At 37.6% G+C, this 72,089-nt stretch overlaps 1 long non-coding RNA gene across 1 annotated transcript; it reads left to right on the top strand.

The window, feature by feature from the left end:
* Window positions 1-2,615: 2,615 nt before the first annotated feature.
* LOC116576771 lies at window positions 2,616-38,636 on the top strand. Its single transcript, XR_004280278.1, has 4 exons — window positions 2,616-3,955; window positions 30,938-31,042; window positions 36,355-36,459; window positions 38,220-38,636. It is a non-coding gene; the product is annotated as an uncharacterized LOC116576771 (long non-coding RNA).
* Window positions 38,637-72,089: the final 33,453 nt, after the last annotated feature.

The following is a 72,089-nucleotide window of genomic DNA, read 5'->3' on the forward strand; positions in this document are numbered from 1 at the left end:
CAACTCTACCAAGATTACAAAATATGTATTTATTAATTCAATGAGTGTTCATTGAATATTATTTTAAGTGTTAGGATAGGATGGTTGACCACACAGACAGAAATTCCTGCCCTGAAGGAACTTACATTCTAGTGGCACATCTGTTGTCCATTAGAGGAAATCTAAATCTGAATCAGAGGAGTTCAGAAGACCTTCCAGAATTACCTTAACTTACTTCCTGCCACTATGCTTTACTCTTTCAAAAACAGGAGCTGGGTGTTGATTCTGGTGTGTTTGGTTCTGACCTAAATTATAATTTTCCTGGCTAATATTTCTTAGCTTGTGAAATTAACTTGGGCTTTTTCCTACTTTTAAGTACTAACATTTGCAATGCTATTTTTGCATTTTTTGGTTCATTTTGGTCGATTATAGTGTTGAGATTTTGTAGTCTTGCACTTTGAACAGCCACTCTTCCTTAAATTTAGTGTGTCCTATTTGAGAAGAAACTTATACTTTAAATGGAAACTTTTGCTGTACAACATGGCTTTGGAAAAGTGCCACAAGAATGTTTTTAGATTGTATAGGACTTGGCAATGAAAATAATTGGTTTAAGAAAGACATTAAAAAATAATCTTTGGATTTTGACACCTCATAGAAGAAAAGGGAAAATGTTATTGTGTCACTCTTTCTCCATGATATGGTTTTCTTAAAGGAAAGCAGTATATGTTTAACTAAATGATAACTTGCTCCTTAATGTCTATTTTAAAAGGACATTTTATCAGTTTAGATGTTGCATTGGAAGAGCATGTAATAGAAAACACAGACTCTGTCTTAGTCCATTAGGACTGTAATAACAAAATACCACAGACTGGGTGGCTTAAAAACAACATGAATTTATTTCTCACAGCTCTGGAGACTGAAGTTCAAGATCAATATGCCACAAGCTCAGGTTCTGGTGAAGATCCTCTTCCAGGTTGCAAACTGATGACTTCTTGTGTCCTCACATAGTGGGGGGGGGGGGGCGAGGGATCTCTCTAGAGCTTCTTTTGGAAGAACACAAATCCTGTTCATGAAGGTTCCTCCCTCATGATCTATTCACCTCCTATAGGTCCCATCTCCTGATATTATCACATTATTCATTAGAATTTTCACATAGGCGTTTGATGGGGTCGGGGGACACAAACATGTAGCCTATAGCAGACCCAAACTGAGTTAAGAAAAAAATGTATTCTCTCACATAAAAAGAAGTGTACAGATTGAGTAGGTTCTAAGCAAAGTGTTCTCCACTGTGCAACCAGGCTGCTGGGGACCCAAGTTTCTTCCATTCGTTGGCACTGCCATTCTAAGAGCTGGCTGTATGTCAGTCCTCATGGCCTCTGATGGCCTCGGCAGTTCTAGGCATCACATTCAGATACATCTGAATACATCATCAGATACATCATCAAGAGGAAAAGGAAAAACTGTTTTTCTGGCTCTTTCTTATGAGTGAGAAACCTTCCCTAAAGGTTCCCAGAAGACCTCCCTCTCATGTGTTATTGGCCAGACTTTGTTCACATGCCCATTTCTAAACCAGTTACTGGCAAGAGAAAAGAAGAGGAGATGTCATGAGTGGCTTTGTCAAATCAAGGTCCACTCCTTGGGGACAGGATCACCTTCTCGTGATGCACGTGGCTCTATGGAGAGGAGAGACCTGAATGAAACTGGGTTCTGCCAAGAAGGAGGAAGTTGGAAAGAAAACGGATGCCCAGTAGGCAACAAAAAGTCCTGGCATGCCCACAATATTAGAAAACTTTCTTCTTAAGGAGTATGGCTACATTTCATCATCTGAGATACCTAGGATTGCTTTCTTCACATGATGTCATTTAATTTGCTATTTTGTTTACTATAGTTATATATGTTCCCCAAGCTTCAAGAATAGGACACATACCACAATGTATCTCTGTGTTAAGTAGTTATCTGGCAGTATTTTTTTTTTCAAGTACATTTCTAAGCACTTTTAGCTCTTTTTTTTTCCCTTTTTTTTAAATAATTTTTTATTTTTTATAAACATATATTTTTATCCCCAGGGGTACAGGTCTGTGAATTACCAGGTTTACACACTTCACAGCACTCACCAAAGTACATACCCTCCCCAATGTCCATAACCCCATCCCCCTTCTCCCAACCCCCCTCCCCGCCAGCAACCCTCAGTTTGTTTTGTGAGATTAAGAGTCACTTATGCTCTTTTAAACTTCCCAACAGTCTTTTTAGATAAGTAGCATTATTATCCCCATTTTATATGTGTGTGAACTAAGGCACAAAATGAATAAGTAATTTGTCCCAGACCACCCGGCTAGTAAATGCATTTTTAACTATTTGGAATAATGGAAAGCAGAGGTATCTGGATACTGGTCGGATCCTTTGCCCTGAAACCAGTATGATCAAAGTCTTCTATCTACACAAACTGAAATTTTTGAAGAGTGCAAAATCCCCCTTTGAAGGTTGGAAATATATATATTTTTAAGATTTTATTTATTTATTTGACAGAGAGAGAGGGAGAGAGAGGGAACACAAGCAGTAGGAATGGGAGAGGGAGAGACAGGTTTCTCCTGCTGAGCAGGGAGCGCAAAGCTAGGCTCAATTCCAGGACCTGGGATCAAGACCCAAGCTGAAGGCAGACACTTAATGACTGAGCCACCCAAGTGGACCCGTTGGAAGTTTTTCAAAAGGTGAAATTGAAATTTATTTTTAGGACAAATTGATGTTATTATGAAGACTGCCACCCCAATGGCTTTTTAGCTGTGTAAATAAAATGTGAAAGATTTTTCCCTGAAATAGAGGCTTTTTTAAGATTCAAGGAGTATTATGTAACTATTATACTCCATGCATAAATATCTGCTGAGAGAGTCCTCTGGGCCAGGCCACATGCTAGACATACAGAGCTGAACAGCCAAGATATGGTTCTTGCCCTCGTGGAACTTACAGCCTAGTGTGAGAGACAGAAGATGAACTAAATGTTAACAATATGTTAGATGAGACTTTCCTACTATCTAGGTATTTCGCCAGAAGTTCCAAGCCTGAGAAATCACACATTCAAAAGAAAGGGTTTAGTTTCTTTTTCAGACAGGAGAGACAGGAGTTTGAACGAGTGGTGAGTAGATCTCAAGGGAAACAAATAAATAAGGTAATTATTCATTCCAGGAGTACAAGTTATGTAAGGAAAGGAAAGTAATCATGGAATATTATATATCTGGGCTCTGAATAGAGTTTACATAATTATAATAATATAAGCAGTAATCATTGAGAAAATACAAATACTCAAAAATACACACATACATAGAGAAAGAGAGTGAGACACAGCGAGGGGAGACACGGAATGATAAAGAGAACAGCAACAACAGCAAAACAGATCAGAGGAGGAAAGAAAGGAGATAGATAAATCGGTAGTAGATGGATAATAGGCGGATGGAAAGAGGGGAAGTGTTTTGTGTGTGGTGGGGACAGTTACGGGAGAAAGCACAGGTAAAAGAAAAGAATAAATCCACTCTTCCCTATTGAGAGGATGATAAAATCTACAAATGAAAAATTTTAAAAAATAGTTAAAAACATGCTATTTAGAGATGTGTCGGTAAGTACCAAAATAAGCAAAAGAGCCAAGCAGGAACCAGTATTTGTGTAACAAGCCTTGTAAACTGAACGTGAAATGTTAATAAAAATAAAAATGAGCTTCAAGCAAACAGTATGTGACCGTATTCTCTAGCTGCTAAGATATTTGAGTCACATCAGGATTTTAAGTCATCAGAATGTTTTGGAGAATTCATGCTTCACTGTCCAAGAAAATAGTCTGTTGTTTTTCCTTTCGGCTAATATCTGAATCTGTGTTACGGCTAACTTTTCTAACTTTGTTCTTATGAACCACTGTGTATGGGGGACATTTTGAAAGCAAGAACAGAAGACCTGAATTACTTTCACCATTCAGCTGCTTAATAACTGCCAAGTAAGTTCTTGTTGCCTTTTGATTTAGCAACGTCAACACATCGGTCAAAAGAAAATTAGGTTAGTCAGAATGGTTTTGTCTTAACCATGTATTTTCAATAGTGTCTAAAAGAAAAACTTAAGTAAAATAGGTACAAAGTGAATTTCATGTCATTAAAAAGGCTCCGTATGATTACAACTACGGTGGAGCAGAAGAGCTCCCGTCCTCAACTGTGATAATCTGCCTCTGTGTCTCCTTTAACTTCATCCCGTTACCTCAGAGGGCTTTTGATGCCTGAAATGTTATCTAAGAGCTCAGCAAGGATCCACCTTGTTCAATTTCAGTTCCCCTGGATTGGTGAAAAGAAACTTTGTAGGGTGCCGGTGGGAAGTCGGCCGGTGGGAAGTTGTTGTCACTAAGGGCAGTTCTAGATGAAGAGATGAACTCTGCAGGAGAATCGTGCCAGCACAAATTTCAATCCAATATTTATGCCATACCCACACAGTTCCACTTGGCTACCCACCCAAGTGGACACCGTTTTGATCCAGAACTCATTTTAGAGGCCCTTTTAAGAAATTGCTTGTCAAAATTTAGTTATATAAATCCTTGACAATAGCTAATAAAACCACAAACAATGACAGCTAACTTGTATAGGGCATTTCTAAAGAAATATAATTCTACTTTTAAATTCGTCCCTCTTGCCAGTGTATTGCAATGCTTGGAATTTTAAGTAAATCATCCTTAGGATCCCTTAACAATTTTGTACAGATGGAAGGCCACGTGGGTAAATATCTTGCATGCATGAGGATGAGATCCAGATGGTGAGAATGTGGAAAGGGTTGTTTGAAACGTGTTAGAGGAGAGCACTGAAACATCAAACACTCTCATTGTAAGCAATGGAAATAACTGTCCTAAACTCTCAAACAATGCAAAGTTATAAAGACATTAAAAAACCCATGGTATCTTCATTTAGGTTCTCTGGACTGAAAATATTAGTATTTTCTGTCAAGAGGAGACTTGTTTGAATATATAAGTATATTCATAAAAACATACATATATAAGTAATGTATATATTACATATATAGTATATGTTACACATTTATATTATTAAAATAATAATGTATATTACATACATTGTATATGTGTGTATATATATATATGTTTATGTGTATTTATATGTAGACAGGTTTTTTAGAAGACAAATATCACTAGTAAATGATAGAAAATGTTCATTAGTAAACTTCCCTAATTTTTTTAATGCCACCACCAAAGCTACAAAATATAAAAATAAAAAGGATCTTCATTTTTTAAACAGATGGGAAAAACACTCTCTGGGGAGATCCAACCAGACTGATGTTTTGTCTGCATCAATTTTTTTACAGAATATCTGGCATTCCTTGACAAGCTTGGCTTGCTTCCCTTACATGTTCAGCATCAATATCTAGGGGCAACTACATGTATGTTCACACAACAGTAAAGGCTATGTCAGACATCTACAAATTTGTAAGTGTAATTATTTCTATGTGGCATATACCAGCCTCCTTATTTTCCCTAAATATGAAGTTCTTTCAGAAATAGAGGTTTTTCTTATGTTCCCCATGATACACACATAGAAAATAGTACAGAATTTTCATGATACTGTTTCATCACATTATATGTACATACATATAGGGGTGTGTGTGTGTGTGTCTGTGTGTGTACACCCACTACAGTTCAATTAAGCACTTTAAAAAAAAATAGTGTAGCATGAAGTTGGACCCTTATGTTACATCATAGACAAAATTAGCTGAAAAAATATATATATCATTGAAATTATGTGTGTTTCTTACTATAAAACTGGACGTAAGTTTTCAAGAGATAAGTTCTATCTTGAAAATTTTAATTTTAATTTCTTAGCTGGCATCATGTATTTGTTTCAGAAAAAAAGCACCTTTCCTTTTAAACAAGTATTACCTAGATCATCTTAGGTCTGTGAGGTTTTAGGGAGATATTTACTACATAGATTTGGAATGAGGTGGTATACTTTATGTCAGATGACTTAGCGATTCTGTAACTCAATAGTAATGCCCTAGGTCAAATAGCCTCACTACAGTTCATTTAAGCACTTTTTAAAAAAAATAGTGTAGCATGAAGTTGGACCCTTATGTTACATCATAGACAAAATTAACTGAAAATAGATCAAAGACCTAAACATAATAGCTGAACTATAAGACCCTAGAAGAAAATGTAAGGGAAATTTCATTACATTTCATTTGACAATGCATTCTTTCACATAACATGAAAAACATAGGCAATAAATCCATATATAGATAAATAGGACTACATAAAAATTAAAAACTTCTGTACATCAAAGAACACAATCTACAAAGTGAAAAGGCAACCTGTGGAATAGGAGAAAATATGTGCAAAGTACATATCTCAGAAGCAGTTAATATCACAATATATAAAGAGTTACAACTCAACAACAACAACAACAAAGAATAAAAATTGGACAAAGGACTTAAAGTAGACTTTTCTCAGAGAAGATATACAAAAGGTCAATAAACACTGAAAAGATACTTAATATCACTAGCCATTTGGGAAATGCAGGTCAAAAGTGAGTAATCACCTTATACCCATTTAGATGACTACTATCGAAAAGGAAAGCAAGTGTTGGCAAGGATGTGAAGAAACCGGACTCTTTGTGCATTGCTAGTGTAAATGTAAAATGGTGCAGCTGCTGTGGAAAACAGTATGACAGTTCTTCAGAAAATTAAAAATAGAAGTACTTTATGATCCAGCAATTTTCCTATGAGCACATACACCCAGAAGAACTGGAGAACAGGGTATCAGATATTTATATGCCTTCATTCATAGTAGCATTGTTAACAGTAGCCAAAAGATGAGGCAACTCAAACATCTGCTGGTGGATGGGTAGAGAAACAAAATGTGGGGTATATGTAAAATGGAATATTAACAGTAAGAAAATTCTAACATATAAGTTAGATGTAAAATAAATAAAATAAGTCAGTCATAAAACAACTATATATATATATATATATATGTATATATCATGTACTGTATGACTCCTCTTCAGTGAGGCATCTGGGATAATCTCACTCACAAAACAAAATAGAATGGTAGTTTTCTTTGAGGGTGGGAGAGAGGGTAATGGGGAATTGTTTAATGGATGTATAGGTTCAATTTTGCAAGGTGAAAAAGTTCTGGAGACTGTTTCACAACAATGTGAATATACTTAACACTATTAAACCCTAAAAATGGTTAAGAGGGTAAATGTTACATTATCTGCATTTTTAAACCAGCAACAAAGTGCAATCAAATACAATGAAAAAATGTTTTCCAAGGGAGTGATAATCTCTGCCTATAATTACTGCTGTATATAGGGGGACAGAGGCTGTGATAAGCATTCCAAAGAAGAGACATGACATGTTTGAAGGGAAAGCAAAAAAGAACACAGTGGCCAAAAACCTGTCACTTCCAGGGTCAGTTAAACTAGGCTTTGACCATACTAAGCATTACCATGTTGAACCAAGATTACTGAACCTTCTGGTTTCTGGTCCTCTATGTTAAGGAGAGGTAAAAATGTAAACCCTTTAAGATTGTTTTGAAGATGAATTGGTGTAAGTTTACTGAGTTCCCAATACACAGCCTAGAAAAAAAAAATAGTAATCTAGCATTGCCATTACTATAATTATTACTTCCTTCAAATCAAAATGTTTTTGCTTCAAATCACAATTGTTTTGAAATTTGGAGTGTCTGGGTGGCTCAGTTAAGCATTCGACTCTTGATTTCAGCTCAGGTCATGATCTCGGGGTCATGAGATTGAGCCCTATGTCAGGGTCCCTGCTCAGCGGGGAGTCTGCTTCTCTCCCTCTTCCTCTCCCTCTGCCCTTACTTCACTGGCATGTATGCACTCTCTCTATGAGAAAAATACATAAATCTTTTAAAAAATTGTTCTGAACTTTGGAAAAGAAAATAATAATATACCAGAACTTGTATTTAGTAGATAGAATTTTATGCCTATGTTATTGAATCAGTAAATTAGCAATGCATTTAAAAATATATAAATCCATCTCTATTAGATAACTTCCTTAAATAATAGTTTCTTCCCTAATCAAATAAACAATACTCACAGAAGATTCCTACATTTACTTACGTACAATAGATAAACTGAAGATAATCAGAGATGTTGTAAGTTTAAATCATGGAATATTGAAAGTTATAAAAAGATGGTAATGAAAATCTGCACATTAAACTAGAAAAAAGTGATTTCTCCTCTGTGAGCAATTGTTCATAACTCAACTCCATAGTCTTTCTTTCCTGCCCACAGCATGGAAGAGCCAGAGCCACCCGTTATCCTCCTCTTATAGAATTCTTATTAATTATTGAAATATTTTTTGTTAGGTTCCTTTGTAAAACATAACATTTGATTACTGAACCTGTATTTATATCATGTAGAGACATTGGTTGAGTGCATATTGTGGAGTCTCTAAGACAAGGTGTATTTGCAGATAGATCACACTGGTTACTATAATATCCAGCCTCTAGTTGGGAGGGGAAAAGAGAGTTGCATCTTTTCTGGACATGTTTAAGATTACTCATTTCTTTATACTTGTACTTGATAAAAATAAGAATATGATAGAGATCAAAGTCACTCAAAAGGATTTTTTGAAAGTATTACTTTTGCACACTGGCTTTCTCTGTAGTTCTTACATAACGTAACACAAGGTCTCTCATTTGTATACATCATAATTCGCTTTGACTAAGACGTCCTGAGGAAAAGATTAATTTAATTGAAATGCTATCAGGGCACGACTGCTAAACATATGGCTTTAGATGGCTGACAAGACACTTTGCAGAGGTTGAATTAACCACACCATTAAATCACACGTGGATGTATTTGCTCATGGCTACATCTGTAAGCAAAAATGTAAACATCTGAAAACATAAAGGTGACATTCTTGAAACACAAAACTTCTTTCACTGAGAATATACACTTTCTAAAGTTAATACTGAGGCATCTTTGATTACTACCAGACCACACTGAAGGAGAAAGTGAAGTTGTTAAGCCCAGCCTTTGTTTACAGAGCGTGATCTAATTACCTGAGGGTCAGGGTGGAAAACAGGCCAGGGTTTCACTTGCTATCAATACACTTATAATATTTCAGACAATCTATTTTACGTTCAGCCTTGGAGTGTGTGACTTGACCAAAAATATTTTTGCTGAGTAGTACAGAAATCAAGTTTGCCCTCACTACTCTCTATGTGTACACATAGCACATTCACAAATAAAATTACCTACTTCCTACATAGTTTTCTAAGACATATTCATTATGTGTGGGGGCCTCTGAATTCAAGTAGAGTCTTGGCATCAGGAAGACTTCTCAAAGCCAACATGGAGATTAAGTACACCATGCTTGTTTTATATACGAATTGCCAGCAATTAATAAAGTTCATGCCTACCTTCTGCACATTTATGCAGGAAGCCAAGAGAATAGGTTGACATTGGGAAGTCCCATAATCAGGGAAAAGACCAAGGCATGGCTCTAGGGTTCAGCATTTGGTTGGACTTCCAACAATATTGTTTTCATTATAGTGAGCTTAAATCAGCATTAGAGACCTTCCTATCAAAGAAATTAGTTCTTCTGCGAATGGCCTATAAATAAAATTGTTATACAGTGGAATAATAGGGGCATATAATGAAACTTGACTTCCAGCCAAACAAACATATGGACATTAAAAATTAAAAAAAGGAAAATGTGCACTCTATGGGTCCCATGTGGGATGATTGAAGTCATCCACTAACGTGTGTCTGGATTTTATCCATTTAGGAGCACACAATCCTTTCAGGCAGGGGACTGCCCTTACTGTCTAGGGGTGTTGGATGTGAGAAGATGTGGTTTCCTGTGGGGAACGAAAAAGGGTGAGGCAAAGTTTTCAACAGTTACCACGGTTTTGTTCAACACATTTTATTGGATAATGGGATACAAAGATTCAAGACATAGGCAGTATTAACAATTAAACAGCATTCGTTGTCACCTCAGAGCAAGTAATGATGCCTCTGTTTTGTATGAAGGGTTATCCTACAAATACCTGCATGGTTTTAGTTGTCTACACCAGGCCTCCTCTTAATTTCATGCATTCACTTATAGACACTCATTCATTCATTCAAAACCTTTATCGAATACCTACCATTAAGACAATCTCCTAATAAATAAAAAAAAATCACTTTATGTATCTCCACCCAAATAGCCCATTCATTCATATAACCCTAGTAATAATAGCTAGTAACATATACCTCCAAGCTTCCCTAGTCTTCTGTAATAGCATAAAGTACAAAAATAATGAACTGAATTGTAGTTGAATAATCCACTGGCACTTTCTATGAACTTTAAAATCAGTGAAATGTCACTTGAATATAGGAGAAAGCACTTTTCAGTTTCTTTCTTTTAACACCTAAAACTACATGGGTTCACAGAAAATGCTCTATGGAAAGTAATGCTGTGTCAACTGAGTATTTTGAACATATAGGAAATTAGTCACTGGAGCGACATAAAAAGTCAGGTCAGCACAAATGCATATGTACACCCATTGGAAATTTATACTACAATTGAAGTTACAAATTTTTTGAGTGAGGTATTATGCTGCATAAATTATCAGTGGAATAAAATACATATTTTATAAGCTTCATATTTCATTATTTTGTATTTTCTTTCCAGTACAACAGAAAAGGTTTTTTTCCCCCAAGTAATTTTATTTTGGGGATTTTATTGACCACACTGTAGCGCTCACTCGCACTCTCTCTCTCTCTCTCTCTTTTTTTTTTTTTTCCAAGCTGTAGCTCTTAACAAAGACTCAGATCTTATGTGTAGGAGAAAAAAGTGGTAGGGAGAATCTTACTACAATTACCAAAGATTTTGTCAACAACTTTTATTAGATAATGGGATACTGTGCTTCACAACATTGGCAGTATTTGTAATTACAACATATGGCTTTATCTCAGAGCAGTGGTGATGTCTCCTTTTTATATAGAGTTAAATTAGTTATCTTACTGCTGGGTCCAGTTTGACCATAAACTTTCTACTCCTCTTTCCTCTGCCTTCTCTCTTCCCTTTGGTTTCTCTGTCTTCTCCACCCACCCCTCCACCCCCAGATTTCAGCTAAGACTTCCCTTCCTCCAGAAAATTAGAGAAACACTATTTTTCAGTATACAAAAAGGATTTTGTCACAGAAGTGCATTTGTGACTTGCAATATGGAGCCTGTGTGTGTGTGTGTGTGTGTGGTGTGTGCGTGTGTGTTTTCTTATGCTAGGATATGTAATAATATTAAAATGATAAAGCCTAAACTTAAAAGTGAGATTTATGTAGTATATTCCAATTTATAGCCAAACTAAATGTGACAGAATATAAACTCCCGGATTATAATGGAAATCCTGGCAATTCTTCAAGTATGCTTCTAAAATACATTGTAATATTTTAACTCTTCATACTTAGGCCTGGAATAAAGTTAAATTACAGCATTTTCCTCACAGGCATTTAAATCAATAATTATAATTAAATCTGTTCAGTTGTTTATTTTGAGATGGTCATTGAGCTTTTCCTTACTCATCAGACAGTAATGAATGGATTGCAAAAGATTCATTGAGATAAAATATTTTTAACTGGGGCAAAGAAAAGGGTCACAATTTTCCACTATCATTAAGCACTTGTCAAACAATGACTCCAAATGGGAAAAAAACAATTTGATGTACAATGAAATCTTTAGATCCTGGGTTTGGAAAAATATAAACTTGATTCTGTAGCAGACGGCATTCTAGTTGTGTGTTTGTGTGGTTTTCATAATGCAGTTGAAAAGAATCATTGCTGGAAAACTCTGATATTACTAGTTTCTTTGTATATCTTTCCGGACATAAGATTTGGCAATGTTAGTATATTAGTGAAAGGTGCCATGGAAACAGCCTAGAGGAAATAGAATTTATAAATGTGTGCTTATTAAAGGTATGGGTTTTTAAATAAGCATAGAAAAACCTTTAGAACTATCAAGGCGTAACTTTAAAATCAAACTGTTTATGACATCATGGTAGACCTAGGGGTTTATACTATTTTAAAAGATTTTCTGTGAAATGTATCAGAGTGAAAAGTCATTGTATAGTGGCACAACTATGACCCAGATGCTTAAGCTGGGACATGTTCAGATTCTTAAGTGCATTTGCATATAGACTAATTATTGTTTTCATTAAGGGTTATTTGAAAACATTGTTAAAATATAAACAGAACTATAATATCAAGATGGAAGTGAAGTGAAAATAACTTTTTGCTCCCTATGATTTTAAATTATAGAAGCCAAATTCCTGAAACTGAATATTTCAGAAGTAAGTTCTTATAAATTTTATTATTTTTCAATGAATTATATTCAAAAGTTCAAGTCATATTTATTGGATACAGAGAGAAAACTGAGTTGACCCCAAAGAACTTAAAAAAGAAAAGTGGGTAGTCTTTTGTGGTAAAACTGCCTAGATGTTTCAAATTCTGTTCTCCCTTCCTGTTCATAAGAGATTACATAAACTTCCCACAATGAAATGTGGGCACCGCTGATGTTCATCCTTTCTAAGCCTGATCCTTAGAATGTGCCTTAAGATCTTTCATGATGTGTTGTTCCCTGTTGACATGACTGGAAGTGAAGATATCCATGATGGTAAAAAAGACAGGAGAATCCTGGATCCCTGAGTTTCCACTTAGAGGAAAACCACCAAGGAGAACTCATCGAGCCTGTATAAGACTATGACACGGGTGATACGTATGATTTTATTGTATTATCCATTGAGGTTTGGAGATGGTTGATTATAACAACCTAGTTCTAATTAAAAACATAGATGGAAAAGTTTGTATTAGGTGGAGTTGATGGTGAAACAAAAACCGAAATTATAGGGCATCAGTAGAGCAACTGGACATTAGCTTTGCAGAAATAAAGCAGAGTGGATGGCTAGAAATTTGTAGCCTTCTTGAGCTATGAAGTCCAGTTACATTTAGAGCCCAAAGGATTAAAGATGGGACTTTTGACCCATGTTGGTTCAGTAGAACTTTCCCATTTCACAAGGTGACTGGTAACTGTCAATGGAAGAGATCATCGCTTACTACTTGAAACAAATAAGAGGACAAAGCCCTGAATTTATTGCTAATTGAGAAGAGAAGAGCTAGATATATATAGTCCTCGAGGAGAGACTGCCCTCAGACACACAGGATTTGGGGAAGACAGGAACAGGCAGGATTTCAGAAACAGAAGGTAGAGATTGATCTTCAGTTAAAAAATGAGTAAGACTGTTGTTGACTGGCTTTCAGAAAGCTGTGCACTGGAGTGAGGGTGCTGTTGATTGGCTTTCAAAGTATGATTACAGATGCAAAGTTGTCACTGATTAAGTAGTTTGGATTTAAAACCAGTTCAAGTTGTCGCTCCTTGCTATGGCCAGAAAACAATTCATCTTTTCTTAGGGGATTAGGAGCTTTTTATTTTGGGGGCAAGAAGAAATTTTTAAAATGTGTTTTTCTCACTCATGGTTTTCCATAGTCCTAAAATAATCACTAATAAGTTGAGAGAAAAAGGCATCAGAAAGAGGAAGTGAAGTAAAGCAATCTAAGGGTTCTATCTGGACAAGAATATTAAGTGTGGCTATTGACAAGTTCCACTGAACTAGGACCGACTGGATATAGGTCAAATAGGTCAAAAAGCCTACAAAGCTTTTTTTTTTTTTAATTAACTTAAATTAAATTAATTTTATTATTATTATGTTCAATTAGCCAGCATATAATACATCATTAGTTTTTGGTGTAGTGTTCAACAATTCATTAGTTGCGTAAAACACCCAGCTCTGGGCTGGAGATTACTGCATAGCCATGTTTGCTCTGACTCTGCAAAGAGAAGCCTACTAAGTTTTTGAAGGAACTAGATCACCACAGAACCATGAACATGGACTTACATCAACCCTAGGTCTCCCTCAATGTCCACTTACTGGAAGTCCAAGGGAAAGAAATAGACCATGAAGAACATACTGGAGAGCAAGAGACAAAGAACGCTCTTCCAGAGAATGGACACAGGATCTATTCAGAGAACTTTGAGTGGAACTTTCACAATGCCTGCCTTGCTGGATTTCATCACTACTATGGAATAGTAATTGTCATGGTCCTTCCTCTCTTTCTGCTCCTGAATGGGAGATTTTAATTATGGTTTGCCAGTCCCTGTTCCATCACTGTATACTGGTTGAGGGCATGTAGTCCCCATAAAATTGATACCAAACGAGTCTATCTCTAAAAACTATTAGAGAAAATAATACTGTAAAAAATATGAATACATCCATAAGGAAGAAGAAGGATATAACAATACATTAAGGAAATAAATCAGCAAGGATTTATTGTTAAAACTAAATATTGATGTAAAAACTAATTAATATAGTTCTCAAACTAAAATCTTGTGATTTTCACATTATTTAGGTATGGTCAAGTGGCAGTGGAAATTAAAAGGAAATTTGACAGAACAATTTTTTGTTGCATTTACAGTTTTTCTCCAACAAGCCTGCAATTTGGGACTTTATACTGTGCAAGCATCTAGTCCCACGTGGACCAAAGAACACCAGTGTGTTTCAGACCAGACATTTGCAGGTGGTGCTAGACTAGCTGTGCCACATTTCAGTCCTCTTTACAAAAGCAATCAGGGACAGAGAAGAGCATTGATGGGATGGAGTGCTGGCCTCTTGGATTCACATCCTTTGACTACAGGCTTTGTGTTTCTTAAACACGTGGTCCCAAAACAGATCTATATTTATTAATTCCATGTGTTCTGATCACAGCTTTAGATTTTAGACAGGTAAAGATTGGTTTCATCCACTGCTGTGAACCAAATGTTTATAATCCACCCCCCTAGTTCATATGGTGGAGTACTAATCCAACATGTGATGGGATTTGGAAGTGAGGCCTATGGCAGGGGTGGGCAGGTGGGTGGTAATTATGTTTTGATGTGGTTATGAAGGTGGAGTCCCACAATGGCATTAGTGTCCTCATAAGAAAAGAAAAAGATCAGACCTCTCTCTGTGTCTGCCTCTCTGTTTCTCTGTACCTCTGTCCATCTCTGTCTGTTTCTCTGTCTTTCCTATGTGAGGGTGAAGCAAGAAAGCAGCCAGTCAGCCGTAAGCCAGGAAGAGGGTTTTCAACAGAATCTGCCCATGCTGGCATCCTGACCTTGGACTTCTAACCCCTGGTACTGTAAGGAATAAATTTTTGCTATTTAAGCCATACATGACTTAAACTATAGAATTTGTTTCGACAGCCCAAGGTAACCAAACACCCACGGAAGGCTGGTGAATTGTATTTACAAACAAATTAAAATTAATGGAAATGTTTGTTTTTTAAGGATTAGAGCAAAGAAACAACAATAAAATTTTTGCAAACCCAGAAGCAAAGAAGATTGAAAAGCCTGATGTCTGGAACACTTTTCTCTAGGAATCAATTTTGATCATAAAATGAATGAGGCACAGAGTGTCAAGACTTTTACTTCCATGGTGCCTGGTGGTGCAGTTGGTTAAGCCCCTGATTCTTGGCTTCAGCTCAGGTTATGAGCTCAGGGTTGTAAGGTGGAGCCCCAAGACCCGGTCTGGGCTCAGCATGGAGTCTGCTTGAGTTTCTTTCTCTCCCTCTTCTGCCCCCCCAATGCCCAACTCCAAATAAATAAATAAATAAATAAATAAATAATTTTTTAAAAGACTTACACTTCCATCTTACTATCAGAAAGTTGCAAAGGAGCAGTAGAATGAAAGCACAATAAAGGAAGAAAAGCTTTATTAAGCTAGAAGAAGATTCCCTTAGGATGAGTGTTGAGATTTTAGGCCAATGAAGCAGATACGACAAAGAAAATGAGATCTGATAGTATGGGCTAGAATTTTGGAAAGGGAAAACATTCCCAGGTATAGCTACTTAAAAAAAATAATAATGTTGGGAGAGAGAAGACAGATTTTAGTTACTCATATATCAGAAAGAATGAATCATTGGGGCACGTGGGTGGCTCAGTGGTTTAAACCTCTGCCTTTGGCTCAGGTCATGATCTCAGGGTCCTGGGATCAAGCCCTACATCAAGCTCTTTGCTCAGTGGGGATCCTGCTTCCCCCTCCCTCTCTGCCTATTTGTGATCTCTCTCTCTGTGTCAAATAAATAAATAAAATCTTAAAAAAAAAGAGAATGAATCAAAGCTCAAAGAATTCTACCAGAGGAAGACTGACAAGATCTCAGAGACCAGACTGAAAAGAACTCTCCTAGAGGAACCATAACCAGGAAGCTACTGATACAGATCCTTATAAGGTTAGTGGTAGAATCAATAAGTGCAATTGGAAAACCAGCCCATGAAGATTAAGCATTATTTAGGGACCTTTGTGGTGACATGGTGAGGATAAGGGGGAAGCAGTTATTGCTTATGCCTCCAAAGAAACATGGGCAATAAGAAACATAAAGGAAGGGACGGGGAAATAAAACACCATGAGGGAGGCCAGGCAGGGCAATGATTAACAGAGTGGGTCTAGGTTAGAAGTGGGTCTAGTGGGAGGATACTTCCTGAGTAGAATTACCCAAATTCTGCCATTAATGTAGCTTATATTATTTAAGCCCTGGAAAATTCCAAATTGGAGAAGGAATTCTGCCTGTGGAGCATGTGGTAGAGGGTTAGGTCCTGACAGGTGAGACCTCAAAAGCATCAAAAGTTCTTCCACTGAGGAATGTGGGGAAGGGAATTCTCTAGCTGATATATTTTTTGTGGAAAAAATGTCCCCAAGAGTCTTATTTTACTGTTCCTACAATTCGATACAGAGGTCACTAAAACAACCATGATCCAGGTCTTAAAAGGTTTATTTGCCATAAATATATCATTCATTCCTTCATTTAAGCTTAAATCTTGAGAAAGCTCTTCAGTATCACATTACAGTTTCAGAATTATAGGGTGAAAAGGGGCAATCCAGTTACAACTTGGAAACATTTGAGTTCACTGGGTAGAGAGGATTAACATCTCAGGATGTTTCAGGTTGAGCAACTTCTGGAGTCCTAAAGGAACTTCATCCCTGCTCAGCTCTAGTTGTTGAGGGAAGCCCAGTTCTACCCAGGCATTGGAATGGCAGTGATCAATGGGAGAGGGGGCTCATTGGTTTTCAGATTTAGTGATTATGAGCTTACATTTCACTGCATTTTAGCTTAAAGCAAGGACATTTTTTACTTTAATTATTCCCTGCAGATGTGATAACAAAATAAGCTTTATACTCAAATTGGAGGCATCTCCACATTGATTGACTATGTAAAACCACAGAATCCATTATTACATCACCTTGTTTTATGCATTGACTATGGTGAGCTATATGGAACTACATATCTCAACATAGTTTGAAATAGGGAATAAAGGTAGAGTGTGCTCCCCAGGATAGAACCAGGTTTGGAGTTAGTTTGATTAAGACAAATTTTGACCCATGTTAGCTCTCTCTGGTAACAAAATCCTAACTGCACACTGTAAAATGAGGTCCATAAACAAAAGAGGTTAGGGCTTCATGAGGACAGGAAGGGGGACTATCACTACAAAGTGTGTGAGTGTGTGTGTGTGCATGGGTCCATGCATGTGTGTGTGTGTGTGTTGTGTGTGTATGTGTGTGTGGTGGAGTGATGGCTAGTCATACCTCTTGTTTATTTTAGATTTAATGGTTAAGAAAGGAAGGTGCTGGAGACTGTTAAGAAGGAACCACCTTTTTCTCTGCATCCATAAAACACTTCTCTTAGTGTAGCACTTTGGGCAGCTTGCCTATCTCTTATTTGCTCCTGAAGGAGCTTGAGTGATCTGATTGGTGGATGACATCCATGGTCAGTATTTGTCAACTGAATGGAACCGATCCACTAACAGCAGTAGGCCCCAAATCAATTTGAGGCAGGAATTCTACTTTAGATTTTGATGTTTCCGTAGGCAGTCCTGCCCAAGGTCTTGAGCTGAAATGGAGGAACAAGTCCCTTTCATCAAGCAATCTAGAGTCATGTTATCCAATTGGCCCTATCTGGAATAAAGCTGATATTTTCATCTCCATCTGGGTCTGATTTCTTAAATGTCTCTGAATGTGAGAGGGGAAGAAAAGGATATTATTTACTGCTTCTCTGAACATCAACCTTCCTTCCTGTGAACGCTGTGTTACTGCCTTAACTTGGGATGACTGACACCAAAACTGCCTTCCTTTATGCAAGCAAATGCCTAACTTACAACTTTAGCTTAACCCTAAGTTACATTTTCCATAAAGTGAGGCACACCCAGGTCAGAACTTTAGGTCCTTCACAATGGATCATGGGCATAGGAAACCATCTTCCCTGAACTTGTTCTCTCTCTAACAGGACTATATGGATTCTTAAATGAGACCTATTTTAAAAAGCAGCTAGTAGCAGGCCCAGTATACTAGATGTTCAACAATAGATTATTCTTTTTAGTATTCATGATAACTTCTTAAGCAAAGCAAATTTTTGAGATAATGTGTCACAGTTTCTAGGACATCATAGTTGGTAAATATTAATTTCTTTCAGGTCAGTCTTTGCCCCTGAAGACTGAGTAACTGAATCCAAACTAAAGAGGTTCTGCTTTATTTGTTAAATAAAAAAGTGCAGTATAAAAATCTCATAAAGGAACATCTGTCAAGTGAAAGTCATATGGTCTTTACTAGGGAAAGTTCTAGTTTGTGCTGCATTATTTATGGTACAGGTTTAAGGTCATGTTGGGTGGCCCAGCAGCTCTTCCTGTGCGTTAGGAATGTTGGGCACTGCATACTCTTAAATCCAAAAACAATAGCTCCTTCCCTTATGAGCCAGCTCAAGATGGAGTTACAGTTGGTTGGACAAAAAGTTGAGGAGGACCATAAACCAAAGCCGGGCTTTGCTTCTTCTAGTTTGCATGTTTTCTGTGGTTTACAGTGTGATTGGTAACGAGGAAAGCTCCATATAACCAGCTCATTGCATCTGGGTTAAGATGTATGCAAAATTATAAACACTGGCAATAGCCTCAGCTCAGGAGAGGCACCATGTTTATTCAAGAATATGGCACGATAGTAATCCAATTTCTGGCATATAATTTATTTTTTAAGGCCAAAAATCAAATGACCTACATTAGAAGTCTTTTATTGAAGCCTCAGGCATGTAGTTCTTATTTGATTTTTAGAAGAAATCAAGGAGACATGTACGTGAGGAAAGCGGAGAAAGGGTAGAGAGGGTTAAAAAAAAAAAAAGAAAAATCCTCTTGTTAACATGAAATCAATTTTAGAGATTTTTTTCAATCTTTGTAAGAGTGATATTACGGGCCCAACTGATAGTCTCTCCCTAAAGAAAACACTATACCACTTCTCAAAGTAATTCTTAATATGCATCTAAAGTTTCATTGTTAAAGAGTCAAATTTTCCAAATCAGAGAAAAGTATTACTTCATGGTTCCCAAGTTTCCAATCACTTACCATATGAAACATTGAAGTTTAAGAGTCAAATGCTCCAAGTGAAAAGCATCTGTTTGATGTCGGCAAGGTCTCCGACAAATTCAGTGTTAAAAGACTCTTTGTGCTGTTCTTTGAAAATATATCACTTTATAATAAATCTCTGGGCTCTGACACACTCAGTGATGAGGTTTGTTTTATAGACTCATGCAAGAGGATCTGTTCGCTGCCCCTGGCTCTCCACGAGATGAGAGTGGCAGATTTGAAATCTAAATGAACAGACGGCTTCACGTTTAGGTGCTGACCCAGGTATCTATTGTCTTTACCTTCAGAGCACACATTTTCACAAGAGTGAAAGACCCTGGCCTTTCCAGTTTCATGGTTCTTCTCCATTTCTAGAAAAAAAAAAGACACCAAATTTTAAAAGATGCAAGGAATTCAAGCGGCTGAAATGTTAACAAGGTAAGTTAACGAGGCCACGTCATTATGGCACGTGGGTTTGGACATTATTCCCAGGATTATTTCAGCCAGTGTGGGGGCTGGTTGATTTTGCACGGAGAAGGAATTCAATGTGAAATAATCAATTTTGTGGTTGCTTCGGGGCATGAAGGCCACAGTAAAAATGGGTATTTTACTCAACATTGAAGAGTCTTGTGATTGTGAATTAAATAAATTAAAGTAACATACTTCTTCTTTTTTTTTTTAATGTTTTATTTACCTATTTGAGAGAGAGAGAGGAAATGCATGCACATGAATGGGGGGAGAAGCAGGAGGAGAGAAAGAATCCCAAGCAGATTTCCCACTGAGTGTGAGCCTGATGCAAGGCTTGATCCCACAAACCCTGAGATCATGACCTGACCAGAAGTCAAGACTTGGACTGAGTAACCACCTGAGCCACCCAGGTGTGCCAAAAGGAACACACTTCTTTAGGAAAACTACTACGTGATCATTCTAGAACCTTCAGATAACACAGAGAAGCAATAACCACGTTGGCATATATTGATTTCTCTTACACACACACACATTTATATGCGTGACTTTAAAAACAATAAAATAGACTCCTTCACATATGATTCAAGGTAGTAGTTTTGTCAGATATTGTCAGGAACATCTTTCAGTTTCCCAGTGGGTGGTATGTGTGTATTTACACACAGATGTTGATTTTAATGGTTGAATAATATTCCATTATATGGATAGTCACAATGAAACCATCACCCAGGCAAATAAGTAGATGATCACCAATAACTTTTGTATACCATCAGTTTTCTTACAATTTTATTCCCTTTCTCTCCCACCAAAATAAACCACTAGCATGAGGTTTCTGAGTTTATATCTATCTCATTTTCTTGTGTTAAAAAAAAAAAAAAACTACACACACTCACACACACTGTGAGTAGGTTCAACATGTGGCTTATTTCTTCTGGTATCTGGCCTTTATAAAAATGGGATCATCTTACTTGTGGTCTTTCTTGTAACACCTAACATTACGAATGTTTTTAAGATTCGTCCATATTATTGAGCGAAATTCATTCCTATGTAATATATTCCATGTGTTAAAAATACCACTATTTATATGCATTCTGCTGTTGATAGACATTTGAGTTGTTAAGGGATTTGTGTGTGTGTGTGTGTGTGTGTGTTGCTCTTATGAACACTAGCGACATAAATACTCTTGTGCATGTCTCCTGATACATACTCAAAAATTTCTATCATGATCCAAAAACTACCGGATCATAAATTATGCTAACATTTGGCTATCCAATAAAATGTCAACTTTTTTCCTGAAGTGATTTGTGCCCATTTCTATTCCCATCCAAAGTACAAACAAGTGCATGAAAGGTGTGGTTGCTGCATATTCTTTTTTTTTTATTATTATTAGAAGGTAACTTTATTCCACTTATTTCTTCCCATAGGAATAGGTTTCGAAAGTTGCCCACAAAAAATTCCCCACATACTGTCCCTAAAACAAATTTCTATCCATTATTGAGAAAGTGTACCAATACTATGTAAACCCTTGCTCTTTTATTTTATTTTATTTTTTTATAAACATATAATATATTTTTATCCCCAGGGGTACAGGTTTGTGAATTGCCAGGTTTACACACTTCACAGCACTCACCATAGCACATACCCTCCCCAATGTCCATAACCTCATCTCCCTCTCCCTCCCCCCTCCCCCCAGCAACCCCCAGTTTGTTTTGTGAGATTAAGAGACACTTACGGTTTGTCTCCCTCCTGATCCCATCTTGTTTCATTTATTCTTTTCCTACCCCCCAAACCCCCCATGTTGCCTCTCCACTTCCTCATATCAGGGAGATCATATGATAGTTGTCTTTCTCCGACTGACTTATTTCATTCACTAAGCATGATACCCTCTAGTTCCATCCACGTTGCACAAATGGCAAGATTTCATTTCTTTTGATGGCTGCATAGTATTCCATTGTGTATATATACCACATCTTCTTTATCCATTCATCTGTTGATGGGCATGCAGGTTCTTTCCATGGTTTGGTTGCTGCATATTCTTACCCACACTGGATTTTTTGTTTTTTGTTTTTTGGCTTTTTTTCATTTTAGCTATTCTTATGGGGGTCTAGTGGTAGGGTGTCCAGCTTTAACTAGTATTTCTCTCATGACCAGTGAAGCTGAGCCCCTATTCATATGCTTATTAGACATTTGGATATTTCCTTTTGTAAAATGTCTGCTCATATCTTTTACCCATTTTCTACTGGCTTCATACTCTGTTTCTTTAACTGTAGGAATGTAATAACACATTCTGGGTTTGCTGTTGAATGAATTGGTAGCCAGTATTTTTCTCTCATCCTCTGATTTACCATCCCATTCATTTTATGATATCTTTTGATGAACAAAAGCTCTTAATTTAAATTTAGTCCAATCTGTTACATGTTCCTGTTCTGGATAGCATGTTTTGTGTAGCACCAATTGTGCTTAAGAAATAGATTTCCCTGCTCACAAAGATATCTTCCTATGTTCACTTCTGAAAGTTTACCTGTATCACCCTTTATAGTTAGATCTACATTTTATCTAAAACTGATTTTTGTGTATGGTGCAGGATTCAAGATTCACATTTTTTCTGTATAAATATTTGATTTACATAGCATCAATGAGTGAAATAACTAGGCTTTCGTAGCAATCCCCTACTACCCTTGTCATAATCTGGTGACCATATGTATGTGAGTCTGTTTCCTTCTCTTCTATTGGTCTATTCTCACATCAGTGACTCAAAATACTAATGTTATTTTATAATAGAGCTTGAGGTCTGGTGGTAGTAGTTGTCTTTCAACTTTGTATTTATTCTTATCATGAGACTTGACTATTGCAGGCCCTTTGAATTTCCTTATAAGTTTTAGAATCACCATGTCAGTATCCACAAAAGAAGCTGACATTCTGACTGGAATTGTATTTGAAGTTATAGTTCAGTTTGGGGAGAATAGATATCATTACAATGACTTTTGGTTTCAATGAACACTGTATATGTTCTTCCAATTATTTAAGGTTAGTTTATCTTGATAATGCTTTGGATTTGTTTAATTTTTTATTTTTAATGTAGAGGTCATGTATATTTTTGTTATATTTATTAAGAGATGTATGCTGGGGGGCACGTGGGTGGCTCAGTGGGTTAAGCCTCTGCCTTCAGCTTAGGTCATGATCCCAGGGTCCTGGGATCGAGCCCCACATCTGCCTCTCTGCTCAGCGGGGAGCCTATTTCCTCTCTTTCTCTCTGCCTGCCTCTCTGCCTACTTGTGCCCTCTGTGTCAAATAAATAAAATAACATTTTAAAAAAAAGATGTATGCTGGTTCTTTATGTAAACATAGTTTTTAAGTTTAATTTTGTATTTGTTGCTATATATATATATAGCATTTTATATAGTATTATAGAATATTATAGTATTATAGAAATATATATAGTATTATAGAAATATAATTTTTTATTGATCTGTTATAAAGCAAACTTGCAAATCTCACTCATTAATTCTAATAATTTGGTGGTACATCATTCGAATTCTCTTGTTTAAAATAATTTTGTCTCCAAAAATTGCAATTTTATTCCTTCTTCTTTAATTCTTATGCCTTTCATTTCTTTTCTTGCCTATTGCCCCAAGGAAGAATGCTAGTTCAATGTCAATAGAATTGTCTCCATTCCCAATATCAAGGGGGAAGTTTTTCAATAAATAAAGTAAATATGATATAGATATTTTATAGATACCCTTCATCAAATTAAAGATCCTTAGAATTTATTCCTAGATTCTAAGAGTGCTTATCATTAATGGATGTTAAATATTATTTTTCTATCTATAAAGGTGATAAAAATGAAAGAAAATCCACATGATTTCCCTTCCTTTTCTTTCTTTTTTTTTTTTCATCCCTTCCCTTTTTTCTTAATGTAACAAATAACATTGAGTTTTAAACTGAAACCCATTTGGTCATGATGTGCTATTCTCTTTATGTATTGCTATATTTGGTTTGCTAATATTTTATTTCATATTTTTTCACCTATTTTCATATGATAAATGTGCCTGTAATTTTATTTTTTGTGATGCTGTTATCAGGTTTTTCTATCAAAGTTTAATTGCATCATAAAATGAGTTAGGAAATGTTCCTTTTTTTCTATTCTCTAGAAAAGTTTTTATAATATTGGCTTTATTACTTCCTTAAATGTTTGAGAGAATTCACAAGTGAAACCATCTGGGCTTAGAGTTTTCTTTGTGGAGAGGTTATTTAATAACTGATCCAAATCATTAATAGGTAAAGAACAATTTTGATTTCCTATTTATTCTTGTGTTTGTGTTGATAGGTGTATTTATCAAGAAATGTGTACTTTTATCTAAAATTTCAGATTTATTAGTATTATAATTATTTACAATTTTCTCTTATGATATTTTTAATATCTATACAAAATGTGGTAATGGCCACTTATCAGACAGCTAATTTGAATTACCCCACTTCAGTAATCGGTCTTATTAGTCTTGCTAATTTCCCTTTAAAAAAAACTATATTGGTTTGACTTTGTTGATCCTCTGACATGTTTGTTTTCCTAGTTTACTAATTGTTGCCTAACCTTTATTATTTTTCAGCCCCTGCTTTTTTAATTTAATTTTCTTAACTTTTTGATTGTTCCTTTCAGCTTTCTTTCCAATATATGTATTTAAGACTATATGCTTCTCTCTACCTATGGTTTTAGTTAGATTCTATAAGTTGTCATGTTTTAATTACCATTTAATTTAAATGGTTTTTCAACTTCCATCACGGTTATTCCTTTTAAACCCCATTTGGTCATGATGTATTTTTATTCCTTTAATGTATTACTGTATTTGGTTCACTGCTATTTTATGTAGAATTTTTTTCATCTATTTCATAAGATAAATTTGCCTGTCATTTTCCTTTTTGTAATGTTCTTATCAGGTTTTTCTATCAAAGTTTAAATGGATCATAAAATGAGTTAGGAAGAGTTCAAGTTAGTCAATGGGTAACAGTTTCTTTTTGAGGAGGGGAGTGTAGTAGATAGTCTGAAAATGTCCTTATTTTGCCTTTATCTTTAAGACCATATATATTTGCATAGGGGAAGGGTAGGAAAACTAAAATGAGATAAAAACAGGAAGACAAACCATAAACAACTCTTAACTATAGAGAACAAACTGAGGGTTGTTGGAGGGGAGGTGGGTAGGGTAGGGGGATGGGCTAAATGGTTGATGGGGATTAAGGAGGGCACTTGTGATGAGCACTGGGTGTGGATGTGATGAAACACTGAATTCTGCACTAGAAACCAATACTACACTATATCTTAAATACCTCGAATTTAAATTGAATAGAAGACTCTATATTTGCGTAATGAATTCTACATTGGCATGTATGTCAGCACTTTGAAGATGTCATTCCACTGTCAGTTATTTCTGATGAGAATTCAGTCTTCATTCTTACCATTCCTTCTTTACAAATGGCATGTACTTTCTCCATTTACCTCTAAGATTTTTCTCTTTGTATCTGATTCTTAGCAGTTTTAAATATGATGTGCCTGGTTATGAATTTCTCTTATTTAACTTGGTTTTCACAGTAATTCTTGAAGTTGTGGATTGATGTTCTTCTTAACTCTTACCTATTTTAGTATTATTTTGGTACCATTTTCTTATTTTTTCTTCTGGAACTGAAGTTCTACACAGATTATCCTTTTCACTGTGAATATGAATATATATATTTTTTCCCACCCTTTTTTCTGTGCTTGTTATTTTTTTATTTTTCCATCTCTGCTTCACTGTGGATATTTTCCACTATCTTCCAGTTTGCAAGCCTTCTTCAGCTTCAGGCTGTCTGATATTAAACCCATTTATTAAGTTCTTCATTTGGGTTCTAGAGTTTTTACTTTTGGAGTTTAAATTTGCTTGATAGATAGATAGATTCCAATGTTATTTTTTTTTCTTTTCAGCATAACAGAATTCATTGTTTTTGCACCACACCCAATGCTTCACGCAATCCAAATTTCCTTTTTTAAAGGTTTTTAAATTTATTTTTGAGACAGTATCTGTGTGAACCTCAGGCCAACTCCCTACAGAGTACCGAGCCCTACTCCTAGTTCCAGGTTCCATCTGATGACCCTGAGATCATCACCTGAGCTGAAATCAAGAGCTAACCTCTTAACTGACCGAGCCACCCAGATGCCCCTATAGATTTCAATTTTCTCCTAGTATACTTGACCTTGTAATTATAACTATTTCGATATCCACATTTGAAAACCAATTTTTCAATCTCCCTGAGGTGCACCTATTTCTTTATTTTTAAGATTTAAAAAAATTTTTAATTGTCTTTACGCTCAATAGGAGGCTCCAACTCATGCCCCAATATTGAGAGTTGCACACTCTACCAGCCGAGCCAGCCAGATGCCCCAGTATTTTATTAAATTGTCTTTTTTTTCTTTTCATTTTCTTAAAAAAGATTTATTTATTTAGTTAGTTAGTTAGTTGAGAGAGAGAGAGAGAGACAGGGAGCATGAGAGAGAGTGAGCACAAGCAGGGGTGAAAGGCAGAGGGAGATGGAGAAGTAGGCTTCCTTCTCAGCAGGGAGCCCAGTGTGGGACTCAATCCCAGGACCCTGAGATCATGGCCTGAGCTGAAGGCAGATGCTTAAATGACTGAACTACCCAGATGCCCCTTTTCTCTTGATTTTTGTTTGGTCTTGTCCCTTGGAATGCCTGATATTTCATATGAAAACATGAAAAATAATTTGATGCTTTGGATGATGTTATCTTCCTCCAGAGGGTTAACTCTATTTTATTAGGCAGTGAGCCTAGGAAAGATTATCATAATCCAATCATACATTAAGTAGATTTAATTAGTTTTCAGCCTTTGTGAGATTTTGTCTATATATAGTTGATTGCTAATACAAGAGTGAATCCATTCAAGGATCTAAGTGAAAATTTATATATTTAACCGAGCCTGCCCCCTTGGTTTTCCAACTAAAATTTTTATTTCCTAACCCAGAAAGATTGAAAGATCTGTTACCCTCAGTGGCTTCTCCATTTATGGCTTGCAAATTAGCAAACTTTTTGAGGAAAAAAGTGGAGATGAATGTTGCACTTGCACCCTCTTCTTGCCCCCTGTCTTGTTTTCGCCCTCTGTATCATCTCTTGTTCCCTCAAGTTCGTGCTGCCTTGCTAGTTCTCTAGTATTTTAGAACTGGTGTTTAAATTTGTCCAGTGTTTTTTAGCTCTTCTCAGTTGGTTGGTTGTGTTGCCATAAACTAATCTGAAGCTATTGCTGAATTTTTAAATTTGAGGGAATTAGTGAGATGCTTCCAAGCAAATAGCAAAAATATAAAAAGAATAATATCATGAGGTAAAATAGGCAGGATCTGAAGAATAGACCAAGGAAGCTAACATGAGAATACATTCCAGAGTAAGAAATAAAACCCATGAAAGAGGGAAAATAATTTGCCATGACAAATTTATCAAGGATAAAATGATTTTTTTTTTCCTCTATTGAAGAGTTGACTCTAAAGCTCAAACAGGCTCCAGGTTCCAGGGTGATAGGACACAAGGCACATCTTGTCATAACCTGAACAAACTTTCTGAACTCACAGGCTAATAAAGAAAAAATCTTCCAAGCAAAAAACTTACCAACCATCAGGGAATGCAAATTAAAACCACAAATAGATGTCACTTCACACTCATGAGGATGTTTATAACAAAAACACAGATAATAGCAAGTGTTGGAGGAGATGTAGAAAAATTAGAACCTTCATATACTGTTGGTGGGAATGTAAAATAGTGCATGCAGCTCCTTTGAAAAATAGTTTCGCAGTTCCTCAAATATTAAACAGAGTTAATTACTAGCCCAGCAATTCTGCTCCTAGGTGTATACTAAAGAGAAATGAAAACTTTTGTCCATGTAACAACTCATATGTGATTGTTTACATATTTCAATGTTTAAGTGAAAACATTTTTGCATATCAGCTACTTTGTCTCCTTTAAAAAAAAAATGTGTTTATTTATTTATTTGGGAGAGAGAAAGAGAGAGAAACTGTGGTGGGGAGGGGCAGAGAGGGAATGAGGGAGAAACTCTAGAAACTCTAGAAAGATTCCCTACTCAGTGTGGAGCCCAACATGGGGCTCAGTCTTACAACCCTGAGATCACAACCTGAGCTGAAACCAAGAGTCAGATGTTTAAGCAAATGAGCCACCCAGGCACCCCATAGCTACTTTGTTTCATTGACTTGTCTCCCGCATTTTTCTTTTCTTTTAAACACTGCTATCCATGTCCTCAGAATCAGAATCTTTCAGGAGGCAGTCTATATCCAGGCTGTATGACACATTATTGACAAAAGGGTCTGCTCTGCTCTAACAGCTGAATATTAATGATTGGTGATGGTGTCAGAGAAAGAAAGATAAATTGGTGTTCACCTCACAAGTTGGGAGGATAGAGATTTAGATACAACATTTTTTTTTTTTAACGCTTTGGGCACATCTGACAGAATTTCCAATTAATTGAAAATACATTTCTTTCCTATAAAGTTTCTGTAAAAAGACAGAAAAAGCTTTATGTTAGTTAGGCCTTTTTATTTAACATAGACTTAGAATGCAGAGAGAAACATTAAGTATCAACTTGAGCAAAATAACGTCATGGACTCCCCAAAGTCGAAATTACCCTCACCTGATGACTTTACAGCTTTGGTTCCTGGCTGGTCCCATTATCCTTGAGTCCGTCTCCGTTTGACAGGTGGATATGAACATGTGATTGGGCTGGATGGTGGGCAGTCTGGAGTAGTGTGGGTGGGATTCTGGACTAAGCTGGCCTTTTAGATGTTCTTCTCTCCTTTTTGGTTTTTAAAAGGTCAGTGTGTGAACCACTTCAATGTCCCCCACTGTTTTCCTTTGCATTTTACAATGCCTGTGTGAGCTCCAGCAGGGAGCACGTTTATTGTGCATGCCACTCAATTTAGATTCTACTAGAGCAAATAATTATAACAACTTGGAGGAAAAAACTGGAAAATAAGTCCCTGATGTAAAACTGGTCACAGGGCCAAAACGGTAGTGCCAATTATGATTGCAGTGCCTTCCACACATTACATTGCCAACAGTCTTTTAAGAAATATATAATTTATTGTTGGTTTGGGCGGGCATGTTAATATTTGTTCTCAAGCAACCAATTGTCTTTGCATTAAAAGTTAATATTGAAGATTTCAATTCACTTTTGTTAATGTTACTTCTTTTTAGTTCTTCTTTTGTTGTTGTTCTTGAATGAAGAACATCAATGACAATAAGTTGGCCAAAAAAGAGGGTACCCAGAGGGCTGACTCAGCATGCATGTGGACCTGGGGCACATATACCTTTTCCTATAATTTTCTAAATAATGTTCCTTACCTTGATTACATGTATTAAAAGCTGCGAGCCAATCACTGAAACAATAAAATAAAGCTTATTACATTCTCCTTTTGTTGAAGTCAGGGATCCAGGTCTTATGAAAGTCCTAAAATAAAGGATATGATACCTGTTCCTATATGAAAGGGTTTCTAAAGAGATGAATCATAAGGAAATGAACTTTAAGTCATGATACAATAGATACTTAATAGTCAACTATATAAAGACAAAAAAAATTGCAAAGATATGCCTCATTGTTAAACATATGGCATGTGCCAGTATCAGAATAAAACTGAAAGGATGTGAAAGATAAATAATTCTGTGAAAATGTCCCAGTGATCAGCTATGTCAGAGAAGGATCAAAGTAAACTTTATGGATGAATTAGTTAATACTGGAAAAGACCACTCCAATTATTCTCTGAAAATAAACTTCAAAGTTGCAGGAAAACTACTTTTTGGATGAGCATTCATAAACCCTGGCATTTCTTTCTTCAACAGTACATGAATTCTCTTTTCGTGTTTCCCAGACCCTAAGAGGAATCTTCTGGAAGGACACAATCAGAGTCCAGAGAACATAGGACCATTTCAAAGACAACCACTCATTAATACCCCTGGCAACATACCACTTACGTATTTATATCGAAATGTACCCATCACATTAACTTGGGACATTTCCAAAGAGCTAATGACATGGAAGTTCTGGCCAAAGTCAATAACAACAACAAAATAACCTGCCAGCCTTAGCCAACCCTTATCTACTTCAAGTACAGAGATTAAATAGCTCAAGTCTGGATGGAGCCCCAGTAAGTGCAGCCTCTGCCAAACCAAGAAAACTGAAATGTGGACAGGATATGCCTCTGTTTATCTGCGAGATGTAGGCATGCCTGGGGAACTGACTATCCCTTAAATAAATGCCTCCTATGCCTTAGTCTTGTGCTACCATCCCTCTGGGATGTCATTTAGAGACTATCCCTTTGAGGACCTCAGATTTATTCAGTCATTCAATCATTGATTCACTAAATATTTGTTCCTATTTCACAGATGAGGAAAGTCTCTTCAGGAATAAATGTCAACAAGTAATTTACTCAAGATCACCCAGTCAGCTAGTAAACTGCAGAGAAGAGATTGAGGCGAGATGGCTAGGACTCCAAAGTCATGTTCTTTCCTCCATTCGGGAGCCCTGCGACAGGGGCTCCATCCTAATCATCTCGGGCTCTCACATGTATTTCTGAACCTGATTCTGGTTTATCGGAACAAAGTTTTCTGTGGTGGGGCCCAGAAATCTATTTTAACAAGAGTTTCTTGTGATTTTGATATGGAGCCAGGTTTAGGAACAACTGAAACACAAAGTACTAGTTTTCTAACTCTTAAACCAGTTCCTGATCCAAAACACTTACTCAGTAACTAATAATTTGGGGCGCCTGGGTGGCTCAGTCAGTTAAACATTTGTATTTGGCCCAGATCATGATCTCAGGGTCCTGGGGATCAAGCCCCATGTTCAGCTCCCCGTTCAGCCTGGAGTCTGCTGCAGCCCTCCCTCTGTTCCTCCCCCTGCTTATGCACTTTCTGTCTCCAATGAATAAATAAAATCTTTAAAAAAAAAACCCTAATAATTTATTTGAAAAATATTTATTAAGCCCTCACAGTGTCCCTGTCATTGTTATAGGCACAGCAGTGAGCAAAAATTCCTGCCCTCTTTCGAGCTTTGGGATAGAAGGTGGGACAGAAGAGACAGAAAAAAACCTGAAAGACAAGCAAGTTATCCGTTACGGTAGGAAAGGGTTAAGGGTTAAGAAAAAAAATAGAGATGTGTAAGGGGATCCATGAGGGTAGATATTCAACAGGTGATCACTGTTGCCTTCCCTGCAAAAGCGACATTTGAAGGAAGTGGGGAATGTGCATCTCTGGGAAGAGTAACCAGGCAGATGGAACAGCTAGCACAGAGGCCCTAAAGCAAGCATGTGCTTCATGAACCCAAGAAATATCAAAGGGCCAATGTGGGTGGAGGAAGAGAACAGACAATGTTGAGGTAGGAAAGGTAAGGAAGGAAGACCAAGGTGAGCCCATTTGGGGTCTTATGGCCTATTGCAAGTACTCCTACTTTTGCTCCAAATGAAATGAGAAACTATCATCAGGCTTTGATTTGAAAAGTTATGATGAGCTGATATATGAAATACAAAGAAGGCCAGAAGATTTTGAAAGAGTTCTAATCCAGACTTCTACGAAAAGGCAGGTGTTTTTCTAGATTATTCCAGGGAAATGGTATCTCACATGAGAGGGGGCTTAATTATCCTTTAGTCACCCATTTACTTCATTCAACTATTCATTAACCAAATATTTATTAAATCCATAACCTACTCTCTGTTAGGTGCAATGCTAAGTGCAGAGGGTTTTATAAGATTTATGACTTAGCCCCTAAAGTGTTCAGCAGCAGTATATATGGTCCAGGTTCCCTGTGAAGTAATTGTTTTTCCCCAATCTAATTACTTCCATTGTAATTAAGCCCCTTTCCTTTGGCTGATTGTCAATAGGTGATGTAGTCCATCCATGTGGTCACCAGGTTTATGTCTGTGACAAGCTATGGCTGGCAGTCTCTTCTCAAGGTTTATTGGGGGGGAAAGGTGTGGTATGCATAGGTTAATCTGAACAGGAATACTGGAAATTATTGGCAGAGAAGGAGTACCAGAATGGCGGGCACTAGAAAGTGGGAAAGTTCTCTTGTTTCCTGGGGTTGAGGGCAGAGAAAAGGGAAAAGGTGCTGCTTACCGCTTTTTGGGGAATAAGAGAGAAGTATGAGTAAAACAAGTTGCTTTTACTTATATATTTTGAGCTTATTTTATTGCCATTGAATAGGGAAATGCTTCGGAGCAATAGCAAAACACGGAATGGAGCTGGGCCAAGAAAAAAAAAAAAACTTAACACAGTGACTAATTCTTTTAAGATGATTCAATTTGCAGACTTTACAGGTAGTGGAAATAGTGTAGTAATGCACAACATAACAGAATAACAGTCACCTCAGTTTTCTTACCCCAAGGATAAATAGTCAAGGACCTAAACCGTGATTAATATCTTGATTATGCTTTAATACAAGGACATTTTAGTGGCCACATTTAAAAGATTTTTCTTTGTGCTTTACCTTGAGGACAATAAATCTATGCTAACTTTATGGCATAATGATTTTGTTTTATAAATATGTCAGGTTAAGAAATGATTAGACCACATCCTACCTTCTCCATCCAATTTTTTATTCCTAAAGATTTAAACTGATAATCTGAATTTTTACTTTCTGGCTGGGCATCTCGATTATAAATATGTAATAAATCATGATTATAAACACATCATGCTATGAAGAAACAGAAAATCTCTCTGATACAGAAGACATCATTTTCTAAATCTGTTTTCACCATTTTAATTTCAAGAGTAAAGAAAAATACAGATGCAAGTAGAAATCATAAAGGCACCTATTATCTCCCTGAAGTGGCAAAAGTATACACAATGTTTTAAATTACTTGCATGAGATATAATGCTAGGTTGATAGTTCAAGTCTGATAGAGCATAAATCTCAAGCTTAGGTATTACTGATGGAAAATGGGACATAAGGGTAAATTCAGACCTCTCCCAAGTGACTAGCAGAGTCCAGGTAGAAGGGGAGCAGGGTAAAACGAAAGCTTATGCTTCACTCTGCTGGAGAAGCGGAGTGATACTGTGATCAAGGAAAACAAAAAAGAAAAGAAAAGCTTACCCTGTCTTGCATATACCTGAAGCAGTCTTTTTCACTTATTCACTTAAATCTTTTAAACATTTTATAAAGATTCTGTTGCCTTTTCAAAAAATGGTGGGACTAGAGGAGTTTTGTCGTACAAGTTAACCTGTCCTAATCCTCGCAACATGAATGGAATTAAATGTATATTCACTAGTTCATGTTTGTTAAAGTGTTTCTCCTCTAAAGACATTTTTCTTTAGGCATTTTCTGTATTCCTGACTAGGGATATAGAAATATATGGAGTGGAATTTCACTCCATTAGAGTGAAAGCTTGTATCTTTTTCTTTTGGACTTTCTGGTGGTGCGCTGAAAAGAATTTGAAAAATATTATCAGTTAAAAGACCATAAAGGTAATTTAGGGATATGAAATTGGTGAGCTAATGTTTGTGTTTAATATTTTGTAAAACTGTAATGCTAATCTATTTCCTTGCTAGACTCTTATTAAGATCATACTGTCTGGATAGCTGACTCTTTCTCCCAGTGCAGTACAGGTGATCACCTGCCAAGGAATGATGCCCAGTGCCATAGGTAAACCTTTAAAATCCCTTGAAAAGAACATGATTCTAGGATCAGAATGATGTAGCACTTCACAGATAGGGGAATGAGGAGATCAGCAAATTCTGTCTTGTTAAAACAACTTTAAAGCTAGACAAATCTAACAAAAATGGTCATCCTAGGGAACTGGAGAGATACCAAAGCAGTTTCTGAAAACAGCAGCTTTGCTGTTGAAGGGGGCCAGCTTTATCTGGACTGAAAAGCAGGAGAACCACACCCAGAAGCAAGGGAGAAAAGCCTGCAGCCCTCCTAGCTTGAGGCTGCAGCTTCTGGTGGGATGTAGTGGAATACCAGAGGGCTAGACAGGGAGATTCTGGAAATGAGATAGGCATTGAGGGCCTTGATAAGCATTCCATGCATCCTTGACTGTCTGGAAGCCTGTACTCATGAGGTGGAGACCTCAGAGGGCCCAGCAAAAAATAAGAATGAAAACAGACTTGAAAAGTGCCCAGACCTGGAATGTACTCCCCAAACCAAACACAGATCCACTAGTAGAGAGTGGGAGCTGATAGACATGAGGTGTTTGAGTATAGTGTGTGCCGATCATCAATAGATCACTAAACTGTGCAGACACGGGGGTTACCTCTGGGAAGGCAAGCTGAAAAAGGAAAATAAGATTTTTTTTCAAACTCTGAGCAGAGACATCAGTACCCATACACTACAGGGGTGATTTATTTCCCGCAGATTAAGCCTAAGCTAGTTAATTTTTAAAAATAAAGTGAGAGAGAAAGTAAACAACAACCAAAAAAAAAAACAAAAAAACAAAAAAACACCCTAGCAGCATAAAAAAACTCTCAGGATAAAAATAAAATGAAAGCAAGAGTTGTTATATTATCTAAAATGTCCAATTCTCAAGAAAAAATAACGAAACCAAAAAACAGAAAAATATGACCCATACTCAGGGAGAAAAAGAAGCCATCAATGAAAATACCCTCTGGGAGGTCCTGTAAGTTGGATTTAGCAAGTGAAGACTTCAAAGCATCTATCGGTTAATGCTCAAGGCACATTTTAAACTAGCAATAGAGAATATGCTAACAATGATCCAGCACAGAGGGAATACTGATAAGGAAATCAAATCTATTTGATTAAAAAAAATACCAAATGAAAACTCTAGAGTTGATAAATATAACCACCAAAATGAATTATTCATGAGATGTGCTCCACATCAGATTCAACATGAATGAAGAAAGAGTTAGTGAACTAGAAAATGGATCCATAGAATTTATCCAATCTGAAAAACAGAAAAACAATTGCAGACACATTAAACAAATCCTCGGAGACCTGTGTATCACCACCAATCATATCAGTCCTGTGTGTAATGGGGAATCCCAGTGGGAGAGGAGAGAAAGAAAGGGACTGAACAAATATCTGAAGAAACAATTGGCTGAAAATAACCCAAAGTTTATGAAAAGCATTTATCAGTGGACTGGAAAAGCTAAATGAATCCCTAAGAGATTCTCATTCAGACACACCATAGTTGAATTATTTTTCTAAAAGATTTTATTTCTTTATTTTTTGAGAGAGAGAGAAAGAGAGAGAGAGAGAGGGAGGGAGGTGGGGTGAGTCAGAGGGAGAAGGAGAGAATCTCAAGTTGATTCCCTGCTGAGCTCAGAGCCCACACAGGTTTTGACTTCATGACCCTGAGATCATGATCTGAGCCGAAACCAAGAGTCGGATGCTTAACAAACTGAGCCACCCAAGCATTCCCCCACCCGCCCCATAGCTGAACTATTGAAATCCAAAGGAAAAGAGAATATGTTGAAAGATTCAAGAGAAAACTCTAGTAACAGGAACTTACAGCCTAGCAGATGCAGTAATGAACAAGGAGGTTGAAATGGATCTCACTCCATGAACCCAGATTCCTAGATCTTCGGGTAAATACAAAAGAAGACCTGGAGCCCTTTTTTATCCTGCATGATACTCCAACACATATCTTTGAATAGGAGTTTCTATTATTTTTGGAAAAGAGATTAATAAAGAAGATCCATAAATGAATCTATACAACTTGAACATGATCAAGTAATCTGACCATTAACAGCAGTACTGATTATTTTAGTAATGTTCTAAGGAATGAAAACTCTACCAAAAGCAATGATAGAATCCTAGGGATAATGCCTCAGTGACCACAGGGAGCCCATTCTCCCAGGAATGAAAACAGACAAAATCGATTCTGGATAATCTAAATATGTGAAAACAGGTTAGCCATGCTTTTTCCCAGGTTACTGGAGTTGAATGGCCATGGCATTTGAAAACCTTCATTTAAATGGGTAGTTGGAGTTTGAGAGCAAGGTGTACAGCTTCAAATAAAAGAAGAAGCTTTGTAATTAACAAAATGCTCAAGGTCAGATCTATACCTTCTTATTCAATATTAACAAGCAAACAAATAAACAAAAAAAAGTTCTCTGATTCTTAATACCATGTGTTCAGATCATTTAGTGTGTCTTGACGTCCATATGAGCTCATTTTCTGGATAATTGGAAAGTTAAGTAATTGCCGAGAAAAGGTAAACATCTGTTAAAGTCCTTAAGAGGAGCCTTAACTTATTTGATACGACTGCAATAAAATAGTAGTTTGTGTCAACATAAAATCCTTTTATCTATCATATGATGTCATGTGAAACTGCCAACACACAGTTTTTGATGTAAGACCTGATTTCAATATACTTCATTCATAATCAGAACCTACATTGTGATATCATTTTTTCCCTAAACTCTGAATAAATAAATAAAAGTGTGTTGACTTTGATTTATTTGTGTTTTCCTTAGGTACCTGATGACGACAACAGCTTAAGAAGATTCAATTGGCTGGTGTGATTGATAGAATTAAGTGGCTAATGACTGAGGAGGTGGGACATTTCCAATTCCAAAGGAGTAAGCTAATTCCTTCAGTATTTACGCTTTTCCTCTGGGCTCATGATGTACCACTGAACATGTGTTCCTAAGTATTCTTCCCTTTGTGAGTTTTTTCATTTCAAACAGAATGGTTTCTTTGTAAGCAAGAGCTTTACTTTCCCCTCCCACCCCCCCTTCTTTACCTCTTATGGGGCTTTTTGAACGTGTTTTATAAGTATTGCTGACTAACTGGCTGAAAAGTGATCCAGAAGAACTTGGATATAGAATTTGAGCCAGATCCTGAAAATGGAAGGACTTTGAACAAAAATACAATGAACTGGGTGGTAGAGTCCATTATCTCATGTACTGAACACAGCATGCCTGAATACATAAAAAAAAGCTCACTGCCTACAAAGAAGAGCAACGGCCTGACTAATTCATCCAGGGGTGAGATTGGGACACAGGAGGAGACTCAGAAATTATAAAATAGAAAATGTGGCCCTGGCCATTCACCTGAAGAAACTGGAAGCATAGAAGACTGAAGACTTAGTTTTGTATCTTTTAGGATCTAAGTAGAATTTATCCTCATGTTTCAGGAAGTGGGTTCTATCACCTATATTTCATTTCAAGGGTTCCTAGTCTTCAAGAGGCAGCAAAAGGATGTGTTTTCCTGACATTACCATGTAAGATGATCCATAAAGACTCTCAAAACGTTCACATGCCTTCCTCTTATATCAGGCTTGAGAAATGGTTTTATTACTATGAGTTGTATATACTACTCTTCAAAGGGTAACTCTTTTTTCTTCTGTATTGTTTCATCAATAAGAATTATTTCTTCTAAGTATTTTCATGACCCCTTTAATCTCATGAAAACCATTACATATACTGAAAAGAAGATATTGAGATTTTCAAAGATGGCGGTCAGCATATATTCTCAGTTTTCCTCTCCTTTCCTGCCTCCACCCACTCTTCTCTTGCTTACTTTGGGAAATTCCTTAAGGAAAGAAATTCAAGTCTTTCCTAACTTTTCTTAGCCCACAGCAAATTTCTCATTTCAGATGTCTTTGATTCCAATGTCTGTAACTCGACCGTACTGACCCTGCTCTCCTGTGTGCTGCCTGGTAATTCTTTTCCACAAGCTTCAGGAATACCCATCCAGTTTCCCCACTGGTGTCCCAAGTTTCTCAAGGCCAAAGGTGGTGACTTCACCTCCTAAGCATCTCTAATGTGATCTTGGATAATTTAGAAATGATTATCAGCTAAGTGCACAAACAAGGGATATGAATCCATAACTCTATGTATTTGGAAATATGGATCACATGTCACTAATTCTAATCCATATTATTGTCATTAAATTTCGAGTAGATTTTTCCATTGTCCATTCTCCATTATTTCATTAAATGAAAATATCAGTGTCTATTTCAAAGAACACTTTCTTCTAAAAGCAAATTATAAACCTACATAAATCTTAAGGATATTTCCATAGAGTAGGTCAAGAAAATACTACCTATTAAGGGAGCTCTCGATGAACAAAATGTGTGTTTTTCTCCAGTTATTAACCATCATAAACACTAAGTTATTCATAGAAAATTAAATATAATATGAAATGCATTAGAAAATGAAATATAAATTAAAAGTATTAAACTCATCTTAAAGCTCTAGTTTCCAGACTCTAGGTTTACTCTTTGTTCCCAAAACACAACTCCAACAAAAAAAGACATTTGAACACTTGAACTTTATCTTTCTGCTGCTACTTTCTCAAAAGAGAAATGTAAGTGTTGTTTTGTTTTGTTTTCCAGAGAATTGGAGCAAGCAATATGGGAGATATCATCTGTGATTTTTCATCTTGACTAGTAGAAAAGGATAATCCTTATGTAATTGTTTGGAACATTTATGATATAGAATACATAAAATTAAATAATGTCTACTGCAGCCCCCCTCCCTTTGGACCTGAGTGATTTCCTATCCAATTTTCCTCTCACTTGGTCAATTCATTTTTCAGCTGGGTCCTCTTGAAGAAACAAAACATAAATTGGACTTGCCATTGTGTCTTGGACTATTTTTGGTGACAATTTTCTGTGACAGGGAAAAAGAATTGCTAATTCATTGCTTCAGGAAATGAAGGCCTAATAGCCTCACATCTGGTAAATTATGGTCTTCCTGCTTCTTGAGGCAGCAACAGTACACACAACATTATTTGGAATTAAGAAAAAGCAGTGAAGGAAATCAATTTTTACATTTGCCGTGGACTAAAAAGAAAAAAAAAAAAAGGCAATAACATATTCTTTAAAAAAGCATCCATTGTCTAAAACATAGACTCGAGTCAGCCATAGGGTAAATTGAGCCAAAGTCCTTCTGATATCCTAACGGAAACTCTGAGTGGTCTGTGGACTTAGATCACGTGGCATAGCTTCTTGCCCGTGGGATGGAGCTCTGTCTTGCCTCTGGGGATGGGACTATGTGTAAATTACCGTATTTTCACACATGTAATAATATGGTCTTAAAGGCCTCTGGGGCAAATGACAAGTAAAGATTGATTTTGCTTTGAGTGGAGATCATGTTGCATATTGGATGGGAAAAATCAGTCAGTCTCACTTCTACGTAACACCTGGACATCAATTTGCAAAAGAAGTTAAGAAGGGGGGATAGGAGGAAATCTTCCAAGGACACATACAGGATGCAGCAGTCTTCACTATGAATTGCAAGAGTTCAGGGATAGGAATAAAAGGGTCTTACCCCAGGTACTGTCCCAATGGGGACAGTGTGGTTGGGGGCAAATGGCCTTTATCATGGCAATACCAAGTTGCACCAGGTTTGCGTAATCACCCCAATGACTACCATAATTGTATCTGTCCAGTTCCAAGGGAAAATGAACTTTCATGACCAAAGAAGCAAACTGGAGGACTTCAACAGTAGATATAAGCAGTTGATGAAAATAAATCTAACACGTGGGAAGGGCACTGGTGCTTGAAAACGGGGCTCTTTCTGTCCTGACAGAGCAGTGACAGCACAGCAGAGTATAGCTTACTCCCACCTAATCCTCTGTAATCCCCAGTCGGAACAGTTAATTTCACAAGGGGTCATGCTCTCTTCCTTTGGTATTTCTATTGGGAACTTTACAAGGTGGACATGTGTCCATTACGATGCATTTTGATGGCTCCTTTTACGTGGAGTTGAGAATATTCCTTGATTCTGGTCGGTGCATTTTTGTGCTGTAAATGGAGTCTGGCTGAAATGTTCCCTTGATCACAGATCACAGAAAACAGCATGTGCTTGGAGAGGGAGAGAGAAAGGGAGAATGAGGCTGTAGATTTAGAAATCATTTTGCTTGTCTAAACCTGGGCTTTGTTCCATACAGATGACACAAACAGGAAGTGAGATGAGGAGCAGAGCAGGTTCAAGTCAGGATGTCACATGAAGATCAGCCAGTGGCATTTAGAACGAAGCAACGTAGGGAAGTACCATTTTATAGGCTCAAAAACTGGAAAACAAAACAGAGCCCCCCTAAGGCTTCAAACACCTGCTGTGCCTGATGCAATCCTTTACTTGGTTTGACTGTCCCTCACGCCATGACTCATGTTCAGATGACTGCTCACCTGAAGGCATTTAACTAATTGGCTTAAATAATTGATATAGTATATCTAACCCCATCTCTTAAAACCAGAGAATGATCATCGTGATTTTTCAAAATAGCCTAGCAAAGCTTTGAAAATTAATTCAGTTCATTGGCTTCTGTCCAGAAATAAATTTGAGGACTTCAAATAAGCTAGAGTTCTCCAGGTCTACTGTTTTCATGGAGATGGAAAATTTTTTTTTAAGTTTTGGAAAGGATGTGGGAATGCAGGAAGATGTAAAATATGTAACAATAAATATTATCCTCAAAGTTCAAATCTGTGATAATAAATCTTTGAATAGTTTTCACATTTATAATATCACTTTATTCTTCTGGCTATTTTGTGGTTTTGCAGGTGCCAGTATCCCCATTCTGCATATAAAGAAATAGAGACCAGGACTGTATATGTCATTTTTCCAAGGCTCCTGACAAGGTCAGAACTGGAACATAACATAACCCTAGTATCCTAGGGTCTTCTCCATTAACCCCATTGCTGCTGAGCCTCATCGCTTTGTAGGGAAACCAGGTCTCTTGCTTCGAGAGACTCATCCTATGTCCCAGACAGCTTAAGTGGTAGGAAGAGGGTTGAGGTGTGGAGGAGGAGAGAAAGTTTACTATGTGGCAGGCCTATTCAAAGCACTTCTATATATAATTCATTTAATCCCTGCAAGATGACAATGTATGCACTATTATTTGGTTCATTATACAGATAAGAAAATGATGCTCGAAGAGGAATTCACCAAATTCCACACAGCTCCTAAGTGACAGAGCTGGGGTTTGAACTCAGAGAGACTGGTACCTGAGTCAGGGCTCTTGCCTCACATTCTTTATTCCCTCTCTAACTTGTGAAGTTCCTTTTTATCTCCTTTGATCTTGAGTACAATCTTTGCCACATAAAAAGCACTTAATAATTGATTTGTGGATTGACATTTTGTCTTCTTGCCTCTGGACCTTCAGCACGGTTTTTCAACCACTGAACTACTGATGCTTGGGGCCAAATAATTCATTGTGGCGGAAACTGTTCATAGGACGTTGAGCAAACTCCCTAGCCTCTACCCACTAAATACCAGGAGTATCTCCCCCAACCACTGCCCGAGTTATGATTATTGAATGTGTCTCCAGATATTGCCAAATGTCTGAAGAAGTTGTGGGGACTGGAAGTCGTCAGTTTGAACCAAAAGAAGGAGCATAAGAGGGAGATATAGTCTTGAAAAGGGGTATGGCTGGTAGGGCTTTTCCAGGAATCCCATGTCAAGAGGGTTCTCACTTGACTGCTTTCCCTGCCCCACTCCCCATACAGTCTTGGGAAGGGAATGAAGGCCTTGTGTGCCTCTGCCCCCCCTCATGGCAGCTGGGAGATACTGCTCATTGAGATAACATCCTTGAACCTGGGCAATATTCCAAATGTTGTCAGGAGAGGATAGTGATGGAAGACGGGGATCCCTGATGGGACAGGATTGCATAGTGTTATTGATGCTCCTATATGAGTACATGCTGGCACATGCAGCCTATTTCTGAAAAGAAAAGAAAGGAATGAGGCTCACTGGGAAGTAAGGGGTCTGATGCCCAGATGAACTGAGAGATATACGCTGGGGCATCAGGACCTCATTTGGAGATGATATTACTTTGACATAGAGCTGTAAGGGACGCTAGATGGAGAAAATCCAGAACCTGCTTATCTTTCAGCATGGGAGACATTTGTGTGTTTTCTGAGTCATCTGACACACAGAGTGGAGGACTTTCCTGATGGATAAGGAAACCTGATGTACTCATTTGTTATAACAATGAGGTCATTGGAAGACCCATAAAACTGAAGTTTGCTATCCAAGTTCGGATCTAGTTTGTTATTCAGATAGCGGTTCCAAGCTTATTTAACAAGCCAGTTTTGACAAGTTGAATTTCTTTATAGGATGTTGGTTGAATTGTAACATAGTCATCCTGTCATGAACAGTATTTTCAACTTTGTGGAGAAAACCGAAGTCGAGAGGAATTTTCACAGTGAGATTTATACCTCCTTCAAATGGAGACTTTCTAAATCAGAATTTCATCAGAGATGTAGGAAAGGACTCAAAATCTCGCTAGACATTTCTAAAAATCGTACCAGAAAAAAAAATGTAAAAGAAGAAATTGCAGATAAATTTGCACCTTAAAGAGAGCTCAAGCTATTTGAAAATCTAATTACAAATACACCAAATATCTTACCTTTGTTCCCTGAGGTGAGGTGGTAGAATAGCATGAATACTATGGAGACAGAGGATTCTGAAGGGAAGTCACCAACAATTTTTTTAAAAGTTGATGAATGAATGTCCCTTTCATCACTTTCTACTGCAATATGGAGTACATAGGATTTCAGGAAGTTCCGACTGTCTTCCAAATCCCTTTTGGATCTTCACCGAGCCTCATAATTTTTGTGAGCCTCATTTCCACATGTAAACATGTAGATAATATCTATTACATAAGGCTTTTCGATGCCTAAACTAGATATTTTTGAAACAGCAAAATATTTGAACTGGTCATTCTAAACAGAAGCTATTCTCATAATACTACTATACCTAAATATCTTTATGACAGCTTGTTTAGACAAGTGGACATCTTTTTTCCCAAGATTTGAAGCTGCTTTTTATTCCTCCTATGAAACTATAATTTTGCCTATTTTCCTGAGATGTATACAGAAGGAAATGTAAGGAAAAGGGCTAGTTTTTTATAGTTATTGGAATCATGTTAAGAGATTGTTAATTACTACATTACACATACTGAACAATGGATATGTTTAATCTCAGCACATAGGTTAGTTTCCATAGCATCAAACCACAAATAATGGCTGAACAGAATCTACTCTCATATCCATCAATTTCTTGCCAACTTGACAAAAATCTCAGTTCACATTTTGAAGACCCTCTGCAGAGCGACTCCAATGTTTAAAAAAGTCCAATTGTTACAAAGTAAATGGAGGTTTATTACACAATTTTGCAAGAACTATCCAGAGTGGTTGAGGTGATAATCCACTGGATCCCCTCATCAGGTTGGGCCTGGCAGTTTGACTCCTTAGGATGAAAATCACATCCAGCATCTTTTCCATTTGTCATGTAGCTAGAGAACTAGCATATAGACACATGCACTTAACACCATCCTTTCTCTCCCATATGGGTCCCCAGTGTCAGGAGGAGGAGGAAGAGGAGGAGAAGAAGGGAAGGAGGAAGAAGAAGAAGAAGAAATTATTAGCTTATAAAGATAAAGAGAATCAGGGGAGAAGACAGCAGTAGATTAAAATTTTTGGTGCATTTTTAAAAATTGGAAAATGTGAGTTGAAAACAGTGTAGGATAACGGAAAAATCTGAGCACCGTTTGTCCAGGGAAATGACAAGAAGTGAGCCAATTCACCCTGCAAAACTCCAGAAAGGCGCAGGAACTTAAAGGACCTACTTTTGGCAACGGATGGAGTTCAGGGGAAGGTTTGGATCCCAGTTTCTGCCCATACCCCATACAAGTATGTAGCTACTATTAAACTGCCCTCCCTACAACATGCACGCACACACACACACACAGATGGATGGATGGATGAATGGGACCAGAGAATTTTACTTTGGAGAAACCAAACATGAGAGGCTTTGAATGAGGAGGGGGAGGGCACAAAGAAAAACAGAGGCCTGAGAATGGCCTTCCCCCCGCCCCTTTCCCCACCCAGTTCTAGGGTTTATGGATTTCTCAGTTGTCAAACTCATGTTATTCCCTCTACACTTACCCTGTCACTTCATTTCTGGCAGAAGTTGGTATTTTTCTGGATGGCCACAGGAAAAAAGTCTCTATATAAACATTCTAGTTTCCTCAATGGAGAGGGTAGGTCAACCGCCCACCAAGGACCTACAGTGGTCCCTGTCAGTCACCACCTCTGCTCATGCATTCAGTACCGGCATTGTTTGAGTAGTTCACTCTTAGGTACAAATGAACAGACAAGAATCAGAGACATTTGGGGAAAATACGCACCATAGACGTAGAGACCAAATCCAACAAAATACACAAATAAAACTCAAATAGAAAAAGAGGACCTAGATGGATCAGAGTCAATGCAGAAAGTCAAAGTAAACTTTAAGGAATGTGTAATATATCCTTGGAAAAATACAAAAAAAATCAGTCCATAATATAGATACAAGCCACTATGAAAAAGGATTAAAGAACAAGAAAGAATTCTTATCTATTACATTAAAAAAAAACTGAAATTAAAAAATTAAATAGAAGGTTGTAAGGGTTAAGAAAGTCTCCAAGTAGAGCAAAAATATTTAAGAAAAAGGAAAGGGGGAGAGAAAAGATAGGAAAAAATAAAGACTAGAGTTAGAGTTTACCAGCTAATAATTAAGAGTTACATAAAGAGAAAAGAGAAAATAAAAGGAAGCTATTATCAAAGAAGCAATTCTTTTTAAATTTCCAGAACTGAAACTTACGTGTCTCCCTATTGGAAATGTACATGAAAGTAGCTAGTGCAATGAGTGATAAAAGACAAAACCTCAGGAAGGTCATTGTGAAACTGACGATATCTGAAATCCAGAAGAGATTCTAGAAGCTTCCACAAGAGAGGAGGAAAACAGTCAAATACACAAGAATGATCTTAGTTTTGTAACAGCAACTGAATCTTAGAAGACAGTGGAACAAAGCCTGCAAAGTTCGGAGTGACAATGTTTTTCAACTTGGAATTTTATTTCCTTCTAAACTACCTATCTATCATAAGGATAAAATATTTGCTATTGAAAATAATTTTATCTTGCAGGAAATGTAAACATGCACACACACACACAGTGTTGAGGAAAGCTAAAAGTGAGATCTAAACCCTCATGATCCATACCTAAAATTATCAATGGAAAAACAGCAAAGCATGCACATGATTTTAAAACATGGAGTTAAAGGCAAAGAAGAAACATAGCAGTTGAGGGTATTTGCCTCTAGGAGCAGACCTTGGGTATAGAAAAGGATGAGATAATGGAAACATCCATTTTTCACTATTAGCTGTCTGGTGCTATTTAAATTTTAAATTCTATACTGATTACTCTGGTCAAAACAATCTGAGGGGTTTGAAGTGGCGGGGGGGTGGGAGGTTGGAGTACCAGGTGGTGGGTATTATAGAGGGCACGGATTGCATGGAGCACTGGGTGTGGTGAAAAAATAATGAATACTGTTATGCTGAAAATAAATGAATTTAATTAAAAAAAAGAAAAAACATAATTAAAAAATCATCAAAAAAATAAATAAATAAAATTAATGATATGATAGTTCAAAATCAAAACACAACATTTTAAGAAGAGTTTTTGTAGTGATTGACAACTGCCTTTATTGCCTCTGGGAAGAAGAAAGGCAAAAATGTTTATTGGGAATGTTGGGGTAGTTCAACTGTCAAATTACCTTGTACATACATCCCTGTATATTTTCAATTAAAAGTTTATATTGCTGCATTTGTGAATTGGGGGTAGTGACTTACTCAGTGAGTACCAGGAGTCAAGATCAAGATCAATTTTATCTCATTCATAATATGAGAAGATATCTTATCAGAAGGTAGTATCTCACTCAATATCAGAAGAATGACAATACAGTGGGTAACATACATGCTCTGTGCCTGGGCTCTAGTCAGTAATGGAGACGTAGAATAAAGTTGTTCTTGTGGCTTAATGAGCAGGAGGCCTTGTTATCAGAGCCACTGGCAAGTAGACAATGCCAAAGGACCATGCTGCCTCTTTCATCTTATTCCCAAGAATGAATAACAAGAACAAATAATGATGCATGTACTAAATACAGGTTCAGCACTGTTCTTAATGCTTTTTGTATTTTAACTGATTTAGTTTCACAACATTCCCATAAGGTAGGGATTGCTCCTGTCTCCATTTTACAGATGAGAAATGATAATCAAAGAAATAACAAAGACCTTACCTTGGCACAGACTTAGTACATAAGGGACTGGATGTTAGAATCCAGACACTTTGGTCTGGACTGGAAACCAGATAGCTTGGTTGCTGGTTTGTTCAGCAACAGAAACGGATGAAGTATTCATACCCATTATAATACCCATTAATACCCTACAACATGGATGAGCCTTGAAAACATGCTAAGTGAAAGGAGTCAGATAAAAAAGCCTGCAGATTGTATAATTCCATTTATATGAAATACCTAGAACAGGCAAGTCCACATGGACAGAAAATGGATTGGTGGTAATGGTGAGATAGTGAAATGGGCAGAGTCTACTTACTGGATACAGGTTTTCTTGGGTGAAATATTTTGCAGTTAGATGTGCTGGTTGCACAACATTGAGTGAATATACTAAGTATCACTGAATTATACACATGAAAATGGCCGTTTTGGGGGGCCATTTTCTCTGTTGATTAGGCATCCAACTCTAGATTTTGGCTCCCGTTATGATCTCAGGGTCTTAAGATCCAGACCCGTGTCAGGCTCTATGCTGGGCGTGGAACCTGTTAAAGATTCTCTCTCTCTCTCTCCTTCTCTTAAAAAGATAAATAAAAATAAAATGGCCAGTTTTATGGTGAGTGAATTTCATCTCGTTCTCTTGATAGGCAGTAGATAAGTAGGTTATAGATGGATAAGATAGACAAGTCGGTAACAGATAAAGATAGATACACACATATACAAACCAACCACCAGCATGCATGTGGAAGTCAAAAGTTCTCAGAAATAGGCAGGTAGCAGAAGCTGAAGGAGCCAGATGTCCGCTGGGGATTTGCCCACTAGGGTGTCTATACTGCTGCCAGAGGGGCTGTCTCCTGCACTAGGGAGCAGGGAAGGAGAGCTGCTGGTGTATGAGAGCTGTAGCTAATGGCCTCACTTGAAGTGACAGTCTGGGGATCCCAGGCCTGGAAGTCATTTGAGGAGCTAGGGATGGGATCTATATGCCAATTAGCAAGGATACATTTTAATATCTTAACAAGCTAACACCAGCTGAATTTCAGCTCTGATTACAACCAATCTCTCAGTGTAAACTTTCAAACCAAGGACATACTCTCTTTGTTCAAATGATGTGTAAACAATCCATTTCATCGCCCTGGCTTGCTAGGGTCCCTCAACGTGGCTCGAAAAAAAAAAAAAAATCCAAAGTGTTTTTGCTTCAAATGGCTTCTCTCTGAACTTTGTAGCTTCCTTTTGCATGATGTACTGAACCTAACTGAAGAGTTTCTCCTCTGCCCGGAGTGAAAACAAAGATGTGAGTCTTTCATACCACAGACTGGGACAGTCACCTCTGGTGCATGCTGTGGTCAGAACAAGCCATGTGACACCCGTCCGCTCTGGAAGTTAGAACTCCATCAGGACTTCAGAAAAGCTTAATGTTGCTTCTTTGCTCTGGCAACATTCAGCTCCAGGAAACAGCTAATTATCTTTCACTCCGTAAAGCTTTGCCTGTCGTCTGTGTGTCAGCAGCTCTGGCTCTTCATCTAGATCTTCATGACCCACCCCCCTCTTTGCTCTTGGACACTTCTCTCTAGGGGTTTCCTTCCATCTTGTCCCCATTCACCTGCTTCACTGAATAAATCAGCAAAAGAATTGATGTTAGGAGAAGGTAAGGGAGGAGAACACAAAACAGGACAGAAACACACCTTCTCATCTTTGTAGTTGAATGGCTGGATGCAACAGCAAAACCCATACCACGAGTTTGCTCGACGAGGCTCCCTCATCATTTTGCTCTCTGATGCGTGAGGCGAGGATGTCTAACTTCGGAACTTCTATAGACGGGCTATTGTACCTGAGAACACTAGTAATCCTCTCTTGATGAGGAAGAATAATAAGCATCTGCTTCCCAGACCTTCCAGTCTCCCCTATATGTAAATAACTTAACTGTTTGAACTGAGCTAACCAGTGTACAGAATAGTTTTTCAGAATTATTTCCATTTCTACCCCATGGCAAGCAGATGCCAGTGCAATTGGTTCCCAGATAAGATTTTTAAAATCAGATAACTTTAATTTGTGAGAATTTTAGTAGAATTAAGCTTTAAAATCAATGTATGCTTTTAAAATATTGCACTCATCCTAAAATGTCATCAAGCACAGCCTCATTTATATCATTTTGCTTCCGTTGGTTAGAAAATGTTAATGCCTTAAAGGCTCTGGGTGATCAACTTAGGCTGCTTTCCTTCCAGGAAAGGAGAGCAGAACTGCTGGAATGTGCTATCCCTTCATTTTCTTTGGCTTTATGAATCCTCTTTTGGAGGTGCAGGACCCAAGGGTGTGAAATTGAGATCCATTTCTGAGGGCACAAGGTTAAAGACAAGAAGGAGGTGGCAAAGAAAAATCAGAAAGTATCAGAGTCCATGCTTAATGCTGAAACCTGATCCCAACTTAGTCTGTCTACTGCCTGCCCAGTCACAATGATCCGAGAAGCAAGAAAGCCCACAAGAGATGTCGTGAGATCAAATATGGTGATGCACGTGAAATTATTTTGTAAATTGTAAATCTCAGAGTTTAGTGCTGTGAATTGACCAGTGCCATGTATTTGCATTTTTTTAAAGATTTTATTTATTTATTTGACAGAGAGAGATCACAAGTAGGCAGAGAGGCAGGCAGAGAGAGAGAGGAGGAAGCAGGCTCCCTGCTGAGCAGAGAGCCCGATGCGGGACTCGATCCCAGGACCCTGAGATCATGACCTGAGCCAAAGGCAGCGGCTTAACCCACTGAGCCACCCAGGCGCCCCTGTATTTGCATTCTTATCGCAGAATGCAGGCTCTCTGGGGAGCAATTTTATGAGGTATGATGGTGAGAGAAAATGAAAGAAATTGAGTGTACAGTCCTTCTGCTTAAGAACGTTGGATATTAATAGCAGAGAAAATATGGCAAAGAAGCTAGTTCCAAAAAATAATGTATCACATGCAAAAAAAAAAAATCCAAAAAACAAACAAAAAACAACTATAAGTCAATAGGCTGTAGAATGTAGGAATAATTGGCAAGAAGTATTGTGTTGAGTGGAGAGTCTTCAGTTCAACTGAAGAAGCACTCTCAGTCTCATTCACATTCTGTCTTCACTGTTTCTCTTTCTCTCAAGTTCTTAGTTGTTGTCAAAAGCTTTCAAGTGCATTGTTTTCCTTGCTTCCCACATTAACTCATGTCATATTCACTTCCCGAATGAAAGCTGTGGTTCAGAAAATAAACATTCCCAAGATGACACAATTAAGTGACCAAACTTGGGTTCAAAGCCAACCGGGTTTCTCTGATACTAAAGTGACTCGGCCATCCCACTTTACTTTAGAGGAATACGTCTACTCATCAACTCTTCTTTAATGAATGAAAAATAAAGAAGAAGGAAGAAGAGGAAAAGCAGGAGGGGGAAGAGAAGAGAGAGAAAAAGAATGAGAAGAAGGAGGAGAAGGAGAGGAGGAAAAGAAGAGAAACTGAGCATGTCTGTGGCTCTGTAGTACCATGTCACTTGTACATAGTATTGTACTTTTCTTTCTAGACTCTTTGCTTCTAGAGCTTGCATCTTACCTGTGACCATAACTGTGTGAGTTATTTTTGTATTCTCCAAAGCATCTTGCACATAGTAGATACCAACGAAGTTTTGTCGGATTTTCTCTGTTCACGGGGCAGTGTGGCATAAGAGTTAAGCCTATAGTCTATGGTAGAAAGCATGACATCAAATTCCACATACCATACTTACTGGCTATAGAATTAAGCTGCTTAATATCTTTTTCTTTGTTACCTTATCTGGGGAATTAATAGCACCTACTTGATAGAGTTATTGGCCAACTAAGTAAACTTGTATAAAATGCTCAAAATGGTCCTGGCATATAATAAGTTCTGTATAATTGTACTTAATATGTTATTTAATATAATGATGTATGCTGTCAGAAAAAACATAAGAAAAAGGAAAATACTCAAATAATCTTTACATATTTAATAAATTCTCAGTACCTTATATAATACAAGACAAAATGATCTCAATCCAGATATTGCCATTTTGTATTTCAGTCTCCTGGGTTCTATTAAATGTGGAGGAAAATGCTTATTTTTGTTTATTTGTTTGGATTATTTAGAGGTGCAAGAAGCAAACAGCATACAAATATGTGAAAATGAGTACCAGCTCTCCATCTTCTCTACATCATACTGTCAGGAACATTTATCATTTGACTTTCCTAATGATTCTTCTCTGAGAATAATAATAATGCTTATTGTGTTTCATAGGTTAAGCATTAACCCACTTATTCCCTAATATTCAGGCTTCACCAGGTCTCCTGACCCTTGGTGGACTGAAGGTGATGATATTAAGTTATCACTGGACCTCCACTCAAAGATAAGAACTCTCCCCTAGCCCCTTAGCTCTCTATTTAGGTTCCAACTTAAGCCAAGTCTTTTTCTTTTATGTAATTATAAGTTAAACACACCTGTTGCACAATTACAAATTCCCTCACATTCCTTCTATATGTGTAGGGAAAATACAGCTTCTTTCTTTACTTGCAAAATGCTCTAATTGTCATCAAAAGGCTCCATCAGCTGGTAGCAGTGTTGGAAAATAAAGTCTTCCTTCAAAACAAATTTGGTTTTTTGTTTTGTTTTGTTTTGTTTTCCAGGACTGGTTATAGTTTAATACAATGACTGAAATAGTTTATATATCCCAGATTATGATGAACACATTTCTTCCCATTCTCCTTGTTCTACATAAGAAGGTGTGTGGGTGTATGCTGAAAGCCTGCATGGACTCAGGAACCAGCTGGCCCCCTCCTCATTTGGTACTATAACCATGCCCTTGACTCTCCTGACACCACCTTATGCTGCAGCTCTTTGATCCCCAAATCTGAGCTAATTAGGGTCCAGTGTCCTCCTTGCTGACCCCCTGAGGTCTTGGAGTGTCTTCATTTTGGTCCCCAGTCCAGCTAGTCTGCCTTAAAGTCTTCCACCATTGAATATTTTTCCACTAATCATGGTATTCCCTTCTGGTGGTCCCTGGTTCTCAATAATGGCACGTGTCCCATTGGGAGCAAGTAGGAATCGCTGAGTCCCACCACACTGCTAGAAAGCCAGTAAAGTGGCTTTAAGTAAAAGTAAAGTTTTAAAGTTTACTTTTAAACTTTACTAAAGTAAAGTTTAAGAAGAGCCAAACTTGAGCAGTCTCTCTGCCTGTCTGAGAAACAGCCACTTTGGACACTACCTTCCTCCGCTGGTGCCCTGGGAGCCTGTAGGGTGCTCTTCTCTCATATCCCCAAACCTGAAATTCAGATTGGGCCCCTCTGCCCTCTTCATGTCCCCAGCATAGCTTGTCTTTCATGCCATCAAACTCTCTTCTTGCTGCATCCAGCTTTGCTTTAAAAGCTGCAGCTTCAGGATACCCACTGAGCACTTTAAGTGTGCTATACACAGTGCCTACAATGCTGAATAAGGTACATCCTCTCTCTTCATCTACTTGGGGGTTGAGATTCCATAGGAAGTTATTATAAAAATATGTATTTTTCATTTGCATGCTGAGAGAAAGAAGTGAGGTTTCCTGGGCACCCATCCTTTGATCGAGAGCAAGAGACGGGGTAAGAGTCCTGGGGTAAGAGTCACTCAGTTTTCTCTGACTCTACCCAAAAGGCCACCCCAGGAGCTCAGTGCACAGGGACTTCCTGAGAGCTCTGCCACTTTGGAGATCTCAATCCGAACAAATTCTATATCATAAATTCAGTGATGGGGGTATTTAGGCCCATCGCCTCTGACCTTTTCTTACTCAGACTATTAAAAAAAAAAAAAATTAGTCTCCCAGTTTACATAGGAGACAGTGCTTTGAGAAGCTTGCATTTACTCAGTAGAGAAGCCAGAAATGAGAACAGCTGTTCTCCAAAGAGTTTTGACATTTCTGGTCTCAGAAAACCACATGAAAGTTGAAAAGAAAAATACAGAGGAGGTAGAAGAGAGCAAAACAGGAAGTATAGGATTCATCAAACAATAGCTTGATTATGAAATTACATACAAGAGGTGGTAATAAAACAATCCTGTTATCCAAGCTTAACAATTTTAATTATTACACCCTGGCTCACAGTTGAAAATAGAGTCTCTTTCTCCCCATCTCTCTCCCTTCCCCCAATTCTGCAATTTACTGTGATCACAGCATTGGAGTCATTGTTTTCCTCATCTGTCACATGTTTAGTTATTTTATTTAAATATGGAATCAGGAATTCACATTGAAATAAAACATCTTGTGTCCTATGGCTGGCAGCCAGAAAGAACTTGTCTTTGGAAGCCTGATTACAAAACACAAAACACTGTTTTTGTATAATATCTGTCCTACTTGATTTCACCAAGTGATTAGTAACTGCTCATGACTGAGCCATAAGACGTGTGCATATATAGAAACTAGGAGCTTGGGTGTCTTAATATAGCACGTATCAGAATAAAATTAGTACCTATTGAAGAACATTCATGTCCTAATTGGCATCTCTGGTTAATAATAACCTAAGGTTTAAAGCAGAGAAAAGATGCCCTTGAACAAAAGGATAAAAACTTGCCTTGAAATTCCAGAAGTCATGACTTTTCTATCTTGTCTTCCGAGCTTATTCAGTCTTCATCTATCCCATGCCTGGCATGGAGCAGTGTGCACTGTGGCACTGATTCTTGGGAAAGTATCCAGACTGTCGATTATACCCTAAGCAGCTCAGCTATTTTCACAATGTCTTCTTTTCTTGGCCACCACTAAATGGAGAATTTACTGGAGAAGTTTAATGAAGTAACATTTCATGAAAGAGAATAATTTTGATGAACCATTTGATAGGAGGAAGATGTTCTCAAACTCAGCCGCTTAGATCCATATTACCTCTACCATGAAGATGTCCCAGAGAGGGCAAACATGTAAAATTTCTCTAGAAGGACACCTGGCCTTTGTCCCTTTCACCCAGAGTTGAATCTTCCAAGTCATCATGACTTTTCCCTGACTTCACGTATCAGTTAACCAAGAACTCTTATGGATTTTTAACATAAAATGTCATTTGTATCTGGTTCTACCATTCTATTCCATCTATCCATAGATCGTTGACTTATTTCCTTAAAATAGTGTTTACATCATATCAATCTCCTGCTCTTCATCAAGAGGAGAACAAGACAGGAGTTCCCAATTATGAGATCTGAGAAGCAGCCTGAGCATAACCCTCCATTACTTACTTCTAATAACTACACGAAGCCCCTACTCTTGTCAGACTCACCTAGTCATTGTTCCTCAAGTATAGTTTTTTCCCCATTATTCCTTGTGCCTAAAGCACCTAATCCTTGTTTTTCAAAATCTACCCTTCCTTCACATCTGGTAGAAATTTTTTGTTATGTCTCTTCTACTATATAGCTTGGTGCTTAAGCACACAGGCATCGGAGTCAATGACACATTATCATGGTTCAGGTTCCCAGGGCACAAAAAGGTTTATTGAAGACTGCTCATCAGATCAAGATCTTTAAGGGAGGGAGAAAACAAATACTGTACAAGGGAGATGTTGAATTGTTACCGAGGCTTCAGTCAATCTTTTTGGAAGCTCTGAAGCTGGGATAATATTTTCAGAGTTTTCCAATTGAGGCAATTGTGAACTACCCCCTCCCAACCAGGCTACATCTTAGGTGAGGCAGATTTTTCAGCTGGAGAGACAAGGAATCACAAGCAGTTGACATTTCTTCCCTGCTTTTTTTTTTGGAGGGTGGGGGGGGGGGTGGCGAGGAATGGGTGCTTTCCTTGATCCTGAAAAGAAGATCTGGGCAGCACACCACAGTGTCCACCACAGACCTATGAGTTCACAGCCATCCTTACACTTACAGCTGTGTGACTACAAGTAAATTTCTTAACTTACTCATGCCCCCCATAGCTTATTTCAGAAGAGTGAAGAAAATAGTAAGTTTTCTTAAAGAAAGTTCAAAAAATGTTAACTATCATCATAACCTTTATCATCACTACTACTAAATACTTACATACACTGCCTCACATCGTCCTTTAAAAATTTTTAATTATGGCTTACTTCACAGTTGTTCGCAGCACTGAGAATCGTTCAACTAGTTTTTGAAATCTTTAAGAACAGAGATTGTAACTATTCATCTTTACACCACCCACCTTCTCTCACAGAAAAACATCATTTTTCTTTGTTTGATTTGATGTAATTTGAATTCAACTTTGAAGTTATGTGTTAGTAAGGAGAGATACAATAAAAATCCCCTACCATAGTTCTAAATTCGGGATTTAAAAGAGACTCACAAGCTCCCAGCTCTGAGAACTTCTCTTTTAATTAACATTCATTATCAGAAAATATGGCTGATTCACAAGCTCCCAGCTCTGAGAACTTCTGTTTTAATTAACATTCATTATCAGAAAATATGGCTGTCCTCAAAGAGATATCTCATGTGGTCATGTTTTATCTCATGATGAAGAGATATCAGAAAATATGGCTGTCCTCAAAGAGATATCTCATGTGGTCATGTTGATTTTATCTCCTGTAAGTTCCATTCTCTTCACCTTATCTTCACTGCCTGAATTGAGGACCTCCCCATAGCCAGAGCCATTCTACTAGCTTCATTGCCCTTAGTCTACCCCTCATCTCTAGTTATTCTCAAGATTGCACCTAACACTATCATTTCACATCACAAATCTCATCCTGCACTTCTTTTAGGTCTCTTTTGGTTTACAGAATCAAACCCAAAACCCGTGGCATTTGGAAGATCTTTGTAATGGGTCTTCTCAGGACCGCGCCCACAATTTCCCGGTTTTCCAGTCTTCAGTGAATGGATGCTGACTCCCAGCCACGCTGATCTATTCATTTTCTGCACTCTATCAGGTAGCCTTTCTTGCCTTTGAAATTGTTTTCACCTCTTTTTTAGGGTGCCCTTTCCCTCATTTCTCCAATTGGTATAGAGTTGGTGAAGTCAATATTTGATAAATAATACCTATTAATGCATACATTTCCTAAATTCTAAAGTAGTTCTGTGTGCTTGAGATGCAAGGAAAGTGGCATCTGGCATTCTGAAAATATAAGAATAAGTAAATAAGTCAATTAGTAAGAAATAATAACTTCTAAGAATGCAGTCCACACAAGGAGCTGTTTCTAGATCAGCTGAGCTTCTTCTGTAACGTGGGCCGAGAAGATGCCTTTGTGGGGAGGGGACATGTAGGTTTCTGGATCATGTCCCAGTCATGATTCTGTGAAGAACCTTTGGGAGTCTGCACGTGGGTAAAGTCTTCAGTCTTGCCATGACTGGGCACCCAGTTGGCAGTCAAGACTGAGGTAAAGAGTAGGCAAGGTAAGTGCCTTTGTGCACAGTAGTTGGTTACTTAACCAAAGGGTTAAGTCCCCGGGATCTTAGAGACACCTGCAGAGGGAACTAACCATCAACCAGGCACATAAGTGAAGGGGACAACGTCATGAAAGAAAGACATGATTCTGAAGCCGGGTGGCTTGGAGGAGGACAGGGAAGCAAACCAAACACCCTTCCTTTATGAGTCACTTTTGAAGGTCTTACTTAATTTTTTTGTTTTAAAAATAATGATTTAAAAGGTTTAAACAGCCTAGGGAAGTAAATCCATGCATACTTCTAACATTAGTTAATATTTACTAAGAAATCATAGGTTACAACAAATTAAACTTTTGGGCCTCTTACTGAGATTTTCTGGCCAGCCATGTTAGTGACTGCTCCTACAGATAGTTTATAACTCTATTTTTTTACCACTCTAGAGCAACTAAAGTGTAAGGAGTTAGAAGAACTCTGGGTTCATGTGGTTCTTAAGCCAGGATCTTAGGAAAATGGATTTGAGGTTGGGGAGTGGATCGGGGTGAACAGGCAGACACTAGACGTGCCCACTAATAACTGGGAAAAATGAGTTAAATTTCTCCTTGTTTGAGGTGGAATTCCTTCATATAAACCTGGGCACCCTCAGAGAGAAATGCTTTATAGTCCAAACTGATGTTTATTTTGGACTCCGTTTCTCTTTCAGCTTTCAGTTGTGACCTTAGGAATGAGCTCACAATTGGAAGCAAATCTGTCTTCTGTTTCTACTGTTAAAGAATTACCTACCCACTGAAAAACCACATAGGATTAACAATGGCCTTGTCCCAAATATATGCTTTTTGGAATTGTACAAATTGTATTTATGATGCTAGCAGATTTCAGTTCCACTGCTGAAATATTTCAATAAGAGTGATTGAATTCTTAGTAAATGGAATGCTTCCTCTGTTCAGTTTTGGTCTGTTGAATGCTGGAAGGTTGGTGGGTCTGACCCATGCATTACGCATATCTGGGGTGATAGCAAAGGCAGGCCTTTTGGTTTTGATACCACGTTATGTTTTTGGCAGTATCTCAAATTGAAATCCTATGAATTTAAAAAAAAATGGACTTTAAGTTATTTTTAGCCTCCTAGGTATAGGCTCCTCATCTTGGGAAATGGTTAGGGCTTCTGAATACTTACTCTGGCCATATAAATCATGATTTGGCATATCTCTTTTGTGGATTTTAGTTGGCATTGATTCAAAAATATCTGGTGGCTTCAATTTTCAGAATCACCAAAGAGAGTGGTAGTGTTTTTGTACTTCATTGATCAGATCTTTGACTAGACTCCTGGTTATCCACATTGGATTAATATCCCAAATTCTTTGGATGAGGTAGAACGAGTAAAGGAACTAATATTAACTCATTGTTTTTCCAACAAATTTTTATTTGGTACTGACCAAATGCCAAGCTGAATGATTTACATATGACATCTAGTTGACCCCTAAATATTCTATGAGTTTTATAGGTATGGAGACTGAAGCTCAGAGAGTTTAAGTAACTTGTACATGGGGAAGGTAGTAAGGGAAGGGCCCGAGGTTTAAATTTAAGTCTGTCATTAAAAATAGCCAAGGCTTTTCCATTAAGCTACTCCCTTGTGAATGTGTCATGTATATGAATACACAAACACAACTAAAGGAAGGGCAAAGAGTCTGATTTGGGAAAAACCAATCCCTTTAGCTACTAAGAAAAGGAGAATATACTGCCATATAAAAAGCACTTTCCTCCTCTTGGTCCCGTTGCTTGAAGGGCTCTCTCCCCCACATTTCCTGCTTCTGTCCTCCTTTTCCCCACCACCCAAGATGTGTCATGAACTCCCACGGCAGGCAAATTAGGGAACATCATTTCTAGAGCTCTCCTCAAGCATGCCTCTGACATACTCTTGCGTTGAATAGACTCAAAACATTTCAAAAGAGAGGATTAAAAAGGGAGTTTTAAAAAGAAGCAGACCTGGAGTTGCACAGAGGCAGCAAAGACATCTTTGAGGTCATTCTTTCTTTTTTCTACACTGATGTATTCTCTCCAGAGTGATAATAATCTTTTTTGAAATGCAGGTCTAAGACGGAAGGAATTTTTATCTGGAAGAGTAATATAAATTAGCTTTGACTGCCAGTTTCCACTGATTATTACTTTCCAGGCGGAATTCCTACAAATTCTTGAGGCATGACCTCCAATGAAAAAATAAAACCCCTTTAAAAACTTGTTGAGAAATTCCAGATAACTTTCACAAGAGATTTAATTTTAGAGCATTAACACAATCTTGGTTGGAAAGATAAAACTACAATGCAGTTATTTGGTAAAAGTCATTACTTCACAATGAAGTCATTGGAGATTATTTTACTGTGCTTATCTGTCCCCTCTTTTTTTTTTCTTTCTTTTAAACTTGGTTCCTTTCTCCCAAAACTAATTTTATTATGCATTACTCAGTGCACTCTGGATTCACCCTTATAAAAGCATAAAGTGTTTCAACAGATAGCCAGTTGGAGGCAGCCAACTTGAGATTCAACCTACCAGAATGAGCAAACACTGTGATCGGTCATTGCATATCAATAATATGCATTATGACTTATCGCATACCTACAGTTTTGGAAACTTATAAGGGAAGGATATTTTTGTTCGGTTGGTTGGTCGTTTTTTGTTTGTTTGTTTGTTTATTTTTTTGTTTTTAAAGCATAATATGAAGTAATGCATTCAAAGAGACTTCTGTATATTGTTGAAAGAGATTTAGGTGTGAGGAAGTAAGAGTATGCATACTGGTATTTACTACTGTCCTAACAAGAGATTGGGTGAAGGTATGGGCAGGGTATCATCCACGTTGGACCTACGGCAAGACTGTGAATCAGAAAGGTGAAGTGATTTGTCCAAGGACTCATGACCTCTAAACAGTGGAGCAGGAGTTACCCAAGCCCAGGAACATCTGACTGCAAGGTTGGCTCCCTTACCACAGCAGGGTGTTGCTCTTTCTTGAGCTGGACTAAATGTGGATGGGAAAACATGAAGACCAGAGCCACATGTACAAAACCTATCAAAGATCCAAAGTGGCCAAAGGGAAAAAGATGTCCCTACCCACAGTTTCCCTGGAAATTGTTCATTTACTTCAATTTAAAGTATCATTATTATAGCATATAATGTTGTTATATAGAGTCAAGATAAATCAGCATCTAGTAAAAAATATATACATATGAAACTATAAATAGATATGCAATACTGAACACATAGATAAAATTTTATATACATATATACCTTTATCCTTTAGTAGATATATGAATATAATCCTAGGGGAAATGAGAATTATCTTTTATCCTTCTGGGCACTTAACATGAAGGAGTATGATTATCCTACAAATATAATGGTTATTATTAATATAAAATTCCCCTTTCCTGTTTTAACATTTTTAGAACAAAGTGGTAACTTGTTGCCCATGAATAGATAGAAAGGGATTTATAAAATAAGAAAGAAAATAAGGAATTTTGTGAACCTATGAGATTCTTTATCCTAAAATGTTCTAATTTCCCTGAGAATAAGCTGGGGGTGGAAATTATCTTTTAGATATGTAAATGTTTTATTCTTTCTGTCAAGAACATTCACATTTCACCAGTTGTTATACAAGAAGTCAAAATGAATTGTCTTTCCAAGAGTAATTAAATGTTACTAATTCTTAAACAATGAAATCTCACAGCACAATTTACATTACATAAACCCATTCATTAACCTCATTGATTGAACCTCTTATTTATTCAAGTCATCAGGGACACAAAGACATCCTTTTCTCCAATACTCACAGTACTTTGTGAAACAGGTATAAAAACACATAATTATGGTCCAGAATGGTGAGGGTTATATCTGGTAGATACACACATGAGTGAGGACAGCTGACCTTTCTAAATCCCCAGTTATCCAGCAATGAGAACTATATGGAGTGAAGATTATGTCACAATACGCAGGAAAGTTGTGAAGACAGAGTATGAGAAAAAAATACAAGTTTGGTTTTGTTCCATTTGGACCAAGCTCCTTTCCTTTAAAAGGTGCTTCAATAAATATTTCTTTAAAAAAAAAATCTCAAACAGTTTTATATGCATTATGTCTCTTAACCTTGGAGTATTTCAAGGATGTGGAAAAAGGCAGGCACTTACATTCTTTCTACTTCCTACATGAATGTCTATCATAACTTCAGTTACTTCCCAGGCGAGAGAACAGAACCCTGTTTAGTAGAATTCCTCAAAGTTTTAGAACTCTTCAAAAAGTTTTCTTGTACTCTTTCCTTTTTATCTGATAGAATCTCTCTCTTAGGTACGCAGTTCAACTCTTTCTCATTTTTTTGTTCTTGATATATTGTAAATGCCTCTTTGCTTTTTATCATTTGCTAAAAGTGACCAGTAACTAATTCTCTCTTTTAAGTTTTCTAGTTTTCTTTTTTATTTCACACACACACACACACACACACACACACACACACTACAGACAAACAAAAGCAAAGAGAGGACAATGCGTGACTGTGTGTGTTGAGAATAGGGACTCTAATAAGAAGACATGACAAAAGGGACCTGGGCACACCAGAGGACAATGGCTAGCAGTATTAGGGCTGTGCCTTCCTCCTGACTCCTCCCTGTGACAATGCAGTAATTCTCCCATTTTTAAACTCAAAGTTACCACTATTTCTGCTCCTACTTACTTCATTTTCATTTACCTCAGCTCAGAGATATTACAATAATTGTTACACAATCTCCTTGTTTCTAACTCTCTTTTCAATCCATTCAGATTAGCTTTTCTAACAAATACTTTCAAAGAGTGACTGCCCTGGGTAAGAATTTTTAATATCTTCACTTGTCTTATAGTATAATACAGAATACTATCCGAAATCCTCAGCATATTCTAACAACAAATTAACTTCATCTTTATTTTTTATTGTTCCCCTATATACAGCTCTACTTTCCTCAGATCAGAGGCTTCTCCCTGTCCGTGGTGAGGGGCAGGAGGAACATCGTCCTGGGAACAAGACTGATCTAGGTACAAATCCTGGCTCCATCATGAACATCTGGGAATCTGGACAAGTTGATTCATCCATAGAATAGACATAGTATTCCTCCAGGTGTGTGCCGGCAGATAAATGAGTAAGATCTTTGAAAAAGTGTTAGTTTCCCCTTCTCTCCAGTGAGATTGTCCCTTGCTTTTTCCCACCAGGAACCTTGGCCTGGGATTCCCCTTGATTCACATCCTTGTATTCTCACCTGTTGTTTTTCTCCTCTGAAGATCTCCTAGGTCACTTTAGCTCAGAAGAATTTCTCCCCTTCCTCTGACAGTCTAGCGCATTTTGTGGTTTCCTGCTTAACAACTCACCATCTGTTGTTGAGATCTCTGAGATCTTCTTTGGCATGCTGTCCTGTTTTATTCTTTTTCTCCTGTACATAGTGTCCATGCATTCCTGCTTTGTGTCCCTAAACAGACTATAAGTTCACCCAAGATAGGTCTTTTTGCTCTCTATTCTCACTGTTTCACACAATGCCAAAGCTTCAAAGGTACTCAGCTATATCTTTGCTGAATTTATATTATATTATCTTCCCTAAGCCTGTCCCCTAAATCCTATCCATAAAAAAGAATTAATTAATCAATTGATTCATTCTCTCACTCATTTGTTTTCCACAAATACATACTAAATGTTTACTACATACCTGACACTGATTTAGTTACTACCCCAGATAGAGCAATAAACAAGAAAGACAAGTTCTTTGTACATGGATCTCTTCTATTCTAGTGGGAAAGCACATAATTCAAAGGTAAGCAAATAAATAATTTAAGAGTCACGAATACTCTGAAGGAAATAAAATAAGGTGACAAAAGAGACCATGACAGAGAAACAGGGCTCTGCCTGGGCTCTTGGAATCCCCAGGACTTTTTGGTCAGGGGACAGATGATCCACACGTGACAACTGGTTGTCTTCTGTCACCCAATGGCATTGGTGGCTTCTCCTCATCCATGTGCAGAATATAGAATGCATGCGCTCGAAGGGGACTCAGCAGTTGTAAAGTCTAGGAATTCTTGAATATCATTTTACTTATTTTTAAAAAAAATTTTAAAGATTCTATTTATTTATTTGTCAGAGAGAGAGCACAAGCAGGCGGAGTGGCAAGCAGTGGAAAAAGCAGGGTCCCCACTAAGCAAGGAGCCCAATATGGGACCGACCTCAGGATGCAGGGATCATGACCTGAGCTGAAAGCAAGCTTAACCAACTGAGCCTCCCAGGCATCCTTCAAATATCATTTAATTGTCATGCATTCATTCAAGTGAAATCTCACAGGAAGGTCCGTAAACTTTAAGATATTTTCATAGATTCATTGGAAACCTTGGATCTGGTCTATGTTATATACTTTTACAAATGAGGCAATAGAGGTACCAATGAGGCATAAAGACAAATGGTCAAGAGTGAGGTAACAGGAAGGTGTACTTCTTTTGATACCTGTTTGGCTCATGTGGCCATCACTTTTTTCTCAAGAAAGTGGTCTTTATCACCATTTCTCATGCACAGGATTTATTGCCCTGCTTCAGTTTTTGAAAATGGTATTGTCCAGTGTATTCACTCAGTTTATTCTCCACACTTAATTCCAAGTAGCTTTTTCAAAGAGTGAACCAATAATAGATTAAAGATACATAGCCATTGGGATTGTACAAGACCCTATAGTCTCAGCTCTAAATTACCTCCTCTGCTTTTCTGATCCTCAGGAATACTTTGTACCTTCTCTTATAGTCCTTGGCCCATTTTGCCTTGTATCACCAGTGTTTATAGCTTTCTCTTCTACATAAGTCTGTACATTCTCTGTGAGCAGAAATTGTGTTTTTTTGTTTTTTTAAGATTTTATTTATTTATTTGACAGACAGAGATCACAAGTAGTAGGCAGAGAGGCAGGCAGAGAGAGAGAGAGAGAGGAAGAAGCAGGCTCCCCACTGAGCAGAGAGCCCGATATGGGGCTCGATCCCAGGACCCTGGGATCATGACCTGAGCCGAAGGCAGAGGCTTTAACCCACTGAGCCACCCAGGTGCCCCAGAAATTGTGTTTTAATCTTTGCGGTACCCACTGAAAACTGTGTCTTGCATTAGAGTAGGTGCTAAATATCAAACATTAATTGTCAGACTCTGACACACAGTCAAGTAGAGGGAGGTATTGAAATATTATTTTGAGAATTGATCACATCATGGACATGTGTGGGTAGCCTTCCCAGGTGACAGACTTGCCAAAGAAAGCATTCATTTGAATGTGTAAGATCTGGTACATCATCAAAGGCAATTAGTGTGACTTCATCATCATGGCACCAATTTCGTGAGTGACTGTGAAGTTATTCAAACAGGATAGTAGGTGCTTTGAATGGAATTCAGAAGAAGCACAAAACACAGCCCATATCTTTAGCAAATTAGCAGTTTAGATTGGGAAGCAAGAGTCCAAAAATGTAAAGTCATATATAATTAAATTCCAAATTGTGTAGTGAAAGTAAGTGAGGCAGGAATCAAAGCCGCCATCACTCAGCAGTGTTGTGGAGTATAGGGAAGAGACCAGAGCCTGGATTGCCATGAATGCACCAGGCATGGCACTGAGGTGCCAAATCACCTGCATAGACCTCTAGGGGGAAGTAAAGGCTAGTCCACACAAGCTCACAGCACAGTGAACCAGTCAGAAGAATGAAGAGCAAAACTGACTTTCATTTTTCCTATTGGGAAGAGCCTTGGCTTGACACAGTACCTCAGATTTCAGAAATTCCAGCGTCAGATGTTGTTCCTAAAGGAGAAACATTCTAAGCACTTGTAAGAATGCAAAATTGTCCTTGAACAGGAGGAAGTCAGCCAAAGAGTTCCCAGACATTACTCACTGGTTCGGCATATCCCACAACCTACAAGGCTGACTTGTGCCATGTCACCGAGGGGACCGCAGTTTGTTCTTACACGGTCTCTGGCTCAGGAAATTTGGAATGGGGAAGGAGCAGGATTTCTGATGTGGAGATGCGAGACTCATGCCTTGTAAGGAGAGATTATAAAAGAAAAAATGTTTGAGGACCAGGAATGCTGAGTGATAGCACTTGACATGTGTCACAGGTAATGAAATAAGCAGTCAGGAGCTCTAGACACAAATATGGTCCCTCTCTCTTGAGGTGGGTGGTGATTTCTCTCTTGAGGTGGGTGGTGATTTCTAACTGGGATAAAAAAACCATATAAAGTGCTGTTCTCATGAACCTTTAGCCTGAGGCAGGAAGTTATGTGGAGGTTAGAAAAGAGACACATGGATGAAACAGGACAGTTAAAGACAACACTAACCCCACGCCTTCCATTCATCTTGAAAAGATGTTTGGCTATGAAATTGGGTGGCACCTGCAGAGACTTCCCAAAATTATTGTGCAGGTCATAATTGCTGCTGTGAAACAGTAAAATAACTGTGCCTGTCTCAACTGATACACACAGCTCGGTGACACAATGCAGAATGTGGTGTTCAGTTCATTAGACAGTTGTTGAAAAACCTGAAGTTTACACATAGGAGTTCATTGACCACTTACTCTATGTGGGGCTTTGCAACAGATGCTGTCAGAATATAGAAGAAACATAGTCTGGTTCCTCAGCTGAGAATAACCTGTATTGGGGGTGGAAATGAGAACTGCTCTATGTTCTTGGTAGTAATAAGCTCTTACTTTCAACTCCACTACCACCACCATCACTGCACTACCATAATTCCACTTTGTTTACATACTATTTTCTGACTTAAACCAAGGTTATTGGTGGTATCTTCTTCCCATTTCCAGATTAGAGATGCTGTGTTGGGTCAGGTTGTCTTCATACAGGAAGCATACCTTAATCTTTGGACAGTCCCAGCTATTACTGGTACTTTCTAGAAGACAATGAGCTTTACACACAGACCTGAATTCATAGCAGTCGTACCCACACATAGATGCGTACACATGATGTTACCATCTTCAGTGTAGATCTCGAGAGTCCAAAATCCAAAAACTTCTTGGAAAATCTCTTTAGAAATTGATTTCAGCAAATGCATTGCATTCTGTGGGTTCTTCAGCTCTGGAAAATAGTTATCTTACCAAAAAAAAATTAACCTTATAAAATTTTGAGGGAGTGCAATTGATAATTCTATGTGTCCACCTGACTAGGCCACAAGGTACCTATTGGTCAAATATTATTCTGTGTATGCTAGTAAGGGTGTTTCTGGATGAGATTAACATTTGAGTCATTTGACTGAGTAAAGAAGACGACCATCTTCTTTACCTCTTTCATGACCTTCCCTAATGTGGGTGGGCTTCATCCAATCAGTGGAAGGACTGAATAGAACGAGGAATCTGGGCAAAAGAGAATTCCTTTTGCCTGGCTGCCTTCAAGCTAAGGCTTCTTTTTGTTTTTGTTTTTGTTTGTTTATTTGGTTGTTTTTTTTATTTCTTTGCACTTGAATAGAAACATCAGCTCTTCCTGGATCTTGACTCTGTTGCACTAGGATTGGAACTACAACATTGGCTCATTGGCTCTTCTAGTTCTTTGACCTCTGGACTGGGACTGGGACTGAAGCTACACCATCAACTCTGCTGGGTCTCCAGCTGCCAAATGCAGATCTTAAGAACTATCAGCCTCCTTAATTGTATGTGACAATTCCTTGTAATAAATATTCCTCTCTGTCTTTCTATAGATATAGATATGTAATAATTTCTCTTCATATGTGTGGAATAGAGGAGAGAGATAGATAGATCTTATTGGTTCTGTTTCTCCAGAGAACCCCTATTAATATAGAGCCAAGCTGGAGGAATATGCTAGTTGATATGTTAGGAATGAAATTTTAGTCACACATACATATATATGTATATACATATATATATATATGTTTTATATGTGTGATATATATGTGATATATATGATATGTGACACATATGTAATATATGTATATACATATGTATATACATGTATTTATATATATGAAACAAAGGCCTTTGTTATATATATAAACAAAAATATATATACATATATATGTGTATATATGTATAACAAGGTCTTTTATTTTTCTTATAGGCTCAAAAAGTGACTTTGAAAGTAATTTTAAAGTAGGAGTTCTAAGTAGGTCTTGAACACTGGAAGTATGCAGCAGAGACCACTACCCGACCACCAAATCCATACAATGTGACTACTTTTTCTTTGTGACTGAGTTCCAATGGATACTACTTCTAGTATGGCCCATAAAGAGCCCCCTCCTAAATTTCTCATGCTCTTTTCCATTCAGTGATGACTTTGGTCATGGATTGAAGAAGGTGGACTATGAGACGGAAGGAACCTGAGTCCCTCCTTCCAAGTGGAGGATCCTACTTGATCAAGAATATCTGGTTTTGATTTTACACAAATGAAAAATAAACTTCTATTTTGTTTATGTGGCTGGTTTTTGTTTGTTTGCTTAGGGTTTGGGTTTTTTTTTTAATTAATTCCAGTACAGTTAATATATAGCATTATATTAGTTTCAGGTGTACCATATAATGATCCAACAGGACTATGAGGACTACGGCTGTTCTTTAATGTTGGCTAGTGTCTGGTATAATGTAAATAATACACAGCACCACTGGGGAATAAGGTGGAGATGATAATGTTGAAGGACAAGAGTCTGTGAACTTACAACTGCTGGTGTATGTGTTTAAGATATACATCTTGGGACACTAAGATAAACACTTGGCTCAGTTGGTCAAGCATCCAATTCTCGGTTATGGCTTTGATCATGATCTCAAGGTCATGAGATCAAGCCCCGTGTGGGGTTCCACACTCAGCAAAGAGTCTGCTTGAAGATTCTCTCCCTCTGTCTTTTCCCCCACTCTCAAGTGTTCTCTCTCTCTCAAATAAATAAATAAACTTAAAAAATATCCCTCTCAAAATATAGGAATTGTACTGTAGCTTATTAGAATCTAGTTACTTCCATTTGTGGTGTGCCATGTAGTAAGTAATTAGAAGCCAAACAACAACAACAAATAATAATAATAGTAATAGTAATAAATAATTTAGTATGAAAACTTAATCTTAGATTCAGTCTACTTAAGTTCCCCTGCTAACACTAAACCAATTAATTACATTGCCAGTTTAATTCAAATAAAATTGATTTTTTTAAATAGTAAAGTGTGCTCCATGGGAAAAATACTATTTGGGGTCCAAACAGCAGAATTTGAGTTCTTGCTTTACCATTTGCTGGTGGAGTAAAGTCTCCAAGTCTATTTTCTCATCTGTAAGTCAAAATGGGATAGTGATACCCCTTGGTGAATTGTTGAGAAGATCAAAGTGCTACAGTTTGGAAGGGAGTTATTATTTTTGTCTGTTTTCAAGGTAACACAAATACAACTCCTTTTGGGGGGTGCTGAACAGTAAATCCAGTAGTTTTCACTCACTCATTTCCTGCTCCCTACCTGTGGTCCCAGCATTTCCAAGAGGCTGTGAATCTGTTTGAGAATCTGATAGCTGATTTGAGCTGGAAGACTTGTCCCAAGCAAGCACTCATGTGTCCTGGAAACAGGAACAAAGAGACTAAAAGACCAAGGCCTCTGAATAAAGTAAACACAACAGGAATGCTTTGAGGGTGATGGAGCCTGCGCTTATCTTGCTTCGTCCAAGCTTGGACTTCAAAGCACATTTTGTGACTCACATCCACTAAATGACTAAAAGCAAAGGCCAAATTATGAATTATGGAGTGGAGGAAAAAAAAATGAAACGATGGCAAAATCTTGAAAAAAAAAGTGGACTAAAATAAAACTCATCTTCATGATTTTTGTATTTCCGTGAGTGGCCATCCCTTGCCCTCATTGGGAAACATAAGGACAACATAGGAAAGTGAGTGGATTTTGAAGTCAGAAAATGCTGAGTGAGCCTCTCAGTCCTGCCACCTATTCTCTGTGTTACTTACCTCTTAGCAGCCCCCATTTCCTCATTAAAGGAAAAATAATAGTTCTTAGGTCTAAAGATCGCTGAGAAATAAGAAAAGCATTGATGAAGATAAAGCATTTAACACAATCCCTGGCACACAATGAGAGGGATTCAACATTAGCTCTGATCCTTTTGACCTGTATATCATTTTGGCTTATACAGTCTTGTGCAGTCTTATTTGTCAGATCAAATTATTGCAGAGAAAGCTCCTTCTTAGTTTTCTGATCTAGGAGTTGTTTCTTCCTCCCTAGTCCTGGGCGTGGTGTAGTTATCAAGGCTTTCATGCTTAACCATAATCTTTCTCTGTCAGTCAGAGAATGGAAGAGAGGGAGTGGAAACAGTAATATATTTCTCTAAATTTGAAAAATTGTGAGAGGTAGCATTGCCACCTGAAAAAAAATAGTCAAATGTGAACACACATAAACTGTTTGGTACTAGAATCTGTAGATCCATGAGGGACCAACAATCTACTCTTCCAGAATAACATGTATCAGTGGCTCCAACATTCTGGCTGGAAAACAGGAGTCTGGTACATCCCAAATTCAGCACAATGTCACCATTTCTGCTGTTCCCACCATATTAGTCTCAATCTCTGTTAGTGTTGATACATTTGACTTTCGTGCTATATCAAAAGGTCCTTTGACTCTGGTCATCAACCCTGTTTTAATTTTCCCATTGGCCTCCTTCACTCAGAAGTTAGCCATGGTAGACACTTACTACCTACAGACTTTAAAAAGGATAAATGGCTTAAATAAATTTGATCTGACTCCTAGTTAAGGAGATGCATCACTATTACACCACCAGAAGTGAGAGTTTGAATAAACACAGGATCCAGGAAACATTTCTTGAATGGCTATTTTGTGCCTGGTATTGTACCTTTTTCCTTTGTCATAGTTCATCCAAACTTCAACTAAAAATAGAATTGGTTAAATATATATTTAATAACAGGCAATTTTGCCACATAAAAAAATGCACACAAAACATTCTCCAATGATATTTTGAGCAGTGTAAAGTAAAAATATATATTTTGTGAACCAGGAGAACTTGGAAGTTTATCACGGACTCATCAGTTCTTACTTTAGCACAAATTAGTCTCATCATCTTGCTTTCTGAACATCTGTTAAGCTACTGTAAAAGTGGAGGATTGTGATGAGAAAAGAGAGGAGAAGAATTTATTCTGATGCTTTGAAAAGTTTGGGACCACATCTGCCCATGTTTGGTGACTTGGGGAGATGAAGAGAAAGACACATTTCAGGGGTCCTGGGCAGAGGAGGACACGGGGCTCCCAAGGGTGGTAGTGGCAGGCAAGGACTGCTGAGAAACAGAGCAGGGGTGCAAGAGAATGAGTGAAAGGGCCATATGGATAAACTTCACTTCAAAATTTTGCCTGGGTATCAAGGTGTTCCTTTCCCTGCTTCTTTCATATCTTTCCCCCCAGACTATGCATGCTTCTCCTTACTTCTTACTGCCTCAAAAGAATAACAAAAACAAAACAATTATTACATCATATTTGGGAGTCAGTAAACCAGTGAGGTCTTCGTGAAGCTATCTCTAGTAAGCAAGTACAACTGCTTTCAGGGGCAAACCACTGGGCAGGCCACACAAAGGCCTCAGGCCATGTGTGTCCATCAGAAACATGTTCTGAGGCATGTCTCCTGGGCTCATCTTTGAGAGAACTGTCATGAAGGAGAAGCAACAGGGGGCTCTCCACCATCTTTCTTCTAAAGTTTTATTTATTTATTTATTTATTTATTTATTTATTTGTTTTCCCGACATCCTTCTCCATCGTTTCAGCACTCTTTGGGATTTCAGTCCCATATATGACAGCAGACAAAGTACATGATTTCAAGTGGAATAAGGTTGAATTTATACCTGTACTGAATAGGCGTGGTTGAGCAAGAGAGCAGGTCTTCTCATGGCTTCCTGTGCACCCTCTAGGAAGGAAACCATTAGGTAACAGTGTAGTAACCCAAAATCTTATCACTGATCGTATCCTTAAATTGATTATTAAGGACAATAATAACACAGTTCCACTTGACTGATCTGTCCTTTTCTTTCAGAATCTCATCTACTCAGTACTGCAGGTGAGTGGGATCATGCCTCATCTTGCCTGCCTGCCTGTGAATTTGTGGAAGGGAGAGTTCAATGGCTTACTGTCCTGTATGATTCTTGTTTACCATCCTTCATACCATCTAGCACAAGGCCTTCCACTTTGATCCTTGGAAAATGATGGTACATTAAAAAAAAAAAAAAATTGCAAGTGAAAGAGCCTGGGCTTTGAATGCATAGAAAGGCATTCTCTTTCTACCTCCACAACTAAGTTGTGAATCTCCAAGGAAAAACTACTAAGGTGATTGTGTTGGTTAGGATTTTGTTAGAGTTCGTTTTAAATAAATAAGAGGGGTTTATTCTTCTCACCTGACGGAAGTCTTTCTTAAAGTATGCTTTTCAGGGGTGCCTGGGTGGCTCAGTTCGTTAAGCAACTGCCTTCAGCTCAGGTCATGATCCTGAAGTCCTGAGATCAAGTCTCACATCAGACTCCCTGCTCAGTGAGAAGTCTGCTTCTCCCTCTGACCCTCCCCTCTCACACACTCTCTCTTATTTTCTCTCTCTCTCAAATAAATAAATAAAATCTATAAGTAAGTAAGTAAATAAATAAAAGTATGCTTTCCATATTCTTGTTGGTTGGTGTGAAATCCCAAGATGGTGGCTCTACTTCCAAATTCAATCAAGAAGCGGGAGGGCTAAATAAGAAATACTAGGACTAAAAAGAAATGACTTTTCTTAGTCAACTTTCCTAGAAGTCCCATCCAAGTTCTCCTTAAAGCCACCATCAGATTGGCTAGAGGTATGTAATAGAGGGCCATGCTGACCAATGAGAAATGCTGGGAAAGATAGCTATTAGAGGGGGGACATTACCAGAGCAGAGAAAACCCATACTTTGTTCATTAAGAAGAGAATGGATACCAAAGGGACCACTCATTCCCATTGCCACACTTTACCCATTTGTAAAATTAAAAAAAAAAAGTTATAAGAATTTGGAAATTTAAATGAGATAATGCATTTGTGTAATGCCTGGCTTATAGCAAGCATTCAGCAACCTGTGTTTTCTTCACTTCCTTATTCAGGTTTTCCTAATATCCAAAGGAGCACGTTCCTGTGAAACACTCCCCAAATGACATAAAGCTAAAAAGCAATTACCATTTATATAGAAATTTTTTTTAATGTACCCAAGACTACGACATAAGCTCTCTTAGGCTATCTTGATACCTTAGGACACATCTTGCTAACAGATGTGCAAAATAAATACAGATGAAACACAGATGTTCACAGACTTGGGTGGAAGCTTGATGCTGAGATGCTGTGTGGGGATCCACGGAAGGAGCTAGGTAGCACAACTCTCACTGCTCAGAGCATGTTCCTCTGCAGCTCACTGCAAAACCAATGCTGAAAGCTATTTTCTCACCTCTTGCCTTTTTTTTTTTTTTAAAGAAGTGAATATCCTCCTCAGATATCTTGTGGTTAGCAAAAACAGGTACTCATGTAGGTCTTCTGTAATAGCAAAGTGGTGTAATGTCAACTTGTGAAGAGTGGGAGATACCTGTATACAGTAGATACTCAATAAATGTTAGTTAACAGGATGAATTTTTATAGCATCTTATGGTTTTCAGATGATGTATTGTCAACCTTGGCCTAGTATTTTTTTTATTGATCCATGAAGGCAGAGATCTGGACTCAGTGGCCCTGGAAAGAAGTTTTGGACTCTTCAGGTAACTCACTGAAAACTATCTATAGTTTTCTGAATATAAAGAAAGAATAGTTAAGAATCTGAATATAAGACGAATCTGAATGTAAGAAAGAATAGTTTCTACATTTTTGATAACTTGTTTTTTGTTGTTGTTGTTTTGAGGCGGAGGATGGATCCTTTGAGCTACATTGGTGGCAACATAAGAAACTGTTAGCATAATGAGAAATATAGAAATTTTGAATATTATTGGGAATCTCAAATTTAAATTAAAATGGAGAATGATTTTTTTCTGTTTAAAAAGTGTAGTGATATTATTATAGAAATTATTACCTTGCAAGTAGTTAGGATGATGTACAAAAACAAGCAGAAAAATATTAATGGTAACATCACCAGGATTCCTATAACTTTTGACAAGTCAAAATTTTATATAAAATTCAGATCTTTTAGCTGATTAGGCAATTCACAGTTGGCAAAAGGTGTACTTGAGTCAATCTTCACCTGGCAAATTTGACTTCCCGTTTCTAAGAAAAAAATTTGTCTTTTGAAAAAAATAAAAAAATAACTCCCGAGGCTTTTTGCACATCAAATAGCTCTTACAGAACCAAATTTTGATGAGGTAAGTGTAAGGAGTTTAGTAACATATGGATTAAATTTCCCTTAAAATAGACATCATTTTAAAATTGAGGAGGAAAAAAAAGCTCTTGGTAAAATATGAAAATATGTTTTGGTTTTCCTTGAACCCCAAACACAATTTGAAAAATAGTTCAAGATGTTCACCAAACCCCCAATACAGCTGGTTTCACCCATCCCTAGTTCCAAGATATGAACTATTGGGAGTTCTGGTAATTACAAATATTATAAAAGTATTAGAAAATATTGGCAAATAGTCAGAGAGAAATGAAGAAAGAGCAAAAATTTAGAAACAAACAAATTCAAACTTAGGGATTCTGTCTCCAAAAGCTCATGGGGAGGCAATCCTGATTCCAGATAGCTGATTAAATAATTTAAATTTTTTCTTACATTTCAGAAGAAAGAATTTAATGACAAATATGGGTGGATAAATATTTTAAGAACACTTCTGATAATAATAAAATTATCAAAAAGAAAAAAAAAGTTCCATTGCAGAAGGCAAATTTGGTGAAAGGCTG

This window comes from Mustela erminea, chromosome 17 (assembly GCF_009829155.1).
Source record: "Mustela erminea isolate mMusErm1 chromosome 17, mMusErm1.Pri, whole genome shotgun sequence".
In the NCBI taxonomy this organism is placed as follows: domain Eukaryota; kingdom Metazoa; phylum Chordata; class Mammalia; order Carnivora; family Mustelidae; genus Mustela; species Mustela erminea.